The sequence below is a fragment of the Tursiops truncatus genome, chromosome 4 (assembly GCF_011762595.2).
Source record: "Tursiops truncatus isolate mTurTru1 chromosome 4, mTurTru1.mat.Y, whole genome shotgun sequence".
Lineage (NCBI taxonomy): Eukaryota > Metazoa > Chordata > Mammalia > Artiodactyla > Delphinidae > Tursiops > Tursiops truncatus.
Window position 1 is genome coordinate 604,094 of NC_047037.1, and position 60,948 is coordinate 665,041.

General features: G+C 39.6%; 1 long non-coding RNA gene across 1 annotated transcript; it reads right to left on the reverse strand.

Moving 5' to 3' along the window:
• Window positions 1-9,366: 9,366 nt before the first annotated feature.
• Window positions 9,367-46,334, reverse strand: LOC141278437 (uncharacterized). Its single transcript, XR_012331188.1, has 3 exons — window positions 46,071-46,334; window positions 13,485-13,596; window positions 9,367-9,445 (listed from the first exon to the last, which is right to left on the reverse strand). It is a non-coding gene; the product is annotated as an uncharacterized lncRNA (long non-coding RNA).
• Between the last annotated feature and the right edge of the window lie 14,614 nt (window positions 46,335-60,948).

Sequence of the window (60,948 nt, forward strand, 5' to 3'; positions counted from 1 at the left end):
CCCCACCTGGAGGCACTTTTTTATTCCCATCTCATTATTCTTATTCCTCGAAGTCATGGCTCGCAAGTCCATAGATGGCATGCAGCCAAGAAGCTGTCCCGACCAAGATGAGGCTGTAGTAGGTGATGAGATGGATGAAGGGGAAGCACCGAGACCACAGGGCCACTCCCGGTCTAGGCCACAAATGTGCACCTCTCTGAGGTTTCACTTTCTCACTTGAAAATAAAGGAGAAAACATCTATCTTGCAGTTTTTGTGAGAATTATATAAGGTTTATTAAACTGCCTAGCACAGTACTCCATCAGTGGTCATCATTACTCTTACCTTTGAGTTGGATCCCTGTCCGAGATTCTGCAGGAATATCACATACATTTGATTTGGTTCTCATAACAACCCTGTTGCAGGTTGCATTTCCTGGGAGCAGATTCTGAGATGGTCTAGTGGGCAGGATATTTATTATGAAATATTCTTGGGGTCAACACCGAGGGGAGAAAGAGGGAAAAGAAAGCAGGATGTGGCAAAGGGAGAAGTTGAAATACGATGCAGGCCCTATGACAGTTTTGGTCGATTCCATGGATATGCTCTGGAGCTGGAAGGGGATGTTGAAGAATTGTCCTGAGTTGGGCCAAAGGCCCAGGTCTTTCTACCCCTGCATCTGTCCATCACTGAGTGAGGGTGCTTTGTGTCTGATGGGCAAGTGATCTCAGGCACGGGCACTGTCTGCAGTGCGGCAGTTGCTGAAGAAAATGACAGCTGAAGGCTTTGCACCAACAGCCCTCCCAGCTGCTGGGTGACAAGTCCTTTGCTGCAGGGAGATCTAGTTGTTGCCACATACCCCTGGCTTGGATCTTCTTTCCTAAATAAATGAGAAGGGCACATACTTATTTCAAATGAGATAGAAAGTGTGCACGTGTGTGTGTGTGTGTGTGTGTGTGTGTGTGTGTGTGTGTAGTGTTTGTAGAAAGAGGAGTGGGAAGAGATTGAAACCTAACACCGTTTTCTGGTTGTTTTTTTTTAAGTCTTTATTGAACCTGTTACAATATTGATTCTGTTTTGGTTTTTTGGCCGCGAGGCATGTGGGATCTTAGCTCCCTGTCAAAACCTCAGCCCCTTTGTTGGAAGGTAAAGCCTGAACCATTAGGCCACAGGAATGTCCCCTTAACACGTTTTCTTAATTGGAAGCCTTTTGAGAATAAAGGAAACTTGTTTTACAAAGTGCAACTTGCTTTAGGAAAAAACATGCATGCACCTAAGTCCTCTTCCTCAGCTTCCCAAGGAGATGAAGGAGTCAACCTGCGAATCCTACTTCTCTCTGTTAAAAAAAAAAAAAAAAAAAAAAGCTTCATAAATATAGGAAGAGCTGAGGAGGGAGCAGGGAGGTGTCAAAGTAAGAACTGCACAGGAAAAAAATTAAATAGGAAAGGAAGACTTCATGCAAGAATACTGCAGTGGGGGAAAGAGGGATGTTGCAGGTGTCAAACATGAGTTCACAGACATTTCTCTGTGGGGTGTAAAAGCTGGGATGGGGACATCATAGCCGCCTGTGTTTGCTAATTGGCTTTACCCAAAGGAAAAGTAAACTTTCTCCAACCTTCATGACAGTAAGTGGTTTTACAATGTGGAGCGAGGCACCCACAGAAGTTAGGTTCCTACCACCCCCGCCCCCCAGAGACTGTGGGAAGGTGGGAAGCTCTCGCCTTAGATTTTTACATTGTAAAGAGATGATTCCCAGGTCCTTGACAAAGACATTTCCTGGATCCTAAAACTGGTGACAGGCTTCTAAGGAGATTTATATATATACACATATTTCAAAGGAGACAGAGAAAAAAAAAATAGCAAATATTCGTTTTCTAAAGTAAATGCTCTAAGAAAAGGAGGTCAGGGGCCTCTAATCAGGAAGAAACTTGCCCAGAGTTTAGTCACGCTAAAGGAGACATTAAAGCTGCCTTGGTCAGAGGTTTTCAGAAGCGCTCAAGAATCAGAGCATGAATGCCTGGTTTTGACAAGTCAGGTCAATTAAATCTGCTCACAGCAAGAAGCACTCTGGAAGATGGGTCCTTGCTGAACTGCCTTGAGATGGATAATCAGCTGTGAGCCACCCAGAAAGGGTCTTGTGAGTCAAGGTCCAACCAGGAACACAGAACGCAGCAAGTATTCTAAATAGAATGGACTATGATACCTTATTTTAAAAAACCTTAGAAAGTAATAAAAGTAAAATACACTCATTGGAGAATTTTCAGAACATACAGACATGATGATCACTGTACTCTGATGTATGTTTTTAGTAATCTCATATGCATGAATAATCTGAATTTTCCCAGGTATCAACAGTCTAGAGGTAATGCTAGGTCTTGTTATCATGGTAATGATTGAAGTTTCACTGACTTCACCTCTTTGAGTACTGGGGGGCCTGTAGCACTCCCCGTTCCCCATCCCTGCCTAAACTCACCCAGAGATTTCTGGAATCGCCATTGGAAGGGGGACATTGCAGGTGTCAAGTGTGAGTTCAGAAACAATTCTTACAGGTATTTTCACTTCAGGCCTATAGCTGCTTCTCATGCTGGAGAGGGGATGGCCTGAGCTTGTGAGATGGTGTTGCCCTTCATGGATGCATCTCACGCAGCTCAGTGCTGGTAGGTAAGACGTGAAGTACGTTATGATGAAATAGTTCTCTTACTAAGGCATTTGTCTGATTCAGACCTGTTTGTCCTTAGATCCATTCCTGTGTTTCCCAGAGACCAGAGCCTGGGAAGAAGAAGGCAGGGTAATTCTCTACCTTTTCTACATCAGGTTCTACCTTCTCCATGGCTCCAGCTCAGGCTGGACACGCCCACCTAGGCGCCATTTTGCCTTGGGTGACCTCATCCTTGGGTTCTGGTGTTACCGCCAGCCCACACTATCCTAGGAGTGCATGTGGCTCCCTAATTTTCCTGATCTCCAGTTTTCCCATCACCTCCTATTTTCACCCAGCTGTCCTCTCTCCTATGCCACCAAATATGTGAATTAAATCTCTCTATTTAAAATATTTAGTCATTTCTCTTTTCCTTGTTGGACCCTGACTGGTACAGACCGTCTCTGGATAGCCAAAATGTAATCTAAAATAAACCTTATCCTTCAGGCTAGCTCTTACTTTCTCTGGGGAATCCCACAGGGGACAAAATTCTCTACAGCTTCAGAATTCCTCAGAATCTCAACCACTAAGAGTAAAGGAAGTAGCTCTGTGTTAGCTGAATATTCCTCTCCCGGCTTCGTAGCAGAGACGGGAAGAAGGAAAAGCGCGACGTCATCTGTACGCCCCCGGAGGGTTTCTTCTCTTCATTGAATGCAAAAGGAGAGATAGAAATTTGGTGGGTTACCAAGATCTTTAAGTTCTATCTGCAATAGCTAAGATTTAGACATAAATGACATGTGAAATATGAGTGTGATTGTCTTTTAGGAAAGTAAACAACACCATACCGCTTAAAGGAATATAGGAAAAAACAATTCTCATTACGTATGATAGAAAAGCATTCACTGTTTGTTATGTCACAAGTACCCAAGGCCACTGGAATATGCTCAAATGAGTAAATAGTTGTAAATAACTTAAATTTTGCATACTGTTTTTAGTTTCTTCTTTCTGATCAGTTCTTCAAGGCAATCCTGTTCTTACCTTTTCCTCATAGCATAAGGAATACATTAGATTCAGTTCAATAAACAAATAAATTAGACTTTAAGTACTGGAAACTGCAAGTAATTATTAATGCAAAAGGGTTCTCATGATTTGTGGTGAACTAAGGAAAATGGTATTCAAGGAACTTTATATGAAGTGTTTAGCATTGTAGGTTCTTGGTAAACAATAATTTCCATCCTACTTAGACTAAAAATGTATCTTCTTGTTTTTGTCTTGTTTAAACCAACATTAAAATTGTTTTTGTGTGCTCTGTCTCTTCTTTGCATATCCCCACTACCTTAGCCTTTCTCAAGGCTGTCATGCTCGTAAAGAGCTTGGGTGGCATAACCAATGGTTACCTCTGATGCTCGTTTTCCCAAGCTTTCCTAGAGCACTCTGATCTGCTTTTCAGGGCCAGTCATTTTGTGTGCACCAATTTGCAATATGATTTTCTCCCTTTGGTGATCAGAAAATCCCTCTATTGTCCTGAAATTGGGAGTTTGTAATGGACACATATACACTGTTATGTTTAGAGTAGATAACCAATAAGGACCTACTTATAGCAAAGGGAACTCTGCTCGGTACTCTGTGATAAGCTAAATGGGAAAAGAATTTGAAAAAGAATAGATACATGTATATGTATAATTGAATCACTTTGCTATACACTTGAAACTAACATAACATTGTTAACAAATATACTCCAATATAAAAGAAAAATTAAAAACTAAAATAAAATAAACATGAAAGAAAAAAACAGGTTATGGAAATTAATTATAGTGCAATACCTAAGATTTAGACATAAATGCCCCTTGAAATATGAGTGTGACTGTCTTTTAGGAAAGACTTTTAAGATTAATGGGTAGTTTCTACTTGAATACCTAAGTCCTGTAATGCCTGACCACTCGCTGTAAGAATCAGGAGCCTTAAAAGTGAATGTCAGACTTCCCTGGTGGTGCAATGGTTAAGAATCCGCCTGCCAGTGCAGGAGACAAGGGTTCGAGCCCTGGTCCGCAAAGATTCCACATGCCGCGCAGCAACTAAGTCCGTGATCCACAACTACTGAGCCTGCGCTTTACAGCCTGTGAGCCACAACAACTGAGCTTGCGTACCACAACTGCTGAAGCCCAAGCGCCTAGAGCTCATGCTTCACAAGAGAAGCCACTGCAAAGAGAAGCCCACACACTGCAGTGAAGAGTAAATCCCACTCGCAGCAACTAGAGAAGGCCTGCACGCAGCAGTGAAGACCCAACACAGTCAAAAATAAATAAATTTTTTTTTAAAAAAGTGAATGTCTGATGACTATCTCTCTGGGGCATCCTGAGGTTGCTGGGCACAAGAAGATACTTGCAGGTAGAATTGCTCTTTTTTGTTCATGAGTATCTTAAGAGCACATGCCACGCTTTTCCATTTACTTTGCGTCAGGTCCCTTAGAAACGGGTCTTGCACGGTTTGTACAAGTTCAATGAATGAGAATTGCCTTTGTGAGCTTGTTGATGTTGGCACTCGAGTTTGCTACCTGTGGAGACAAGAGACAAAATCTCTGATATGAGAACCATACTTCGCAAGCTGTCCTGGACAGGTCATCAGACTAGCAGGACCTAGAGTTGAATCCCAGGTTCAGATCTTACTGACCCTGTAGTCTTGGGCAGATCATTCACCAGTTTGAGTCTCAGTGCCTTTATTTATAATATGAGAATAATTAATATAGTCAATATTTCACTAGATGTTTTAAGGATCAAATCTGGTAATTATATATGAAACAGTCATGTAAACTGTGGAGTACAAAACAAGTATAATTGGACATTATTAATTGGCAGAGACAAATTTGTGAGATAAAAGATTAAAGAAATATTAGCCAGTACATACCAAAATATTTTCAAATTCTTCAGACTCACTGCCTTGTATTTCAGGGTAGTCTATACCATCTTGTTTTTACCTGAATTGAATTCATTGTCATTGAGCATCTCAGTGTATGTCTACTGCACCCTGCTTTGTGGTCAATGACTACAGTTTACATATAAACATCAGGGAGTTCAAGAAAAGGAGAAGGTAGGTCACAAACTTCCATGTCGTCTCATGGAAAATTCAAGCTTATTTATTCACTTTTTCTTTCAAAGTTATTGACAAGCTTTGAGCTACCTCAACGTTCAGATACCAGAGAAACAGTCTACATTTTTAAGGTAAAACATATACAAACTAAGAATCATAAGACTATTATATAGGTGGGGGAACTCTTTATGACTTATCAGACAAATCCAGACAAGTCTTTGTAGATGTATATTCTATTTATTGTTAATAATAATTATGTATTTATCATCTGTGTGTATCATGTATTGCTTGTATACATAATACCACAATAAGTAAGCATTTATACTACCAATTGGTTGTTTCTTCTATACCTTGGTCACCTCACTGGACAAATTGTTGAAGAAACAGTACATGGACAGAGTAAATCCTGATAGAATTTTTCACATAATATGGATATCACTGGCCAAGTTCATGAAGATATTAAAGTATAACCTCATACAAGTCACACTTTTTAATTTTCATTTTATCTGAAAATGAGAGTAATAACTAACTTGCATATGAATACATTTAGTTCATCAGCTATTGAGACATCATTGAGATGGGATCACGATTATAGTTATAAGGGTTAAATGAGATTCTATTTCAAATATGCTAGCACTGTGGCACCTTGTAATAGCTGTATATGATAATTCTATTTTCTGCCATGAAACACACCCAGCTGATCTTCCTTTCCCTCAAAATAGTCACTAACAGTCATTGGGTGTTAATTGACTGTTAACATTTTGTTTTGGTAATAAATGGGCCAGGTCTCTAGTAACATATACAAACTGTGTTATGGGTAAATACACAGCTAGCATCCTGACTTCGAAGGCTAGACCAGAAGACACCAAGGTCACTTCAACCACAGCTAGGGTTACATGCAAAAGCTACTCTAGGAAAACTCTCACTCTTTATTGCTTCAGCCCCAAATCTTCATCAGATCTGATGGGAGCTTGACCATGGCAAAACTCAAAAGCCACTATTTGGTACTAGAAGTTCTGTGCTCCCCTTTTTTTGAGTATTCTTGTTTGGTGTTGTTTTATTTTTGGCCTATGGGCAGCAGGAGGTGGGTAGGCACATGTGCCACTGGCAGCCTCCCTGCAACAAGCTTCACAAGAGGGGGAAAGAGTACAGAAATCAAATTGTTCCAAGAAGAGAGGATTGTGGCTGCATCTTGTTCTATTTAGAATGTCTTTACTTCTCCCATACATACAAAACCAACGTCACCAACAAATGCATCTTTCGGCAAAGAGTGAAATGCTCTTTTTCCAGTGGTAAAGGAATAATGTTCCAATTTCTGCTTAAAGAAACAAAGAGAGTGTGCCCTCCTACAGTGAGTGTTCTAGCTGTGGGCTGCTCTACTCACTGTTGCTCCACAGCTCTGTGGATCCCTTGGTAATTTGGATAGCCCTAGCAACCTCGACATCTTTCAAACCATTGTCTTTTGCAGAGTTGGCAGTTATAAATCCAAGTTCCTATTGGAACAGGACAGCATTTAAATGGAAAGCACCACAAAAGTATAAGCATCCCTTTAACATTTCAAGTTTCAAGAATTACATTTTGACTCTGATCTGCTGACATTCAAATGAAGTAATTTTTTTTTTTTTTTTTTTTTTAGAATAGTGGTTCTCTACTCTGCTTGCATTTTAAAATTACCTGGGGCACTTTTTTAAAAAGTGCAAATGCCTGAGTTCTTCCCCCCAGAGACTCTCATTAGTTGATCTGGGGGTGTGACCTGATTCTATTTTTATTTCTCCGGCGTGATCAGCCATCACCAATACAACATCATAGAGTTGGTGGGGTGGAAGGGTACACCTAAGACAGAACTGCAAACACTCGGCTTTTACCGCACACACGCCACCTTCTATCACATGGACCTATGTCTATCTCTTAGCATCTCTGAGTCTTCCTTTTTTCACCTTAAAAACAAGAATACCAATATCTACTTGTTCTTCAAGCATGAGTTTGTTTGTGGGAATCAAACAAAATAATAGCTTTTAAAATACTTTGAAAGTACATTTTAAAATGTAATACATGTCCCATTTGAAAATAAGTGTGGAAATTCAGATATTAAAAAAATGTGCCGGGCTTCCCTGGTGGCGCAGTGGTTGAGAGTCCGCCTGCCGATGCAGGGGATGCGGGTTCGTGCCCCGGTCCGAGAAGATCCCACATGCCGCGGAGCGGCTGGGCCCGTGAGCCATGGCCGCTGAGCCTGCGCGTCCGGAGCCTGTGCTCCGCAACGGGAGAGGCCACAGCAGTGAGAGGCCCGCGTACCGCAAAAAAAAAAAAAAAAAAAAAAAAAAAAATTTGCCAAGGTGGCCACTTGTTCCTTTTAACTACCTGCCATCTATTCCACCTCGGGACTATAAGCAGGAAGCCAGCCCTCACTTCCACACGTGACCCACACCAGGCCAGTCAGAGGGTCCTTTCCTAGAAAACCGGAGTGTTTCCGTGGCTGGGTTCCCATCCGGTCCTAGTTGTGGAATCCCATCTCTCTTCCCTGAGGTCCTTGTCGAGGTCTTGCTCCTCAGTCTGTAGAGATGCCCCAGTGCCTCTGCCTTTCCTAGCTTCACTCTCTGCCTTCTTTTCATCATTATGTAATTGCAACTACCGTCCTTTACGCTAAACTGAAATGATTCAGCCTTGACCTTTAACGAATAGCTCACTTCCTTGACATTTCTTCAAAGACCAGTGTTTCCTGCAGAGTCAAGCAGACTGAGAAGGACAGAGAGGGATGGCTGCTCTGCCCCACGTCAGGCCCGCCGGCGGATCTGACTTGTCTTCATTTCTTTATTTTTCACGGGCTTCTTCAAGCAATTTGGCCCTGCGACCTCTTCTTAAAAGTGCCCACCTAGAGAGATAATGATATCTTGGAAGCAGAGATCAGAAGAAATCAGGAGCTTTCTTGGCATTCAGTCGAGGAAGAGAGGCTGCAGAGGTGATAGAGTAATCAGTGGGCTCCAGTTTCTAGCCTTAGATCCATTGCTATGTGACCTTGGACAAGTAATTTAACCTCTCTGGGTTCCAACTCCAACATGTGTAAATGGAATTCATAAGACTATTGTATTAAAAAGTTATGAGTGTTATAAGTTAAGGACTCTATAGATAACAGAAAATTTTAAATGTTGAGTAATGATGCTGAGGATAAGAAAGAAGAAACTGGACTGTGTACTTAATTCAAAAAATGTTTTGTTTTCTTTTCTTTCGTTTCTATTGATTCCAAGAGCTACGTCAGATGGCCTGGAAGCAAATGCTTTTTTAAAATCAATGTTCAGTGGCCACACACACGCTCTAGGAGGTAGTCAGGACACAGAGCTGTGTATTGCTAAGGACTTTCTTATTTTATGGTTCTTCAAAGAAAAGGGATTTATTTTGTGACAATTTACAGGCCGTGGTCATCTTGCTTGAGAAAACTGTTCCTTCCTCATATTCTGTTGCACATGTGTGCATACATGTACACACACACACACACACACACACACACACACACACACACCTGGGTTAATTTAACATAAATCTATCACCAGTACAAAAGGCAGAAAACTTCAGCACCTTCTATGCAAAAGTCGCCGGTTGTTATCCAGCATAGCGCATCTTTGTAAGCTTGTTCTCAAACAAAAGCTTTGCTTCAACAGCTGTGGAGCTACATTTGGAGAATAGCAAAAGGACGTGTCCTCAGTTTTCAACTTCCACCAGTTACAACATAGTTTTTGTTGATCCTGATTCCAACCTAGAAAGAATACAAGCACTGCCAAAATCTATCTGAATTTGATAACAAGAATGTGAGGTGGGGTTATCTGTGACTAACTCTCTCCACCTCCCCCGATGGTTGCCTGGGTCGAACATATATTGATCCCAGTTGCTGTTTGACAAGACAGTGTTACAGAACAGACATTGTTAGGCGTGTAGAGAAAGTGCCCAGAGGCTTCTTTTGTCTGGAATTTAGTTGGAAGATAAGGTAGGGTTGTCAGGAATTTGGGGCATGTGTATTTTTCTCAGGACAATGTTAGTATCTGAATGGCCTTGGGGAAGGAAAGAGGCTTAGGAATTGATTATGAGGGGTTGCATGGCCTTAATTTACCCATTATGCCCAAAGCTGAGAGTACACGAAGGCACAAAACTGGAGGACTTAGAGTCTCAGATTTGTCTGCAGGGTATGTCTGTGACTTTATCTAGACATAATAGTTAATGTTCCTGACAGATGAGTTTGGCTTCTATTGGCTCTGAGGCCTTGGCCAAGTTCCTTTACCAGTTTGAAGCTTTAGTACGTAAAATGCAAGTACACTTTATGTAAGAAGAGAGTTCATAAATGTTATATTACTTCAAAGTGCACAGAATTCAAGAATAATCCTGGAAAGTGAGTCAGGTATTAATTAAGCCTGAAGCCAGTCTCCCTGAATTTAAATCCTACTGCTATTTACTTTTTCCTTATCTGCAAAATAAGGATTATAGTGGTCTTACCACATAAAATTCTTTTCGTGTAAAAAATAAAGGGGAGGGGCTTTCCTGGTGGCACAGTGGCTGAGAGTCCGCCTGCCGATGCAGGGGACACGGGTTCGTGCCCCGGTCGGGAAAGATCCCACATGCCGCGGAGCGGCTGGGCCCGTGAGCCATGGCCGCTGAGCCTGCGCGTCCGGAGCCTGTGCTCCGCAACGGGAGAGGCCACAACAGTGAGAGGCCCGCATACCGCAAAAAAATAAATAAATTAAAAATAAAATAAAATAAAGGGGAAGATAACTATGAAGTGCTTAGTTACTTTTTAATAAGTATTAGCCTTGATTCTAACAATTATTTTTTTCCAGCAGCTGTGACACATCCACATGTGACCAAAGCATAAATATTATTTAAAATTCTCTAGGCTTGTCATTTAAATGTGGCAATTCTTCATGCTTTTTACAATTAGGAGACATCTGCTATGTTTGAAATTTTGTAAATAAAATTAGAATGTGTTGATAACTTTATATTAATTTTTTTCAGATTTGCAAAATTAAATTTTGCATGATTCCAATTTGCACAAAATGTTACTAGCCCTGGATCTTACTGGGTTTTCATGAGCATTAAACATGCTGATGGACACCAGTCTGACATAGCCCAGCCAGGGCCTGGGGTTATTAATAATAACCATGTCCAGATAAAGAAGATGTGGTACATATGTACAATAGAATATTACTTAGCCATCAAAAAGAATGAAATAATGCCATTTGCAGCAACATAGATGGACCAAGAGATCATCATACTAAGTGAAGTCAGTCAGAAGGTGGAAGGCAAATACCGTATGATATCACTTGTATGTGGAATCTAAAATACAATACAAATCAACATACCTACAAAACAAAAATAGACTTACAGACATAGAGAACAGACTTGTGGTTGCCAAGGGCAGAGGAAGGGGTGGGAAGAATTGGGAGTTTGGGATTAGTGGATGCAAACTATGACATATAGAATGGATAAACAACAAGGTCCTACTGTAGAGCTCAGGGAACAACATTCAACATCCTGTGACAAACTATAATGGAAAAGAATATGGAAAAGAATATGTATATATGTATAACTGAGTCACTTTGCTGCACAGAAGAAATTAACACAATGTTGTAAATCCACTATACTTCAGTCCAGTTTAAAAAATAATAATAATAACAATTTCCAAGTAGTAAGAACTGAAACTGGGTACTTGGGATAGAGAAAATTACTGTTTCCCAATTATATCTTGCAATAATTCACCTAATAGCTATCTTTTTCTATTCTAGCACAAAACTGGTTTGTTTAGGAACATAAGGGAGGAATTTGATCATTGTTGCCTACCCCTCCCCATGTCAGTAGGCGTTTCAGAAAACTAGGGCAAACTTATCAACTACATCAGACTCTTCAGATTCCTCACTGAGGGATGGCTACTATCTGGGATGCTTTCTCATCTTTACAACTTGGACAAAAACCATGTGAAATTTTGAGTCTTAGAGGAAAATGTCTCAGTGTATGAGAAGTTGCTTAAAAAGTCCTCAGATGCTTGCTTTCAACACCACTCTGCCCATGACCATTGGTATCAATTTTTAGAGTAGACTCCAAAATCAAGTTATTCACTGTGTACAAAAGCCTGTCAAGGGTTTATGGCAGAGTCCAAAGGGAGACCTGCCTGTCTCCTCAAATTCCATCTCTCTCTCTCTCTCTCTCTACCTCTATCTCTCGATCATGTATTTTTTCTTTCTTTATCCATTTATTCACCAAACTTACATTAAGACTTTACTATATATTAAGCACTGGGCTAAGTTCCAGAGAAAAAGAGAAATAGTGACTAGGTCACAGGATCTCTGCACACACACTGTCAAGTTTGGGAGGGACTGGTAGTCAATTAGAACAGAAGGTAATAGTAAATACAGTGATAAGGGATGTTATGAAAACCAGGGGAGGACCATCTAACTCAGCCCTGGGGATGAAGGAAAATTAATTGGAAGAAGTTATGTTAGAGCTACTGGGAAAACAATGACCCTTCAAAGATTCCAGAAAAATAAATGATTTTTAATGAACTATCATAGTCCAATTGGTCTATAAGTGTTGCCATCGGTAAAAGCGAAAGATCAAAATGTATCAAGTCTACAGAGAACCAAACATTAGCCCATGTTCGAGTTCAGATACTGTTTTTAAAGTAAGTAGTGAACAATTTGTGGCAAAAACTGCAACCACCAAATGGCAAAATCAAACATACAAGGATAATGAAAAATGGATTAATTCAAAGCCCAACAGTACCTAGAAAATGTTATGGAAATTAAGTCTGGTTCTCTCCATAATTTTGATTCTAGAAGCATAATATGGTTTACACAACTTTGGAAGGATTTTCACAACCACCCTAGAATCATTTGCTCATTTATTTACTCAACAAATATCTTCTGCTTCTCTACTGCGTGCTAAGTGCTTTTGCTGGGGATACAGCAGTAGTCAAGAAGGGTACACTCAACGGCCAACCAAGGTTACCCAGGACACAAAACCACTCACTCTATTGTGTTAACATAGCGATACAAGAATGTGGGTATACGTTACTTACTTTGGGTGTGGAAGTAAGGCACTGGAGGATAGCTCATGGGCACGTGTAGATGACCTTTGAGTGCAGGGTAGATAGAAAACTGGCTGACCTTGGTTAGGTAGGTGTAATTAATAAATCGTGGTGAATTGGCGAGGATATGGACAGGTTGTTCGAGGAGTATTGGGTGACTTGTCTTTGGATCAGAACATCTGAACAGGCTGCTGCTTAAGTATGGTCTCTGAGCGGGGAGAAGAAGGAGTCATTCAGCAGGGAAATACTCCAAGAAACTTCATCTTGACACTAAACATCTTGCTTCTGCAACCATACCCTGAACAATGGGTTTCATCATCTAGATAACTTCCATTTCTGAAGGGTGGTATAGGCTTTCCAGTGATTTCTGACTTATTGTTAATTAGGACATCCTGTTTAAAGACAACCTGAGGCATGGGATCCAATGGTAGAGTGTAAATATCGATATAGTTTTCATTTGAGAATTGCTCTCCTGCATGACTTTAAGACCTCTCTGAAAATGTTGACTTCCTCTCAATCTGGAGACCAGACAATAAGTTTGATTATAGGACACATGAGAGATTTCTTTTCCCCACCTTCTCTTGTTACAGGGATCTAAAAATGCATTTCCAGACCAAAGGATATAATAGAAGACAACCTTGCAAATAAATTTCTGGTGCCATGTTTCATTAATACCTTTCAGTGACAGCAGAAAGGAGTGGTGTCCGAGTGTAATTTCACTTACAAAGTCAAGCAGAAAATGAATTTCTCATCTTGGGAGTCCATATCAGTGTGCATGACTGTTCAGAGGCCAGCTTCTGAAATCACAGGAGCCAGTTCAGGGGAGCATTAAATTACTACAAAAAGGAAAACAATTTGTATCAATAAATATTACTGGAGGAGGCTATGACATGGCATCCAACCTTTAAAATTTTTTTTTAATAGAAGACAATTTTAAAGCTATTATGATGCTACATTAATCTTAATTTCCTGGGTCACCATTAGTATTCAATTAATTATCATTCAAGTTTTTTAAAATGTGTAAGAATATTCCTGTTAGTGATTGGGAAGGTGATTATTAATGACTGAAAATTAATACATACTCCACATCCCACAGGCAAGGCAGAAGTCTATCTGAGGTTCTCTTACAGCATGAAGAAGTCTTTCTGGAATACCCCAAGAAGAAGATTTTGGTCTTTGGAGCCTTACTCTCTACATTAAAATCTCGACTCTGCCATTTACAGGCTGTGTGACCCAGGACAGTTTGCCAAATACTTTGAGTCTCAACTTTCTTATTTGGAAAATGGAAAAAAAAATCCATCTTGTAATTTTTCAGTTAAGATAAATGAGATGGTATATATAAAATACTGTAAGGACACTTCTGTGCTTTGGTCCCCAGAAAAGGAGGCAAATGGCTTATGGAGAATCTCTGTTCCCTCAAGGACAGGTCATGATAAAGTAGAATAAATGATCAAAGACAAAAGAATGTGAAAATAAGCTAGATTTAGAATATAACACATTCATGTTCTCATTAAGATTCATTACTGTGACTTTCACAAAACTAACTTTGACCACATAATTTGTACCACGAGTTTTTTTGTTTGTTTGTTTGTTTTTTCCAGATGCACAGGCTCAGCGGCCATGGCTCACGGGCCCAGCCGCTCCGCGGCATGTGGGATCTTCCCGGACCGGGGCACGAACCCGTGTCCCCTACATCGGCAGGCGGACTCTCAACCACTGCGCCACCAGGGAAACCCTACCACAAGTTTTAATAAGCATTTTCAAAGTTCTGGATTCTTAAACTGTAGTGGGTTTCAGCTGTCTTTTTCTGTGACTTTCTTTCCCCAGTGTTTGGATAAAATAAAGTTCACATGATTCCAGTTATATTTTCCCTTGTCTTATTTGATTAGGTTGTTTTACCCTCCATTGTATGTTGCAAAACATAGACCAAATTATCGTGACATCACTGTAATCTTTCTCCACCTATGCAGTCATGGTGATTTAAAAACCTGAAAATCAATTGAGAAATTATGTTTTCCTGTGTAAAGCCTTTGAATGGATTCCTTTACACTGGGAATAAAATCCGAGCTTCTCGCCGTGGACAGGACGGGGCTCCTACCTCCCTCTGACCTCATCCCCTCCCACATCTCCCTCAGTCAGCACCTTCCAGCCACTCTGGCTTTTCTCCTCCTGGATTATTTGCCAGTGTTGTTCTGGCCCCAGGCCCTTCACCTCCACGATCTAGACTGAGCTGCCCTGGAGCCTCACATGGCTGGCTCTTTGCGTTCACTCAGCTTCTAGTGCAAGGATTTATGCCTTAGAAGGAACTTTTTAAAACGAACATAGCCACGCTCTTCTTTTTTCTTAATTTTTAAATTTTACATTATAGTTGATTTACCATATTGTGTTAGTTTCAGGTGTACAGCAAAGTGATTCAGTTATACATATTCATATATCTATTCTTTTTCAGATTCTTTTCCCTTATAGGTTATTATATAATATTGAGTAGAGTTCCCTGTGCTATACAGTAGGTCTCTATTGATTATCTATTTTATATAAAGTAGTGTGTATATGTTAATCCCAACCTCCTAATTTATCCCTCCCCCACTACCTTTCCCCTTTGGTAACCATAAGTTTGTTTTTGAAGTCTGTGAGTCTGTTTCTATTTCTTAAATAAGTACATTTGTATCATTTTTTAATATTCCACATATAAGTGATATCATATGATATTTGTCTTTCTCTGTCTGACTTACTTCACCCAGTATGATAGTCTCTAGGTTCATCCATGTGGTTGCAAATGGCATTATTTCATTCTTTTTCATGGCTGAATACTATTCCATTGTATGTATGTACCACATCTTCTTTACCCATTCCTCCACTGATGGACATTTAGGTTGCTTCCATGTCTTGGCTATTGTAAATAGTGCTGCTATGAACATTGGGGTGCATGTGTCTTTTCGAATTATGGTTTCCTCCAGATATATGCCCAGGAGTGGGATTGCTGGGTCAAATAGTCAGCTTCTTCTTTTCATTCTATTTTCCTCTTAGGATGGATCATTCTATGCACTTCTTCATTCTATCTATTTTCTTTAGACTGTCTGTCTCCATCCTCTCCTTCCCCACTAAAACACAAGTTCCATAAAGGCAAGAGATCCACGTCCACTGCCAGAAACAGCACATGTCACTTATTCAATGAATGAGTAAAATGAATGAATTGTTTCTCTCTGTGGTAAGCATTTCTGCTGGTGTTTTTGTCTTCAGAAGGACTATTTCGAAAACATTTGAATCAAAAATAGTTTAGTGGAGGAACAAAAAGTTGAATAGCTACCCCCAAGTTGCACCCTTCCCCCCATAATGATAAATGGACCCTGGAATGAGAATCAAAGGGTCTGGATTCTAGTCAATGATCCAGTCACTTCACCTCTCTAGGGCTGTTTCTTCATGTATCAGTAAGGAAGTGAGTGATTTCTAAGGTATCACTTACTTCTAACATATGATTTTTAATAGAAATATTAGAATTAGGTTATCTGATATTATGGTAGATGTTTATAAAATTTTGCATGACAACATGGATGAACCTTGAGAGAATTATGCTAAGTGAAATAATCAGACAGAGAAAGACAAATACTGTTTGATCTCACTTATATATGGAATCCAAAAAAACAAAAAGAAAAAAGCAAACATGGGCTTCCCTGCTGGCGCAGTGGTTGAGAGTCTACCTGCCGATGCAGGGGACGCGGGTTCGTGCCCCGGTCCGGGAAGATCCCACATGCCGCGGAGCGGCTGGGCCCGTGAGCCATGGCCGCTGAGCCTGTGCGTCCGGAGCCTGTGCTCCGCAATGGGAGAGGCCACAACAGTGAGAGGCCCGCGTACCGCGAAAAAAAAAGCAAACAGAAAAACCCCAAACTCACAGGTAGAGAGAACAGGTTAGTGATTGCCATAGGTAGAAGGTAAGCGGGTGAGCAAAATGTGTGAAGGGGCACAAAAGGTACAAAATTCCAGTTATAAGTCATGGGAATATAATGTACAGCATGGTGACTACAATCAATAATACTATATTGCACATCTGAAAGTTGCTAAAAGAGTCCATCTTAAAACTTCTCATCACACGAAATAATTTGTATGATGATAGATATTAACTAGACTTTCCGTGGTGATCATTTCACAATATATACAATAGGGAATCATTATGTTACACACTTGAAACTATATATAATGTTATATGTTAATTATGTTTCAAAAAGTAAATTATTGACTTTTCAGTTAAGTGAACCAATAAATACCTTTCTTTGCTTAAGTTACTCTGATTGGGTTTCTATTACTTGAAACTGAGGCCTAATATACTATCTACCAATATCAACATTTGACAGATCCAAATATTAAACTAGAGGTCAAGGCCACACTGAAATTATTTTCAATTCAGAAGATAAGACGCAACAGGAAGTGACGATGGTTAAGTTACTACCTAAGAATAAAAATTAATTACATGGTAGAAAAATATAGAAAAAAAATCCTAAATGTTTATCAGCAAAGAATCGGTTACATAACACATGGTTCAGCCATACAAGAAAATCTACATGTCTGTTAAAATGAATAAAATACATTCATTGTGTATGGGCATGGAAGAGCGGCCATGATGTATTAAGTGAAACAAACCATTGCTAGAAGTATGTGTAGTATGAACTCATTTAAAAAGGTATGTGTTTATGTTCATAATGCACAGAAAAGTCTATTAATGGCTTTCTTTGAACTGTGTAGATTACATCAGACTTTCAACTTTACACATTTGTGTATGTGAATATCTTACACTACTCACATTACTTTAAAACTTTATTTTAGAATAAAGAATTTTTTAAATTAAAAAAGTAAATTATATGCGAATGTTGTATATTCTGGTCTTTAATTAAAATATCTCAGACTTTCTAAGTAAAAAAAAAGTTCGCACAAGTTTGCGGTTAATGGACAGGTTAGTTATTGTTGAAATCTCTGAAGGCTGCTGTAGGTTTATGTCATAGGAGTTTCTTATAAATTTTGTAGTGCAAAAGTGGGAAACAGGGAGCCATAAATGCCCCTACCATCTTCTGCCTGGAGGAGATGACCAGACTTCACAGATAACATCTGTGACTTGTATTTCATCTACACAGATAACACTGTAACTTACAGCTATTATTTATATAATGTGTAGACAAAAGTACGAGTGGATAAAAAGCAATCTTTCCACTTTTCCACTGGCTGCTCTTCTAAAGGTAACAAACCAAAATTTTGATCAATTTTGATATTGATACTTCTTGCAAACCCATTTTGTTTCTATCAGGTGAAACAATTTCTTTATTCTTTTGACATGCCAAATCTGAATCCAATTTAAAACTTGGAACTTCTTCCTTTTCTGATTAAAATGAAGTCGCATTATTTTATTGAGACTCTTGGTTCATGGTACATTCTGATTTTAGTGGTAAGGAAGCACTTCTAAGTGTTTCTCCTGATCTGGGTCTTGGTTGCCATTGGGTGCAAGCTGTACTGGGCATACGTATATATGGTCACCCTATTTCAAGGTAATATTTTGTTTCCCTTTTACACTCCAGGTTCATGCTTTATTAAGTACATCTTAATTTTTATAAACTTAGATCAATTTTTATAAATCTCTGTTTTGGTTCCTCTTCTTGGCCCTTAGTGTTGGTGTTTTTGTTTGTTTGTTTGTTGTTTTGTTTCTTTTAAGGAAAATAAATTTTATTTTAAATGTTTTTATTTTATATTGGAGTATAGTTGATTAACTATGTTGTATTAGTTTCAGGTGTACAGCAAAGTGATTCCGTTATACATATACATGTGTCTATTCTTTCCCATTTAGGTTATTACAGAGTATTGAGCAGAGCTCCCTGTGCTATACAGTAGGTCCTTGTTGGTTATCTGTTTTAAACATATCAGTGTGTACATGTCAATCCCAAACTCCCAGTCTATCCCTCCCCCACACCCTTCCCCATGGTGTTTCCTAAATCTTTGATTTTCAAAATGGTAGAGTTGATCTACTATCAGAGACTGACTGACTCTGTATGACTGTTTGAGAGTCACTGTGTGAGCAGCGATTCAAACTCTTAATGTTTTTACTTTTCCCTTAAGACAAAAAAAAAACACCGAAACATTCTGGCACCAAATATTCTAGATTCATGCAGATTAAATGAAACTTTATGCTACTGGTTCTAAAAGAGCACAGTTTCCACAGAAATGTGAAGGGCTTTCATGTCAACATGATTTTGCAGCAGAGAAATCAGACCCTGTTATAAAAATGAAACTTGTATATAGCGAAGGCACATAGCACTCACAGCACATCTTCAGGTCATGCACTTTGCAAAACTGGAAAGACTGTGGGACTCTTGATGGCCTTGATAACCTTAGCCAACATTTCTCTGCCAAAACAAACAAGCAAACAAACAAGAAAAAAACCCCAAAAACAAAGAACAATTTCTAGCTTCTGTGGAACTTGGTGGTTTTAATCTGTTTCTCTCTGTTCCATACTGAAATATCACTAAAATTACATAAAAGGAATAAGCAACAAAAGAATAAGGCTAGGAGGACAGAGAGAACTGGAGAAGAGAACAGCAGTAGGGGAAGTATGGCCTCAGTTGGAAGAGTGATAACTAACACAGCAGAGAAAGCTGAAACCTAAGAACACATAAGAAAGATCCTAAGGAGAAATCCATGTCCCTTGCTCCTCCCTGGAAAGTTCCAGAAATTGGAGAACCAGCTGAATATGGGTGAAAGCATGAGGCTGAAAAGAGGGATATTAGATAAATTAATGTATAAGGTATTTACCATTCTCACCTTCTACAGGTATCTCTCCCCACCCCAGAGAAAAGGTAGAGGTTTATTGCGAGAAAAAAAAATTAAAAAAGGAAACAGTCTTGAGGCTCTGAGACACACAGCATTGGCAAAGTTAAAGGTAACAAACCAAAATCAAAACAGGGAGACTGTGTCAAATTATGAGACTCTCAGCAACCGTTCTGTGCCGTCCTCAGAAAGCCAGCATCAAGGCTTATAATTCCCCAAGGAGGAGATGAGAGAATTCTTCTCTAGAAAAATAATGGGTCCCCCAGTAAAGACTTGAGATAATGACCTTTGGAGTACCATAATGAAAGGTCTATCCATGTATGGTAGGCTAAAATTGACACCAAGCCGGATGCTATGGTCCTTCCCCCTGATATCCTCAGCCTGTCTTTTGTCTTTGGAACAATTTTGGCCAAAGAATAAGTTTATTCAAAGAAGTGAGAAAATGCAGAAACAAAGGAAAACAGTCAAAAGTGACCAAATAATAATAGTTTAGTCATTAAGCAAAGTCAAAGTCCTTTAGTTCCTCCTCAAAGGCTATAGGTAATATTCTGCGCTGTATCCTGTGAGCTGTCTAATAGATACTAAAAGCCCACCAGGTGGGAGAAGTTAACTACATGATGACCAGACTGTAGCCATGACATAAACCACAATTCTGAGAGCTGGCCTCAAAGAAGTGAGAACAAACTGACCCTGGAACTAAAGATTCACTGTACTTAAAACAATCAAGATGACGCTGGTCAGACCACTGCATGACTAATTGCAAGATGCCTGTCAGAGCTGCCTGTGCTGTTTCTGCACGTAGCCCTCTCCCTCTGTCTATAAAAGCTCTTGCCCCGATTGTCAGTGGGGGAGTCGGCCTTTGGACAGGAGTCCACCTTCCCCCCTGGCTGCTGGCTTCCAAAATAAAGCAAATTTTCCTTTCCACCAAACTTGCCTCTTTATTGGCTTTTGAGTGGCGAGCAGCTGGACCCCCATTTTCAGTAACAAAATTATATAAAACCTGCTCTACTAGAGACAATATAGTTTCGCAATATAATCTCACTGGTTAAGGCTTTTTGGCTCAGCCACTAAAAGTGTCAGTTTTATAATTGATGTCAAGAGGTGCTGATTCACTCCATTTGGGAAAATTAAATCTCTGAACAATCGCAGACTATGGTCCATAATGTCTTTGTTTTGGTCCGCTAGAAGCAAACCCTGAGACAGAGATTAAAGAACAAAAGGCCTATTTGGGAGGTAATTTCTGAAGTCACTAGAAGGGGAGTGAGGAAATGAGACAGAGGAGGAAGGCAGCCAATAAAGGCTTTAGTATCCACTTTAGTCACCACTGAGGGAAAACGGAGCTTAATCCTTCTGGGGACGTGGGAACTAGTGTGGACCACACTGCAGAGTGATCCTTCCTACGGTGTGAGCGATCTGGGGTATTCATACAACTCCACCCCTGCAATATGGAAGCTGCCCCAAGGGAGTGTTAAGTCCCTGGTGCTTCCAACTTGCCATGTAGGCAGCAAAGTGAGCTCCAAGAGCCAGGGAAAGGCTTCAAGTAAAGCAGGAATGCAGCTGGAAGTCTAGCAGGTGTGCACCGAGTGGGAAGTGCTAGGGAATTTGGATGGGGCACCAAGAGCTGCCACTACACATAACGAATTGCTAATTTCCTTCAATTTGCTACATGGGTGATGATATACTCGGATACTACATATGGCAAAAGATCATAATGACATATAGCTGGCTTCTTTGTCTCGTTTGGTTTTTTAAACAAATACATAATTTTTGCACTGGGATCGTCATGAATCTACTCAAGTTTCATGAAAAAGACCACTTTCAATGATGTTCCATGAGATTTTCCACAAGAATATTTGAGAGTATATTGTAAAGAACCTGATGTTAAACTTTCTCTTCTCTTAACTGGATCCCATCATCATTTCCAGAAGAACAATATTTAAGATCAAAGATGGTACTGATCCCAACACTGAATTCATTTTAAAATGAAAACCTTAGAAATTATTCTTATAAATAGAGGCACGGGCTTCCCTGGTGGCGCAGTGGTTGAGAGTCCGCCTGCCGATGCGGGGGCGCGGATTCGTGCCCCGGTCTGGGAATGATCCCACATGTCGCGGAGCGGCTGGGCCCGTGAGTCATGGCTGCTGAGCCTGCGCGTCCGGAGCCTGTGCTCCGCAACGGGAGAGGCCACAACAGTGAGAGGCCCGCGTACCGCAAAAAAAAAAATAGAGGCACGTTCTAAGTGCTAAATAAAATGAGAGGAGAAAGGAATATACCTCACATATTGGGCCCAAAAGTATGCAGAAGAAGAATTAGTTCGAAATCTTTGCGGCTTTTGAGCCTGAGAGGCAAAAAATCTACCTGGAAAAAACACTAATTTATTATGGTCCATGCATTCATAAGATATATCCAATTTTCAGCTAAGAGCAATACTGTTTTTAGCACATATGAATACATTTATTTCTTGTCATTGATTACATCCTAGGTTTACAAGTGGCTTTTATTTTTGTTGGCTACCAGCAAAAAACAACATTTCCTGGAGAAAGTATAAAAGGTCAGGAGCCAAGTTCCCTTTTCATATTTTCAGCCTTGTAGTGTGTGTCCTGAATATATTAGATACAACACTAGAAAAAGAGGCTATTTTCTTCTTGAAATTGAGATCAATTTTAGGAGTAAGGAGCAGCCTGTATGTGTCTTCAGATTAATTTTTCTCCCCAAACATTTTTCCCATAGAATTCTTTCTCTGAATCTTTTCAAGACAGTATCTGATTAAGACATTATTTTTCATTATGGCCACGTGGTTTTTTCCATATTTCTCAAAATGAAATTTATCATTTGGTTTAGTTGGTGTTTGGCATGTTTTGCTACTATATCTTGAGTCAGGATGTTAAAACATTGTTTCATGAAATTCCTGGAAGTGTTACAAATGTTTGGAATTATTTGCATTTTCATAACTGAAGGGCTGTTACATAAGCTTTTCCATTTGCTAAATTAGTTGTTGTCTGTTTTGCATTGGGAGAATTACTTCAAAAAAATGGATAACATCTTTCAGCACATTCCAGATACTTTTCAAGCTGCAGAACTGTACTTTTTTTTTTCATTTTTTAAATCTAATTTCATATTCCATGGAAGGGTATCTCTAAAATAAATTTAAAACTACAACAAAGCAAAAGCAACTCCTCTCCAATAAACTCATGTTTTCTTTCTTAAATATTTATTACTTGTTTTGAACTGACTGTTTCAGTCTCAACCCCCCCCCCATTCATATGTTGAAGCCTTAACCCTCAAATGACTGTACTTGGAGACAGAACTTTTATGGAAGTAATTTAGATTAAATGAGGTCATGAGGGCAGGACCCTGATCCAATAGGATTAGTGCCCTTTAGGAATAAATAGCAAAGAACACACACTGTCCACCTGTGAGGACACAGTGAGAAGGTGGCCACCACCAAGCCAGGATGAGTGCTCTCACCAGAAATCAAAATAGCTGGCACCTTGATCTTGGACTGGTATTAAATGCATAGGCACTGGGACTTCCCTGGTGGCACAGTGGTTAAGAATCCACCTGCCAATGCAGGGGACACAGGTTTGAGACCTGGTCCAGGAAGATCCCACATGCTGTGGAGCAACTAAGCCTGTGTGACACAACTACTGAGCCTACGCTCTAGAGCTCATGAACCACAACTACTGAGCCTGTGTGCCTAGAGCCTGTGCTCCACAACAAGAGAAGCCACTGCAATGAGAAGCCCCTGCACCACAATGAAGAATAACTCCTGCTCACTGCAACTAGAGAAAGCCTGCATGCAGCAACAAAGGCCCAACTCAGCCAAAAATAAATAAATATTTTAAAAATAAATAAAATGAGTCAATAATTTAAAAAAATACATAGGCATATAATTTTTTTATGAATTGACCTTTTATCATAAAATGTCCCTCTTTATCTCTATTAATAATCTTTGCCCTGAAGTCTCCTTTGTCTAATACAAAATATGGCCATACCTATTTATGATTAGAGTTTACACAGTGTATCTTTTCCTATCATTTTACTTTTAATCTTTCTGGGATCTTCTTATTAAAGTGTGCTTCCTGCAAACAACACTTACTTGAGTCTTGTTTTTTATTTAGTATGTCATAGATTTAACTGGAGTGTCGGTCCATTTATATTTAATATAATTAATTGCCTGGTTGGAGTTAAGCCTACCATCTGAGTTGCTTTTTGCCCCATCTATCGTTCCTATGTTCCTCTTTCACTGCTATATTTTGGATGAGAAAATAAGGTTTGTTAGTATTCTTTGTTTCATTTTCTATTGATATTCTAATTATACTTCTTGATGTTAACTATTTAGCAATTGCTCTAGAGATTACAGTGTGCATTTTTAATGTATTGTCTACTTTTGAGTAATAATTATATTACTTACAAAGCAATTTAAGAATTTTACATTACAATCCCACTTACCTCCCCTCTCTGTGATCTTGTTGTCTTGTATTTACTTCTACATATGCTATATACCGAGCAATATGTCATTATTATTTTTCTTTAAACAGTCAATGATGCTTTAGAGAAATGCGTGATGTGTGAATATGTATGCATACACAACTATGATGAAAAGTCCCGTTTACAGCGCTCTTGATCACTTCTTGAAAATGCAAGCCTACCCACCTGCTTTTATTTCTCTTCAGTCTGAAGAAATTATTTTAATATTTCTTGTAGTGTCAGTTTGTTGTTGACAAGGTCCCTCACTTTTTCTTTCTCTCCCTTTCTTTATTTTTCTTTCTTTCTTTCATTATTTATTTAATTATTGAAATATAGTTGACTTACAGTGTTGTTTTAATTTCTGCTGTACAGCAAAGTGATTCAGTTATATATATATGTATGTATATATATATATATATTCTTTTTTTAAAATATTATTTTCCATTATGGTTTATCATAAGACAGTGAATATAGTTCTCTGTGCTCTACAGTAGGACCTTGTTGTTCATTTTGAAATGTCTTTATTTCATCTTCCTTCTTTAGTGCTATTTATTTTATTTTTTTTTACTGAACATAGAATTTGGGTGTTAACATTGTTTTCTGTCGGCATTTCAGGTGATATTCTCTCTGGAGCACTCTGTTTTTTCTTTCTTTTTTTTTTTTTTTAGTGGTACGTGGGCCTCTCACTGTTGTGGCCTCTCCCATTGCGGAGCACAGGCTCCGGACGTGCAGGCTCAGTGGCCACGGCTCACGGGCCCAGCCGCTCCGCGGCATGTGGGATCTTCCCGGACCGGGGCATGAACCCGTGTCCCCTGCATCAGCAGGCAGACTCTCAACCACTGCACCACCAGGGAAGCCCCTGGAGCACTCTGTTTCTTATTGGAAGTAAGACATCCCTCTTATTCTTGTGCTCCTGTATGTAATTGCCATTTTTCTCTGGTTATTTTTATAATATTCTTTTCATCTTTGGTGTTCTGCAGTTTGACTATGATATAATTTAGTGTGTTTTCTTTTACTATATCTTGATTGAGGTTTATTTGAAATTATTTCTTGGCTCTCTGAGTTAATTTCCTTGATAACATTTGATAAATCCTCAGTTGTTTTCTCTTAAAATATTTCTTTTGCTTCATTTTCTCTCTTCTCTCTTGCTTCTCCAATTATTCCTATGTAAATTATCTGATATTTTCCCACAGATATTGATCTGTTATGTTTTATTTTCTGTTTTTTTCTCTTGTGTTTCAGTTTGAATAAACTATTGACCTATATTCAGGTATCTGATTCTTTTTTGTGCTATGTTCAATCTGCTGTTCATGTCATTAAATGGATTCTTCATTTTTGATATGGTATTTTCATTACTAACATTTCCATTTGGTTAATGTTTCCACATATTTGCTCAAATTCCCCATTGGTTGTTCCCATCCCATGGTGTTTACTTTTTAGAGTATATATTTTAATACGTTCTTCACATTCATTAAAAAAAAAGTTCTGATAATTCCAACATCTGGCCCACCTCTGAAGCTATTTCGACTGTGAGTATCTTTGCTTTTAGGTCAAATTTTCTTGATTCTTTATGTGTCTCATAATCTCTGATTTTATGTTGAATCTGTGTGTGTAGAAAAATAAATAATTATGTTCCTCCAAAAAGGGCCTGCACCTTCTTCTGTAGGTCTGCTGGTTTGGGGAACTTGGATAATCTATTCTGTCATTGAGGTAAGGGCTGAGATTTCTGTAACTTTTGTTAGATTCAGCTCACCATTGGCTTAGTATGTCTTGTTAATAGGATATATAATTTCTCTTTAGCAGGGCTTAAGATCTGAACATCTTTGAGATTTTAGAAAACTCTTTATGCTTTATAGCCCTGCTGCCATAATGACACTCTGGATTACAGTTTATTTCTTTGTCACCTGCTCTCTGGGTTGCTAAAGCATTTTCTTTGTTCTTCAGTCTCACCACTGCCATTCTGTTCTTAGAAAGATGTACCCTGCTGCCCCGTCACCAACCTAGGAGGGTATGTAGTCACAATGCATTTAGTGAAGGTCTTAAGTTCCCTGGGGAGGGGGGATTTATCTAGCTCTTCTGCCTGTACCCGGCCTTCAGCCCACTACCCCATGCACTTAGCAAAGACTATCCCATACACTTAGCAAAGGCTCAAAGGGAATATTTGGTAGGTGAGTGCAGACAATCTGGTGTTGGGCCTGCTCGGGATTCCAATGTATCATATCATCCAACATACGATTTTAAAAGTTCATTAATTTTTTTTTCATTTCTCTTTATCCTTGTTTAGGGTAGATTCTGCCTTCTTTCACTGCTTTGCAAGTCATGAAAGTGATCCACTTCTAAGAAGAATTATCATGTTCTGGAAATTCCTGATTTAGGTTTCTTTGCCTTATTAGATCTCAGACTTATTTTTTAAAACTATGATTTTATAGCTTATCTAGCTTGTTTTTGTTAGGAGAGAGCAACTGTAACGTGTGGTTTTCCTTATTCTTTATGGAAATGGAAGTCCCCAACACGTTTAAAATGCAGTTTGAAGGCATTTAAAAAAATTTTTTTTTTACTTTACGTTGGTATCATTTTAGACATTCACAGTGGGATTCGCTAACAATGATCCGCTAGCTGCACAGTATACTTTGTTTCATGCTTAACTAACATTTATCAACTGGCTAATGTATTCCAATGATTGACAAATTGGGTGAAAATTATTCTACTTTCAATAATGATTAATTTACTGGGACATAGACATTGGGTTAGGACAGCCTGGCACTTACTGAAAATTATTGCCACTGCATGTCATAAGCTACTTATTGGTCCTTGACCTGCTATGATTTTTCACTGAAGCTCTTCCATAGCCTTGGATGAAATGTCATCATCCTATTCTTTAACCATGTTTTTAATAATTTCATTTTTGTACGTTTATTTCTATTTGGAACCAAGCAGAATCCTGTGGGCACCCCCCTCCCCCACCCAAGTACAAAGACCCCTCCATGCCCTTGTTTGTAGAAAAGCTGAAGTTTCTCAGGCCTCCCTGAGTCACAGAAGGATGGACTCAAGCAGTTACTGATCAGGACGATAGAGTCACAGATTCAGTGTCTGATGCACATTCCTGAATCATTTCATAGATACTATAGCTGCCACCAGAGGGAAAGGCTGACTGCATGATGACAACACAACAGCCAGGACGTAAGCTGCTCCACCTTGAGCAGTACTGAATCTATGGCTCGCACAATTCCAAGAACTGGCCTCAAGAGAAGGAGATTAACCCTATTTCTCATAATAATCTATATATTTTTGGGCATCAAAATAATTGTAGCTTGTTCTGCCTGTATATGTAAGCAGGGGGCAACTAAAACCGTCAGCAAAGAGATGTTTCAAACCCATATTGATGTCTTTCATTCTAAGACCTCAATGCCTTTTCTCAGCATGAAGCAGTTCTAGGAGATGAACTTTAATCCCTAACCCCATAGAAATGGAATGATATCTGATGGGGGTGGTGGTCGTAAGCAGATCTTTGCAGGAAACCCCTTTTCTTGTCACTTTAGCAAAGCTGTATTGTAACTAACTTTAAACCAGGTGCCCCATGCTCTGCTCATCTCTGTCGCAAGCACACCTTTTAAATCTTTGGATCACACGATACCTTGCCTAACCTGCTGGTTCTTTTCTTAGATCAAAGAAGTAGGAAAGAAGAATAAGTAATTAACTGATGACCAGATCTCTTCTCTAGCTTCCCCTTCAGTAATCTTGAAAACACACTGTGTGAACATGATAGCATCTAAAGAAAGATCACAGGGAGACAAAAAGCCTGCAGGCAGTGGGGGATGGTGATGACTCTGACCCCCTGTCTCAAGCATTAGCTGAGATTAATTCCCTTTTCCCTTTAAAAACTTTCATGGCAGAGCAGAATCTTCAGAGTTGGTTTTAGGGGGACATGAACCTGCCTTCTTCCCAGATTGCCATCTTTGGGATTAAAAGCAACTTTCTTTTCTATCAACATTTGCCTCTTGAGTAGTGATTTTTTTTGGTTTTATTTTTATTTCACTAAATTTTTTTAAAATTTATATTGGATTATACTTGATTTACAATGTTGTGTTTGTTTCAGGTGTACGGCAAAGTGATCCAGATTATACACACATATATATATATATCTCCATTCTTTTTCAAATTCTTTTCCCATTTAGGTTATTACAGAATATTGAGTAGAGTTCCCTGGGCTATACAGTAGGTCCTTGTTGATTATCTATTTTAAATATAGTAGTGTGTACATGTCAATTCCAATCTCCCAATTTATCCCTCCCACCCCACCTTTCCCCTTTCGTAACCATAAGCCAGACCTGAGTTCTGTAACATATTTGTCATGTTTACACTATGCTTTTTTCCATTTGACATCTATTTCCTTTTATATTTCATTTAAGAAAAGAATAATCTGCATTTATTAGTATTTATTAAAGATAAAGTACACTTAATTTCATTTTGGAGCTGATCCATGTATTCCTGTCCAACCATCCTCCTCCTCAGTAATATGAGTCTTGCAAATTTCATTACGTACATTTCATAACTGTGGATATGCTGCCTGATTTCATATTTATTTTATTCATTCATTCATTTATTTATCTTTTAATACATGATAATTGAGCCCCACCACGTACTCTGCCTGTGTTCAATGCCTGATAAAAAACAGTAAGAAACAGTCACTGACCTAGATTATTTTACATTGTCCCACATTCCTTTATGTTTACTCTTTCTTAAATCCATCACTTTGTGTGATTTTTCATAGGTATTAATATCAGTATCATAACTCACATTTCCGTATTCATTCTGTCTATTCATGATGTGTATTTAGATTCTAGTGTGATAGACAGAGGCATTATTACTACAGTGGTTGCTTCAAATGGACCAAAGATTGAGACGTGATTGCCTTGTTTTTAACGTAATTAGGAAAAATTTAGGGAATAGCATTAACTGCTGTACACCGACACTTGGATACCCTCAGGGAAATGTTATCTATATATTTCTTGTACTAAATGTAATATCAAGTCCCTTCCAACACTGATTCTAAATATGTGACTCCAGGAGAAGTTCTTGAAAGGGGTGGGCAGGAAACTTCCACCAAGACTCATGACTTCCCACAGAGCAGCTGGTACCACCAAGGTCAGTGACAGCCCTGCCCCAGGGTCCTTCCTTGCCCACACTTATAGGCTTCTCCCTTTTTATTCCATCTCTAGGTAGCTGGAAGGGCAAGGTGGAGAAGATTTTTCTTGCAGAAATAAACAGACTACACATTAATGTCTTGGATGTCAAATGAATCCTTCTGTAGATAACTTGAAATATTTAAGGGGAGAATACACATCAAATTGTTTGTTTCAACTTCAAGATCACAAAGGTTAGCCCATAATTCTTTTGGAGAAAAGCAGAGAATCATTTACTTTTATTAATTTTATTTTTTTAATTTTATTGGAGTATAGTTGATTTATAATGCTGTGTAAATTCCTGCTGTACAGCAAAATGAATCAATTATATATATATACATGTATCCACTATTTTTTAGATTCTTTTCCCATATAGGTCATTACAGAGAATTGAGTAGAGTTCCCTGTGCTATACAGTAGGCCCTTATTAGTTATTTTACATATAGTTTATGTCAATCCCAATCTCCCAATTTATCCCTCCCCCACCTTCCTCCCTGGTAACTATAAGTTTGTTTTCTACATCTGTGACTATATCTCTGTTTTGTAAGTAAGTTCGCTTGTATCATTTTTTTAGATTCTACATATAAGTGATATCATATGATATTTGTCTTTCTCTTCCTGACTTACTTCACTTAGTGTGATAGACACTTACATTGATGAGTATTATTGACTTTTAACATCCAAAGTGGAGGCTGAAACAAAGGAGGGCACACATGCACCCTGAAAGTCACATGACAAAAAGGCTGTGTTCCTGAAAGCCCAAAAGCCCAAGAGTTTAGAGAATTATTTTCCATGACCTTGTCTCTGGAGTAAGCCAAGAACGAACTACAAATACACATTTTACCATGTTATATGCCTGATTTAATGGTAATTATATTCAACAGTGCTTGAAATTAGCTAGAAAAATGAATGGACCCATGAATATCCAAACTGACTAAATCAGAGAGCAGAAGGCATCCTGAGAATATTTCTGGGAGAGAGAGAGAGAGAGAGAGAGAGAGAAAGCTGAATTTTCTTTCTAAACCCAAGGAATCTACAGGATTCTCTGTGAAAGAATCCTTGATCTTTAATTATAATCCTTTCTACTTTATCATACCCTCTCCCAGATTCTTTTCTCTTTCTCGGAGCTTGACGTGATGATGGGGGTATATTGTCTGGATCTTGGGTTACCCCACCAGCCTATTGGAAGCCTGTGTCATGCTTATAGCAGGAATCTAACAACTTTGGGGGGTTGTAAACTGATAGTTCATTTGTATATTCCACCATCTTGGACATTTTCAAGAACCCACTGATCACTGTAAGAGTGGCTGGAATGCTCTCTTATCCTCAGTGTTCAAGCCAGTGTTTCAATTTAACACATATACATTGAATGCCTACATTGTGTCAACAAATATGCTAAGAGCTGGGCATACAGATGTAGTCTATGTATCTGCTATGAGCTATGCATGGAAAACCTGATTAATGTGAATTGCAATTTCAGTTCAGAATTCTTCCAATAATTTCTAATACTTCTCATCGTTTTCTGACTTTGCATTCATGCATCAGTGTGCACGTATTGTTAAAAACCCATGACAACCGGTAGAGAGGTGTAAGTCTTTTGGCCATTACCCATGAGAAATTGAATCATACTCAGAATTTTCTAACTTTAAAAACTTTAATAAAAAATTGAAGGATGGGGGCTTCCCTGGTGGCGCAGTGGTTGAGAGTCCGCCTGCCGATGCAGGGGACACGGGTTCGTGCCCCGGTCTGGGAGGATCCCACATACCGCGGAGCAGCTGGGCCCATGAGCCATGGCCGCTGAGCCTGCGCGTCCGGAGCCTGTGCTCCGCAACGGGAGAGGCCACATCAGTGAGAGGCCCATGTACCGCAAAAAAAAAAAAATTAAAAATTGAAGGATGACATTTCTCCAAAGAAGATATACAGATTGCCAACAAACACATGAAAGAATGCTCAACATCATTAATCATTAGAGAAATGCAAATCAAAACTACAATGAGATATCATCTCACACCAGTCAGAATGGCCATCATCAAAAAAATCTAGAAACAGTAAATGCTGGAGAGGGTGTGGAGAAAAGGGAACACTCTTACACTGCTGGTGGGAATGTGAATTGGTTCAGCCACTATAGAGAACAGTATGGAGGTTCCTTAAAAAACTACAAATAGAACTACCATATGACCCAGCAATCCCACTACTGGGCATATACCCTGAGAAAACCAAAATTCAAAAAGAGTCATGTACCAAAATGTTCATTGCAGCTCTATTTACAATAGCCCGGAGATGGAAACAACCTAAGTGCCCATCATCGGATGAATGGATAAAGAAGATGTGGCAAATATATACAATGGAATATTACTCAGCCATAAAAAGAAGTGAAATTGAGCTATTTGTAATGAGGTGGATAGACCTAGAGTCTGTCATACAGAGTGAAGTAAGTCAGAAAGAAAGAAAAAGACAAATACCGTATGCTAACACATATATATGGAATTTAAGAAGAAATAAAATGTCATGAAGAACCTAGGGGTAAGACAGGAATAAAGACACAGACCTACTGGAGAATGGACTTGAGGATATGGGGAGGGGGAAGGGTGAGCTGTGACAGGGCGAGAGAGAGTCATGGACATGTACACACTAACAAACGTAAGGTAGATAGCTAGTGGGAAGCAGCCGCATGGCACAGGGATATCGGCTCGGGGCTTTGTGACCGCCTGGAGGGGTGGGTTAGGGAGGGTGGGAGGGAGGGAGATGCAAGAGGGAAGAGATATGGGAACATATGTATATGTATAACCGATTCACTTTGTTATAAAGCAGAAACTAACACACCATTGTAAAGCAATTATACCCCAATAAAGATGTTAAAAAAATGTATACAATTCATTTGGAATTGTGTGTGTGTGTTAAAAGATATTGTCAAGATTTCATTTTCTTGTGTGTATTCAACTGTTCTAGCACCATTTATTGAAAAGACCATCCTTTCCCACTTTCTCTGCAGTTGTGCCCTTTTCATAAATCAAGTGACTGTGTAAGGATGAATCTGTTACTGAGCTTATATTCTGTGACATGTGTTTTGCTGTCCATACCATCTTCCTATTCCTTTAAAATAAATGTGGTGCTTGACTCTAATTTTTCTTCCACATTGACCTTCTTCAGTATTGTTTTGGCTATTCTTGGCCCTTTTCATTTGTATACACATACCTCTGTGGGATTTTAATTATATTGATTTTATAGACCAATTTGTGGAGAATCTTAATTTTTTACAAAATAGAATCTTCCAGGGACATGATCTCTCTCTCCATTTAGGTGTTTTCTGAAGTTCACACAATTATGTTTTATAACTTTTAGTTTACAACATGTTCTACTTATTCTTAGTTACTTGATTTCTTATGCTATTGTGTATTTTAATATTTTCAGTTTGTTTGTTGCTGGTATACAGAAATCTAAATTGGCTTTATATTCTGCAACTTAGCTAAATCATTTTTAAGTCTATTTTATCTGTAGTTAGTTAACTTCTATATGCCTCCATTTTCTGATGTGTGAAATAGGGGTATTATTTATAGTACTAACTACACAGATACAGTGTGATAATTAGGTGAGATAATACATATCAAACACTTAGAACAGTTTTTAGCACAGTTATTACTAAATAAGTGTTAGATATTATTATATATACTAATATGGATTAATCTCCAAGACATGGTTAACACAGTATTATTAATCAAGACACTGTAATTCCATTCATGTTTGAATAGCTATGATTATGTGTATAAGGGCATATTTCCTTGAATGCATAGAAAAACATCTGGCAGGACACTAGATAATATGTTAATAATTGCTACTTCTGGAGATGAGAGTGAGGTGGGGAAATGTAAGAGACTTTATTATGTATACTTCTATATATATTTTTGTTTTTCTTTGTAATGAGACTGCATTAGAATTTTATTTAGATCCCCCCGAGTTCTAATTTAAAAATAAGAAAGTTTTTAATGAAAGTTAAATTAAAATGAAATTAACTTTTTAAATTGTAAAGCAATTCTGCAGTTAGCAGCAGCACAAGGAACAGAGAGGAATATATGGACTTAGGATATACTGCACATGTGGAATGAATAGATCTCAGTGATGTATCGGTCATCAGTGTATAGATCATGTATAGATGTACAGATCAACAGTGATGATGAATCTCTCTCACGTGTGAGGGGGGAGGGAGAGAGGAGTTCACTGTGATGTCTCAGTTTCTGGTTTTGGTGACTGTGGATCATAGACCTATTCACTACAGAAGAGGGTAGGCTGGTTAAAAAAAAAAAAGACAATATCTGTTTTGAGCACCCTAAATCTGAGACGTCTATGCAGCCCTCGGGTGGATCTTGCCCATAAGCAACTGGGGACCCATAAATGGAGTTCAGTCAAGTGATTTGGGCTGGAGATTATATTTTGGGGTGGTCTGTATCTAGCTGATATTTAAGCAGCACAGGATGGCCAAGCGAAAACGAGTAGGGATGGATGAGAAGGCTGTGGTCATGAGACTTCTTTCACGTCTTTCTGTAAGAAGGAGTTTGGAGTACAGGACACAGAAGCAAAATGCTCTTACAGAGGCATCGTGATCTTTTTCCTTCTCTTCCTTGCAAGATCATCATTTTATACATCTAAGAGAATATTAAACTTTTTTTTTTTTCTTTTTTTTTGCGGTACGCGGGCCTCTCACCGCTGCGGCCTCTCCCGCCGCGGAGCGCACACTCCAGACGGGCAGGCCCAGCGGCCACGGCTCGCGGGCCCAGCCGCTCCGCGGCATGCGGGATCTTCCCGGCCCGGGGCACGAACCCGCGTCCCCTGCATCGGCAGGTGGACTCCCAACCACTGCACCACCAGGGAAGCCCATATTAAACTTTTTAAAAAAATTGTGGTCTGCTTTCTTACAAAGTTTAACTGCTCTTAAGAAAAAAATAATAAAATAAACTTTGAATGCTTTTCTGTTTCTACACAGACTAATAGGAAACTTAGTGGCTGAGAAACATGTTCTTCTTCCTCTTTTTCTCTATAATTGCCTCAAGAGGACTCCTGATTCACCAGCCAGCCATTCAGAGATGGGTGTGGGTTCTGAGGCTTGCGGGCATCTGAAGAGAGTCTTCCTCTTGACTGACCAGATATAAAGTAAAATGTCGTTAATTTGTCATTTTACCTAGTTGACACAAATTTGTTGATTTATTTATTTTTTCTTCTCATTGAATTGATTGTAGCAACAGTTCATTATTCAGGAAATTTTCATTAAATTATCCGCAAGTTCAGGAGACTGGACTAGGCCTAGTATTTGGGTTTAAACAGTAGACGGTCGTTGTCATTTTTATAGCTCTCAGAAGGGCCTTAAATATTTTTATATGTGTCTTACAACACTTTACAATAGACTAGTGAACAGCACTTTGAAAGATAGTGTGGAATTTGCAGAATTCACTTATTTGATACATGTATGTTTATAAATGTATTAAAACAGCAAAATTGAATAATCTATCAGCTTAAATCATTAGTCTCTCAGGCCCAAAGAAACAATAGGGCTTTTCTCCTAGTTACCAAGAGGAGAAGTCTCTGTTGGGTTTAATTTTCTCAGCAAAAACTCATCGACACTGACATTTCCTGAAAGTTTCTTTTGTGTTGAGACACGGTCTAGGCGTGAGGATTTATGATAATTAGTCAAGCAAAAAACAACTGAAGCTATTGTTCAGTATGTGTGACCAGAAAACCATTGGCTAAGGAGAAATGTGGCTAAATGATTATTTAAAATAAGAAATGTAATAGTGTCTCATAAGATCTTTGCAGGGACTATATCTTAACCCAAATGCAAGAATCCACTGCATGGATTTCCTGACACTGTTCCAGACAATCAGAATGTCAGAATAAACAACTGACTTCTCAGACAGACAGACACACTACACACACACACACACACACACACAATATTTTGGCAGAAATGTGTGGTCTAACTCAGTCTCAGCTGATTTTTAAAATTGTTCCTGTCTAGAGCAATCTCATTTCAGTGGATGGACACTGACATGACCCATTACTATCAGAATGCCTACTCTATTCTCTGATTCTTGCCTTCCTATTTTCACATTTTCCTTTCTACATACATTTCAGCTTCTTTCCACTGGCTTTATAAATGAAACCATGCCACTTAAGTAAGAATATCCATTGAAAATTCTTAGTGCCGCTCACCTTCTGTGATGGCCCATACTCTGTCTGTGGAGTGTGTTTCTCCCAGGGTCACTCTCGCCTTTTGAGACAGTCCGCATTCTGTCTATGGAATGTGAATCTCTCTAAATAAATCCACTTCTTGCCTATCAAAAAAAAGAAAAGAAAATCCCTAATGCTGTAGAAATTTATGGAAATTTGATCCAAGTGTAGTTGAAGTCCCTAAAATTATAGCTAACCCACATCTCCCATCTCTAGAAGTCATCATTTTCTCTGCTTTGTTTCCAAGAACTTTCTGAAGGCTTCTGTTACAGCCCTCACTTCTCTGTCAGGAGTTGGACCTTATAAACAAGTGACTCCTTTACATTAGTAAGTTGGTGCATTTCAACAAACTCTTGCTGGACATGACTTAGTGCCAAGTACCAAAGGTAGAGAGATGACAAAATTGCATCTCTCAAGGCCTATGGTTCAAGCTTATTTGGCACCTGGAAGGAATTCAGTAAATGTAAATTATTTTCTCCTCAGATGCACTGTCTTAACTGCGTTGGACAAGAAGACTGTTAAATTGTGTTTTCAAATGATTATATTCTATCCAGATCAAAATATTTTTTAAGAAAATTTTTAGAAATTTTTAAAAAATTTTAAAAATTTTAAAATTTTAAAAATTTTAATTTAAAAATTAAAAAAAAATTTTAAAAATTCAGGAAAAAATTTTTAAAAATTTCAGAAAATTTTCTGAAATATTTTTCAGAAAATGGAAATGTTAAAACACCTTGAAATATTCTGAGCCTTCTCTTTATTTAAAACAAAAATCTGTTAGAAGAAAACTTAAAACAGTGTCATATTTAGCAGCACATTAGACTACTAAATGCTAGCTCAAACACCAAAGAGGGATTAGCTAGAAAAGGGGGGAGATAAAGCAGGGTGTTTCTGGCATCACAGTGATGCCAAACTAAACGAAACATTGATTTTATTTGGGGGAATATAGTCTCTACTATATGTACCTGGGTATCGTATTTTTCTGTAGCATATTTTCCTGTAGCATAACTTCCACCCCTGGATAAATAAGAGGGCTAACCTGGGTCATGTGGGCCCCCAACAGGCCATAACTCAGCATATGGTTCAAACCGATATTCTTTATTTTTGTTTAACATTTATTAGTGAGGAGCTAAGTGTCCATTAATAAAATTGTATATATTCAAAATAAGGCATTTATTATATGTACTAATATCATACAAGGCTGTGATTCATTTGAAATTACCTTTTATGTCACCATATTTTGGTACTTGTAACTGATTACAGATGGTCATTTTCACTCACTATGGACAGACATACCTTACAGGCATAAAGCAACAAAATATCTTCTGAAATACTCTCATGAAGGTTAAATGCTTGCCACTTTTCTGCAGTTCCTGTTCTCACTCCAGTTGTCTTTTTTGTAATGCATATGAAATGGCTTGACATTTAGCTATTAGGATACATCACTCTTCATCATGCTGGAATGACATCTCCCATCATGCTTTGGTTTCTGCTTGACTGTACCAACTTTTCCAGCAGAGCTAACTTCAGTTCAGGGCTGGTGATTTCTGCTTTGTTTTTATTTTGTTTCATTTTCCTGTTGCTGTTACTTTGTGTTATTTTTTAGTTTTCTTCCCTCCTTATCTTTCTTTATTCACCTAAGAAGGTGGGCATCTCTGAGAGAGAAGACTATATTTACACTTTGCCCATTATAGACAACATTGTGTGTGGAGATCTGAGCTGCCTGAAGTCATTTTCCTGATTAATTTCAGTGCTGGTTCAGACCCCATAACACGGATCCTTCAGGTGGCTGACATCCAACTCCCCAATTCATTGCTGGGATAGTCACCAAAAGAAGAATGAAAAAAACTAGGTTTAATGAGCTGTTGAGGTAAGATTGCGGGTTCCCTAGGAAGACATTAATAGAAAAGATTATCCAGAAGTCATTTAATATTAATATTTAATTTATTACAATTAATTAAATATTCTAGTTTTTTTTTGTTTTAAGTTCTACTTACGAATCTTTTTATTTTACTTATAAATTTAGCAAAATCTAACACAGTTTTAAAGGGACTTCAACTAATATTCTGTCCTATTTAAAACTTCAAATTTTTAACTCTTTTGAATATTTTAAACTCAATTTATAAATTTAATACATTAAATTTCTTTTTTAAGAACTTCAAATACTTGACATGTGAAAAATCTTCTCAAGTACCTAAATCACTCCTTTTTCAAATCCAGAAATTAAACTTATAAAAATAGAAATTTTAAATTTGTATTAAACAGTCTCACATTGCATGGTGAAACTTCAAACTCAAATCACTCCTTTAAATCAATTGCTATTGCACATTGGAATCATAAAGCTGATACGTTACTCTCAAAGACAAAATTGTTTTAAATATTACAAACTCTTAAGATGTCAAGCACATATTTAATACACAATATTAATACCATAATTCTCTTAAGCATGCCTACATTTATTTCCAAATTTTCTCAATGCTAAATGATTCTTATTTGCTAACAAGAGTTATATTATTTGAACAATTTTGAAGTCACTGTCTCAACTAGTAAAGGTTACATAAGAACTAGAGAGGGCTTCCCTGGTGGTGCAGTGGTTGAGAGGCCGCCTGCTGATGCAGGGCACACGGGTTCGTGCCCCGGTCCGGGAAGATCCCACATGCCGCGGAGCGGCTGGGCCCGTGAGCCATGGCCGCTGAGCCTGCGCGTCCGGAGCCTGTGCTCCGCAACGGGAGAGGCCACAACAGTCAGAGGCCCGCGTACCACACAAAAAACAAAAAACAACTAGAGATACTGTCTAGGACCTTGATTAAAATTTATTTCCATGCTTTTTATGATCACTGTGGTGGAGACTTTAAGAGTTTAACAAGGCAAATGGCCTACTACCTTGAGTGGGAGTCCTATCAGTATCTTATTCTCTTGTCTATTCAAGAAAATTTGTAATGCATGCTATCTTAACCTTGATTGGATTCAACTGCTTGCTTTTATTCTGAATTATTTTCATCATCTTCCTAGCTATTAGGGCTACACAGCTCATAGTGAACCCACATATCTGCAGAGTCAGATATGCCATTATAATGGTACGACCAAAAAGGATTGGGATGCACAGTCTGTAAAAAGACAGAGAAAAGAACTTAGGAAAGTAAGGGATCAAAATCGAATTAATAAGTGTGCTCCGGAGATGTTTTTACTGTGTTGAGCTCAGAACCATTGCCATGTACTGAGAATCCATCCTCTTTCATTCATACAAACATTCAATGAGCTTACTAATATCTACCATTGTCCACGCTCTAGAGCTAAGAATGGAAGAAACCGGCAAAAGAAACTGATCCTTTAAACATCTATTATGCCCTAGACGTTTGATCTGCACCCAACAGCTCAGAGAAGTCAGAAACAGCAGTTGTATTTTACAGATGAGGAAAATGAGGCTCTGTGGGGATAAGAAAAGTTTCCATTTTCCATATTGACACAGCTAGTAAATGGCCAAAACCAATTACAAACCTAGTAATGGCTGAATCCTACAGACCTTGCCTCCAGAGAGGAGCTGATCATTTAGGAAAGGGAGTGGAGGTACAAAAGGAAGTGAATAGAAATAACAGATCCAGGAAAATGGAATGCTAAATGCTTATAGAACTTGATACTTCACACTGGAATTCAGATTGAGAAGTGTGTGTGTGTGGGTGTGTGTGCAAGTGTGTGCATGTGTGCTGAAATGAGGATGTTGGTGATGGGAGTGGACACAGTGACAAAATCTTCTTAAAGCCGGCCTCTGTCTCTAAAATGAATTTCAGAATGTTTACCACCAAAGAGCAATACAAAGTGAGTATGAAAGAGATAGACATATAGCACTCAGATAAACTGATTTTTTTTGTTACTACATGTGACCCTCAATGTCTTAGGGAAAGCATTAAGCTATTTCATACTACTGCCTCAAAGGAGAGGGTTGTTTTCCTGACAAATCATATTAGATGTATGACTGTGCATTAACCTCTTAGCCTTTTCTCATACTGTGTCTGGAAGAGTCTCACCCTGACTACTATCATAGGAAATTCTCTAACCATGGGGTAGCAGCTGCCTGGATTGCAGGAAGAAGTACCTTGCCCCTTGCTGCACTTCTTTGTACACTCTTAAAAGATGACAAACACCATCAGCTCAAACCCAATCTCAAGTGGGCTCCTCCCCTACATTTCAAATTTATTCTCTCAACTCCTTGCTTTTCTACATCACCTTTTTATGCCCCCATCGACATTATCATGTGCTTCCTTCTGACTACATCATTGTTGCACTTTCCCAGTAAGGAGAAGGTGAAAGTCTAATGAATTAATAATGCTGTATTAGCTAAGAGCTTCTGTTGAAAGAATGTGTTTGGGATTTTAATTTGCATGACCGGTGTGGTCGCTGATTTGTTGAAACAGGGTCAACCAGGCTCACCCGCATTCCTGTCACAATCACTCTGCTCTGCCTCATTTTCTAATATGTCAACCTCGAAACCACCTCATTTACGAAAGTTCTGCTATTTACAAGCTGGCTTTCAGCTAAAAATCTATTTTATTTAGAAAAGCTATATAGCATCATGATTAAACTGGAAACCAGAGTCCTCTGAAACTATAGTCCCTGAGTCCAGAATCCATGGTCATCATTTCCTAGTTCTGTGACCTCAGGCAAATCTTTTCACCTCTTCGTGCCTTAGTTTCACACTGTCAGATGGGAACACCTCACAATATCTACCTCATAAGTTTCCCTGAGGATTAAACGAGCAATTCTATCTAAACATTTGGAAGCATTCCAAGTGCATAACTAGTGCTAGATAAATGTTTGTGATCAGTCCTACTTTATTAGAGCAAGAGCTGACATGGGTTGAGCACAGAATGTAAACTTCAGGCTGAAAGACTGTTGCAGTGGATTTTCCATTGGCCCAGCTCTCTAGACCCCGAGGCCATGATTAAATGAGGTTCAGCTGTGGATTCAATTGCACTCCATTAGAATGAAAAATGTGCAGGAATTATTTGCATTTGGCTTGAATCCCCACATCCTTCTAACCGTGCCCCTTTTCTATGCTCTGAGCTCTCGACTCAGAAAGTAAAAACCAATGACCACGGGAGCAACCAAAGTCAGCTGTGTCCAAGGAAAGAATAGGAGTTAAGTGGCCAAAGGACAGGAGCTGAATGACCAGAAATGATCACGATTTGGTCTTCTGAATACCATGTTCTGAGGCCCAGAGAGATGGTACTGGGTAGCATTTTCTTGATGGTTTGCTGGGAACTTGAGCCTATGATGCTAGCTACTCTAGACACAGGTTTCTTTGGAATTGAGTTCTTATAGCATTAACCAGGTTCTAAATTGTGAATTATCCAGAATCACTGGATAATTATCCAGAATCACTGGACAAAATCCAGAATCACTGGGTAAGTATACAATAAACACCCTTGTTCTCTGAGGGCTGGGTCTAATATTTCTGCTCCTTTCTGAGGTTTGACCACGTGGGAGGTTTGGGGATGGGAATGCAGGGGTGCCATCTGCCAGCCCCTCTCTCTTTCATTCTTCTTTGGTGGGGTTTTCCATCGTGTTTCATGTTGCATCTGCTTGGTGGGTGAACAGTGATCCCAGCCAATACCTCACCACTCTGTCACAAATGCCACCCTCATTAGCAAGTTTAGCAGACAAGCACTACTGTTCTAGGGCCAGGAGTCCATGCTTTATCATCCTGATTTACACAGATGGCATGTGGGCACAGATTCAACAGTTTTGAGTCAGAATAGAACAGACACATCATCTCTACTAGACTATTCGGAAGAACTTTCTTTAAGGATGAACATGGTTTACAATCTGTGCTATAGCAATACTGTAGCCAGTAACCACATGTGGCACTTTAAAGTTCACTAGTGTTACTGAGAAAGTGAATCTTAATTTAATTCACATACTTGGGGACTATTGTATTGGACGACTCAGAAGTCTTTACTTAGTTTACAGAGGAGAAAGCTAAGGCCCAGAGAGAGGTAAGGTGAGTTGCCTAAGGTCACACAGTTGGTACAAAGCAGAGCTGGGATTAGAAATTGGGTTCATGCACTTCCAGTTTAATGCTTTCCCCATTTTCTCCTCCTGAAGCCATGAACACTGTTTTGCTGGCCTCTGCGTACTTTCTTTTGAGAACATTAGTATTCATTGAAAGATTCATTTTAAAACACTGGAAATTGGCACTCAAGCAGAGTGTAACTGAGGGCTCCAGTCCAAGATTTTCTGCTGCTGAGTGGAGAAATGCAAAACAAACAAATAAATCATTTTAAAAAAGATTCCTTCCTGTGATTAGACACACATCCACCATAAGGTGGAAAACTTCTCAGTTACTGAGCTCTCCGGCATGCTAAAACCATCGTTCAGAGCTCTTGCTTGTGAAACGTGAGCCTCTGCGTCGTCCTGACAAGTTGATCAGAACTGCAAGTCACCAGAGTAATCTCAGTGTACACCGTTTCCCCCTTGCTCATTGTCCATTTGATGACATAGTACAGAGTCCCTACCCCAAAATCAAACGTATCTCCACACTTTCTCTTTTCCTTGCATAATCTTTTCTTCCTGGGAAAATCTTAGAGGCAAACATTTCTTTTCCTCTGCATACAGTAAGTTCTTGGTAATGCATTTTTAATACTAAACTTATATGATTATTCTACATAGGTTTTCCATCTCTTTCTGGGAATCAGGGATGCACAGGGAATAGTAAATATGCTGCGAGGAGTTTCTCTCTCAACAAACAGTTCCTTAGCATCATAATAGACTCATTAAGTCATCATCTTGTGCCTAATGGGATGTTCTGCAAAGGTCAATATGCGGGGAACCCTTGTCCAATGGGCATAAAATTTTAGTTATGAAGATGAATAAGTTCTGGAGATGTGCTGTGCAAATAGTACTTGTAGTTAATACTATATCATGCACTCAAAAATGTAAGAGGGTAGATCTCATGTTAAGTTTTCTTATCTCCCCTACACACAAAACAAAGGGACACAAGGAAACCTTGGAGGGGATGGTTATGTCTATTACCTTGATTGTGGTCATGCTTTCACAGCTGGGTGTATGTATATGTCCAAACTGTGTACATTAAATCCAATACACATTATCATCAAATTGTATGCATTAAATATGCTCAGCTTTTCATACATCAATTTACCATAAAAAAGTATTTTTAAAAAAGAATCTGAAAAGAATGAGACAAAGCAGTGACCCACAGTTGGAAGGAAACAGAGTCTCTCTTCAGTTAAAAAGATGCAGCAAGTTTCTGTCCCCCTTAGTTGTGAAGGGTAAAAGGCTCCTCTCAAAGATAAATATTTATATATGTGAATCTATGTTTCTTGAAAAGTCAGGCCAGGAGTTTTCTTCCTACTTACAATCATCTCAAGTGCAGACATAAATAAAGAAACTGTCGATGAAGGGGTGAGTGGATGATCCCATAGCTCCAACCTATGGGATCAGTGGGCCAGTGATGACTCATTTCTCCGTGGACCAAGGGACTTGATGAAATAGATTCAGTGCTGAACTTAATGGGATGCTGTGCACACAGACAGTGAACCAGAAGGCTGAGGAGGTTCTGGATAATGTCCACATGGATAAGCAATGAAAATAATAGTGGAGCAACTAGCTGTGGGTTACAAAACATTATGGTCAATGCGACGTACACGTTAGGTCCAGAGATTTCTGAAGCCGAGTAGATACTGCAGATTTGGAATCAATCAGGCTTGGGTTTGAACACCTCCTGGGTAATCCTGGGCACGTTGCTGACTTTTCAAAGCCTCTATTTTCCATCTTTCAAATGCAGACAACAGGATTCAATTTGAAAGGTTCTTGTAAAATATAGATACAAATATAGATGTACAGATATAACAGGATAGAACTTGACATGTCATCATCAAAACATGGGCCACAGTTGCAAGGTAGCAATATCTCTGAATATAATTTTTCCTAAAATTAGTAACTAGCCTATTTTGAAACTGTATAATGTTCACTGGCATTTATTCAAAATCAGGGCCTCGTCTATTTGTTTCCGAAGAACTTTCCAGCCTGTGGTTGAATAAGAGGAAAGTAACCATGACATTCAAATTCAGATTCCTCTAGCTTTTGCCCTTTTGTTCAGGCCCTGAGAAGTAAAGGTTTCTAGAGCCCTCTGGGGAAAGCCATGCTCTCCGGAAGAAGCCTGCACACCCAGGCATCTTCTGGAATCTGCCATCTACACCAGACTCAGGAGGGCTCAGAATGACATGACTGACGTGACATGGCAGGGCTCCAGCTTTCTCTAATACATGGATAAAAATAGTATTTCACTTCCCATCAAAGTTGCTTGAATGAAAAATAACCAAACAGTCAAATCATTTTGGAATTTAGTTTTACAAATGACGCACTTCTTTCCTCATCTGTTGGGCTTCCCCGAGGGGTGACACTGTCTCCTGTTAGAATGACTCCCTGTCTAACATCATATGACATCACTTAGATGCAGAACCTAAAAAGACGATACAAATGAACTTATCTGTATTTGTCTGTAGAAACAGACTCACAGACTTCAAAAACAAACTTATGGTTACCAAAGGGGAAAAGTTGGGGGAGGGTTAAATTAGGAGTTTGGGATCGACATACACATACACACTACTCTATATAAAAGAGATAACCAACAGGGACCCGATGTATAGCACAGGGAACTCTACTCAATATTCTGTAATGACCTATATGGGAAAAGAATCTGAAAAAGAATGAATATATGTATATGTATAACTGAATCACTTTGTTGTACACCAGCAACTAATAAAACATTGTTGATCAACTATACTCCAATATAAAATAAAAATTAAATTGAAAACAAAAACAAAACAATGACATAAAGAGAATCACCCCCTGTCTGTTCTATACCAGTAGGGGAAGATGTGTTTGTTCTTTTGTGTTACGCGCTGGTAGGGCCTCACATTGTGCTGCTCGGGTCACAGGGCTTCTCAGAAAACAGTCATCCCTACACAGGGCTCTGATGTAACTCCATGGTCCCTGGTGCTGCAGGGCCACTACACATACATGTGATTTAACGCACAGTCCTAGAGGTTCCATTCACACATCACCCTGCCCAACTCTGCAGCACGCTCCGGCACAAGGGTGGGTGGACAGCAAGCTCACCACTCCTTTCCAGGATCTGTTCCCTGGACCTGTACACAAACCTTCAGAACAGTCTCTTCTGAGTAGAAATCAGCCCATGCAAATAGATGCTCAAGGACATCTGACACCCTCACTGCATCAGTGAACACAGAAATATCTCACTACCTTCCACTGCCAGCTAGGGCTGTGAAACAAATGCTCTCCCCTGCCACCCAAAGAGAGACATCAGTGGAATGTACCTTGTACACATGCCTTGTTTTGCCAACATAATGTGTTCAGAATTTGGAAACTGAATTTCTTAAAGCAGGGCTTAATTTTTACATTTTCACCTGTACTCACAACTCACTATTTTCTTATTCCATATGCATTTATGTTACCTGTCTGGCCTTTGAAAGCCTTAGTGTCTCACACACACACACATACCATCCTTTTCTCCCTGGCATTTGGGAGTAAGGGACTTGGGCTTTGGTTTGCACGGTAACATTCTATAAAATAAGAATGTTCACGTAACATGTGATCAAGGTTCTCGTTCTAAAAGTTTAAGCTTTTAGCAAATTGTCCTTTGGAAATTTTCTTTTCATGTTCAGCACTGAGTGTATACTCAAAAAAGTCTCCCTGCAAAGAGATTGAGAATTTACCAGAATTTTCCAATCCCCTATAGCATCAGAGTGTAGAATAATCATAATGAATTTTTTTTAATAAAGCTACTCTTTACTCTGTACTTATTAAGAAAGAAAAATAATAGCTAAAATATATTAAATACATAATGTATGTCAGATCATTTATTATCATATTTAATCTATGAAGTAATCCTATAAATACAATCTTGTCCCCATTTTATATGAAAGTAGTCTAATGAACAGAGTTTATGAATTCACCTAAGTCCACACATTAAATGAAAGATCACACAGCCTCATCAGACAGCCTAATTCTAGAATCCATAATTTTAATACTAATAGGCATCAGACCCTATTTTTATATCAGGCCATTTATCTTCAGGATAATCCTATGAGGTTCTTAGTACCGCACTCATTTTATATGTTAGGAAACTAAAGCTTAGGAAAATTAAACAATGTATCCAAATTATATATCTATATATATATCTCTCACACATAGAGTGTTAACCAGTATTGAAGCCTAAGTCTGCTTGATTCCAAAGTTTGTGCTCTTAATCACAACGATATATCCCTTCTTTAATCTCTAGTCTTCTGAAGTTTCGATTTCAAGTCTGCCTTAACTTGAAAGACATTAACAAGACATGAGGGACTGGGCTTCCTGTCTCATCTAGAATCTGCTCTGACATATAGAACTAAAAGAGAAAAGTATATTTCTTTGCTCTGCCTTCACAAAACCATTCCACTGAACATGGGGCTATGGAGGGGTGCCTCTAAAGGACAGTGAAAGAATAAGTGCACGAAGGATATTTTCTCTTATTCACGCCCCACTGAGCTGTACAGTAGGGAAAGCAATCTATTCAGAGTATAACAGACCTGGGTGTGAATCTCATCGTCAACACTTACCAGCCGTGTCACGCTGGGAAAATTTTCCAACCTCTCTAAACTTCAGGTTCTGTACCGACAATAATGCTTTGTAACCAAACTCAGTTACAACAATGGGTATGTATTCCCGTGTTTGTAGTTGGTAGATCCACTGCAGATCGGCCGATTTGGAGTGGCTCTGCTTCAAGGGGTGAGCTGGGCTTGTCTCCTCGCTGTGGATTAAACTCAGTCCTCTGCATGGGCTAATTCTGTGGCCTGGGTGGAAGGCACAGGAGATACGTGGGGGAAGCTCTTCACACAACAGAAGAAGCCCGGAAGGTGTGCCCAACATGGCAAGCTAGATCCCTGCCTTTGTTTACCTCATAGACACTAAGCAATTCTATTGGTCAAAGCAAGTCACATGACCAAACCCAACATCAAGAAAGACAAGAAATATACAAGGAAGCCTTAAATATTTGACTGATAATTGAAACGATCGTGATTTCCTTTTTCATGAACAGGGAATAAGAATTAATTTCAAGAGATGACATAATAGAGTGGTTTATAAGGTACGAAGAACCGTCCAAGAGTAAAGTATTGTAATTATCTTTTTCAAAGAGAAGCACTGATAATCAGCAGAATGTGTTTCTATTTTGAGAGAAGTTGATATTTTGCAAAACAATTTGCCAGCTCTTGCCCAGGGGATGACAGCTGCCGAGCCCTTTAAAGTAACCACTGAAAATGTCATTTACGGACAATAGGCTCTTTCTGCCAAGCTTGGCATTTTGATAGTTATTTTAATGTCTTGGGCAATTAAATGCTGGCATTAAATACTCGTACATTTCAGTGAAACGGCTAGGTGATGTGAGATTTTAAATTAACATTAGTTTAGGAGGCAGGGAGTCAAATCTGACAAAAGCATACGAGTACATGGAAACAGCTGAAAGATGAAGACTTACCATCAAATGAACCAAATCAAGTCTTAGTAGGGAAGATAGAGTGAGTGGGGATAATTCACTCCTTTTTCCACGAATCAAGTGCCAAGGGCTCTTTTCTGTGTTCCAGACCAAATTCTTCAAACTGTCATCCTGCTGGATTATGATATATGTCAACTGAAAAAAAATGGCTCATCAGGTGAGGATTCTGTTGACAGGCCGCTCAATGTGCTGTTTTTTTTGATTAGGCCCTGTTGATAATCTAAAATTCTCCGGATTTGGAGTCTAAATCCAGCGCTGAACATGAAAATTCTCTGAATTGTAACAGGGAAGAGCCAATTCTGACTACACATTGCATCTGTTTCTTTTACTTTAACCTTTTCTTCCTGTTGCTTTTGTTGGCCAAAAGGATATTGTCTATACGTAATGGCCTGCCTGCGGGAACCTCGCCCCTCTCCCTGAATGTTAAAGCAAAGTGCCTTTGTTCAGGCAAACATCCTGACCCTGTCCACCTGGGGATGGCTGCAAGGAAGAAGAAATCAACACATCCCCTCTCTGAGGCTGGCCATTCCAGGGGATATTTTGCAAAACTTACGGTCTTTTTATTTACTTCCTCATCTCCTCCCCCTCTTTGTGCTATAAAGAGGGGCATCCAAACCCTGACAAGATGGTACTCTAGGACACAAGTCTACCGTCTTCTCAGTCTGCAGGCTCTGAATTAAGTCACTATTTCTTGCCTCAACACCACGTCTCCAATTTATTGGCCTGTCATGCGGCGAGCAGAGTGAGCTTGGACTCGGTAACAGAATCACCTGTCTTACTAGTCTATTATGATCCAGGAAATGTTTCCCTTGTTGCTTCTTCCCATATCTAGAGTTGCACTATCACAATTATTCTATTTAGAGTTATTTATATGATCGACTGCCTCAAGATGTTTAGCCCTCATTAATTTTGTTGGAGGCCTGGTTACACATTGGGTAACACAAGAGACAGCAATCTTATGAAACAGACAGGATGTAAATAATACAGCCAGTCATATTCATAAAGTCTTAAACAGGGATTTAAGCCATGAGCTTCAGGAACCAAACCAACTCCCTAAACAATCACCAAGACTAGGAAGTGAAACACTTAAGGCAGAAATCTGATTTTTTCATGTGTCTTTAAATGTGTAATCTTAGAAGTTTCTTCTGATAGGAAAATGTAGCATTCAGGTTGAATTATAGTGCAGGTGCCTCCTTGAGATGCTGTAAGGTTATGGAGGGCCATGTGACTTTGTAACCCAGCCTTCTTCATCATAGAGACCTCAGAGTTCAGTAGACTAATAGCCTGGTTAACTATCATTTAAGGCCTTTTTTTTTTTTTTTTTTTTTTTGCAAGAATAAGGTGGTAGACTGTTGTTAGACTAACATTTGGCTGGCTCTCTTCTCTTGTCTACAATAAGGTGTCTCTGCCTCTCAAATTTCTTCTAAGACTCAAACAATGATTTATATGTAGTCCCTCAAGATCCTAGACCTGAAAAACTACAAGTCCTCCAGCAGAAGGTCCCCAGAAGGGCAAAATATGGTTAACACTGTGTTAATTTTATAAATCATAATTCTAAAATAACAGTGTTTGCAAAATAGGAAACTTTCCCAACGTTAATTAAAATATTTTTATTGGGCTTCCCTGGTGGCGCAGTGGTTGAGAGTCCGCCTGCCAATGCGGGGGACGTGGGTTTGTGCCCCGGTCCGGGAAGATCCCACATGCCGTGGAGCAGCTGGGCCCGTGAGCCATGGCCGCTGAACCTGCGCGTCCGGAGCCTGTGCTCTGCAACGGGAGAGGCCACAGCAGTGAGAGGCCCGCGTACTGCAAAAAAAAAATACATATATATATATATATATTTTTATTATTAACTTTTGGCAGGAAACTGCTATTCTTAACTTGAGGACAACAGATTTAGAAGAAAGGTTTGGAAATATTAAACAAAAATGGACTTTACCAAAAACAACAACAACAGCAACTACAGACTTTATGACTATATAAAACTTGCATACCTATAGCACTAAATTGACTACAATCACAGAAAAAAGAACTCTATTTTTCTCTCAACTTCATAATAGAGATACTACATATTTAAAAATTGATTTTTAAAAGTAACACCTCTTTTCACCTTTTCCAAATATGTTGTCAAATCTGAATTCCATGGTTCTTTTTCATTCTCATTAGGGTGCTGTGATGTAGTACTCTTGGTTGAGGTTGTTAGTCACTGACAACAGAATTGACTATAGCTATTAACTATAGCTATTAATCGGACGGAGATGTGATTTGGTTCAAGCAGTTCACAGGGGTTCGGTCTTAGATGTTACTAGGTGAAGAACAATGAAGCCAGATGCAATGAAGCTCTTCACTAGGAATATCAGTACTGACATCCCCTACCAGATGCCAGGGCAGAGCCACCCTAGCATATATGCCATATGCCTAGACCTCAGAACACACTCTACGGTCCAGAATAACTATAGCCCTGCTTGCCAAAACTTGGATCTTCTCAATGTGGGGCACTGCTTCGATTTTCTCCCTTCCCTGCTAAGACATGTGGGATTGTGTCTGTGTGGTGCAGTTTAGTTTACTTGTGGATTTCTACCTTCATAACAGTTTTGTTTTGTTTTGGGCCATACTGTGAGGCATGCGGGATCTTAGTTTCCCCGACCGGGGATCGAGCCCCTGCCCCCTGTAGTGGAAGCGTGGAGTCCTAACCACTGGACCACCAGGGAATTCCCTGACAGTTTTAAAATATAATTTTTAGTGTGACAGTTTCTATAGCTCAGGAAGGCGAGCTAGAATCTGTTGAGTCAAGCAATCTATAGTATGTACCGTAAGCATTAGACTTTCTTCTTTGGAGATTTTTTTTTTCTCCCTACATGTGACGTAGGGGCATGTATGGGGCATTGTGTACTTTTGCCAAGATGGAAGGTCAGTAATAGAAATTACATGGACCCTGGGCACCCTGGACCTCTGCAAGGCTCACAGTGATTCTGTAGCATCTCTGTGAAACTTAGAGACTTACTGCTGCCCCAGGCTGGATGATTTTATTTTCAGTTCAGTGCAGCAATATGCTTATCTCAGGCCTGAGTTTCAGAAATCAGAAGAAGACGAGTTTTGATCCTGAATATGATGGAATCTCTGTGTCAGAGCGTGGTTGAGTATAGCAGCCCTTGGAAGCTGGTGTTATCTTTTTCCCTCTGATCTCTTGTCGCCAGTGAGGACAGGAATCAAGCATGAACTTTGTCAGGAGGAAGGGAGGCCATACGTTCTATTAATACATATTCATTGAGCACACGTACATTTACAAAGCATTTCTTCGTACATTCTTAAAAGTCTTGGAAGTCAAGCAATTGCAAGGCAAAGAAGGCACGATTATCTTCATTTTAAAGACAGAGAAAGTTCAGCTTAAGTTGAGTTAAGTTGGAAGTTGAAAGTTCAGCTTAAGTTGAGTTAAGTTGGGTCTCGTGCTCGGACGCCATTCCTGCTCTGGCCACAGCAAAAGTTGCTAACTAAGCTCTTTCCCACTTATGGCAAGGACTGCCTTAGAAATCTTTACGGAACCCTGCTCCACATGGACCCTATCATTCACTAATCACAAAAGTTGAAACTTATTTGGAGGCCAGATTCATCAGACCTCCTCATTATTAGGCTCCGTGAAGACACTTATTCATAATTTCAGTACTGATTTAGGACAAGAATCTGAGTCTCCTGATCTCTGTGCTTTTCCCTGTGAAATGTTACATATTAATAAGTAAAAGGTGAATGGTAGCCATATAGGACTTTAGAAGAGGAAAGAAGTATGGGCCTGGAGATTGAGAACCCTTCACGGGTGGTACAGGGCTTGGAAAAATGAGAGGCAGCGAGAAAGCCATGCCAGGACCCAGCAAATGCATGAAAAAAAGGGCTGAGAATAAGGACAGAATTGGGGGGATACATAGGGTATACAGGCACCTACAAGATAAACCTTCAAGGGCATCAGTAGACTCCCCTATCCTTCAGAAATGTGCTCACTAGCTACTGGACTTGAAAATCAGCCATTTTAACCTTTGCACATCACCACTTGAAAAACAAATGACCTTGGGGAAAGCAACACGTGGAATTCCTTCATTTTACAAGTATTTATTGAGCAATTAGAAAATGCCACATTCTGGGCTAGCTTGGGCACTCAATGAAGGGAAAAATGGCTTAGTTCCTGGGAGGCGCTTTGGGGAGGCCGACAGATGTCACGGGTTTTGTGAGGTTCAGGATGAGCACACTCCTCTCCCACCTTCTTCAGAATGGATCGTGTGCTGGGTGTGCAGGGAGGAAAGGACATGAGCCTAAGTTGGAGTCAGAGGGCGGAGGGCATGGAAAGCCAAGCTGATACATTTGAACTTTATTTCATAAACCACAGAATGAAGATAGGACTTGTGAATGGAGTCTCCAGGACTTCTGCTAAGGAAGGAGCCCCCAGAATGATCTTGCCACAGTCTCTATTTCATTGAGGGACTACTTGACAGACAAGGCGATGGTTTGTCTGAGGCCACCCTGCTAGTGAGTAGGACCCCGGGCCTCTGATTCCTGGGCTCGCTGTACTACATGGTTCACATGAATTCCCAAATGCCTGATGGGTTGGAGCTAGAATTACAATGAGGGGCAATGTGACCTAGACAAAGCTGGCTCGTCACCATCATTGTCTGTTTATTTTATTTGCTTTGTACGTTCTGTCACAGCAAACAAGGGCTACAGCCAGCATATGAACTAACACGTGAGTGAGTCACGAAGGGACTCTCATCACCCCAAGGTGCCACTTCCCTTTGCCTCAGAGAACTGTTCAGTGAGCAGGGCGCTGGGCCTGAGCTTGAAGGGACCCAGCTGGATACAGAAAGATGATGCCGTTGTCGTGAACATCAAGATGCTACTCCCTGCTAGATGAGGGCATTCTCCTTAGCACAGAGATTCTGTGTTTTTGGTGAAGGTGAAGGTTTTGTTTCTTTTGGCCGTGCAGCTTGGGGGACCTTAGTTCCCCGACCAGAGATTGAACCTGCAGCCCCTGCAGTAAAAGCGTAGAGGCCTAACCACTGGACTGCCGGGGAATTCCCAGCACAGTTCTTGGAGCTGGTTTGAAGGGAGACTTTTGCGCCCGTAGAATGTTATGTTCTTCCATTTCTCCCAGGGCTCTGGCCCCATGGGTCGCCCCATCTAGGGGTGTATCTCCTTCAAGGAGAATGAATTAAAAATAGAACTTAGTGAAATACCAACCTGAGACCTTCAGGCAAAATTGGAAATAGCAATGAGACACAAGTATCTAGTTAACACAATTTAACACAATTAAAACTTTCCTCCCTGGAAGAGAAGAGTCAATTACTTTTTTAAGCAGTAGATGAATTCTGATGCATAAATTCACTGAAGCTAAGTAAGTGTTACCTTCAGTGAATCGAATGTAGGAAGACCCTGAATGAAGTCAATAGGTAAGGATCACATAGTCATCTTCCAGAACATCGATCAGTGGCTCAAAGATGGAAGAATGATGATGTGAATAGGGCAATAATGGAGTAGACGGGAAGAAGGCAGTTGGTGGCTTGCTATTGACTCTGCAGCCATACGCAACCTGTCACCCAGGCCCTTACTTCATCAGAGATTTTGAAAAATGTGGCTGTCCTGAGATCTCTGAAGATTTCCAGTCAAATCCTCCTGGCACCCTCCACTTTGACCCTGCATTTCAGATGTTCAATTTAGACACCTCTTACTTCTAGTTTTGCTGCTGAACTCTTCACTCTGCCAATCCTGGTAAACTTCTTAAGAAAGCCAGCTTGTGTTTGTTAGAGTTTTGTAGGATCACAGGAGAACGAGGGCCCATCTCATGCTCCCCAACCCATGACCTGCTCCTCTGAGTGCTTGGCCCATGCAACATCCATCCATTCCACCTACCACCTTGTCTCCAATGAGCTGCCCTTCCCAGGAGACAAGGGAACCACAACTCTGGTAACAGGATGCTGCCTGGCTATAAGAGATAGGATGGTATGCTAGATAGAAAGCCAAAGGAATTTCCTTTTCAATAAAGGAGGCAAAATTTACCTTCATTTTCTTCAATGTACAGCATTTACGCTATTTTGCCCTACCTATTTTCAGGAAAGATCTCTCCTGGGTGATGGTTAGCGACCTCACTCAGTTATTTCTAGGCAGTGATTTACCCCAAAAGTAAATTGTTAAACAGATAAAACATTACTTTTCTGTATTGTCTAAATATTTTCAAGCTTCCTTGAAAGCTGTCATTTTTGAAATGGCCGATGGTGTAAGTGAATAAAAGAATAAATGAATGACATAAAGCCAGAGAGTTAGTACTTCATCCACCCACCCTTACCTACCACGTGGATTTGTAATTAAATACCCAGGGTATTATTTAAGAAAGGTTTTAAAAGTGAGGTCAGTTTTGTTTTGTTTCAGGAATCTTGTCTGTTTATGTATATATACATTTATGTATTTATACTGAAGTAGAGTTGATTTAGAATATCATGTTAGTTTCAGGTGTAGAACATATTGAAGGTTCAGTATTTTTATAAATTATACTCCGTTTAAACCCCTCGCTCCCCAGGGAGGATCGCCAACCCTGGGGTATCCCCCGGCTCTTCTGTGTGGGTTCTGACCTGGTCGCTTTCTTCCCTCCCTCCCTGATTCCATGCGAATCTTTCTTTACAGCCGTGGCTGTATGGGAGTCTTCCTTCCGGTCTCCAATCTGTTTTCAGTGAGAATTGTTCCACATGTAGACGTATTTTTGATGTGTTCATGCGGGGAAGTGAGCTTAGCGTTGTTCTACCCTGCCGTCTTGATCTTCATTTCTCCCGTCTTTTTTCCTCCCCTCTTCCAAAAGCACCATGACATGCATGATTAATATGCTCAATATAGAGAAGTCAGTCTCAACAAGAATCGTAACTGATGTTTTTGTTTTCCGTTTGTCTGTGGCTGTTGTATATTTTTCTGTCAATATTATTTGAGAGCTTAAACCCTTTCAGTACTGACATTTGATCCACACTTCTGGACACACACAAAAAAAAAGTTTTCCTTAGTATTTTTTAACCTTGAGGTGCTTTATAAATTCAAATTTTAAATAACTTTTTACTTTAAAAAGCCATCAGAATGTGACAGCTCTAACTTCATATATGGGAGACCATGACCCACCTATGTAATCTATGTCAGTGACGGATTTTACAAGGTCCTGGGACCCCTGCTTTACAAGGCTTTGGGTGTCTTCAAAGAGTTGCTCGTGAGATGGACCTAAGACCACCATAGCTAATGTCACTGCCGTGGGGAACCACTAGAGTTTGTATTTATGTGAATGGTTCCCCTTCCCCTTTATTCCTTCACAATAAAAAGAGTCCCAGTAAGCCTTCACTCAACAAATATTTATTCCTTTTTTAAAAAAAACGAAATTTATTCAGAGCCTAGTTTGAGCCAGGCTCTAAGTTCAGCACTGGAGAAATAAGAATAAAAGTAGGGTTATAGGATTAATAGGAATTCACGTGGATTGGCTATATATTGACCCTGAATTGAACTACAGCCCTGATGCCATCTGCCAAATTCCAACATGGTGGGTCTTTCTGGAGCTGACCACTTATTTTTCCTGGTGTATGAACTCCAGTTGAATTATAAAAATCTCCACCCTTTGGACACCTGCTCATTCTTGCAGAAGAATGCTGTAGAATCCCAGAAACCTCTCAGTTGAAAACAATTTTTCCTTGAGAGGGCATTATTTCTACAAGATTATCACAATTGCTGTAGTTCTTTTCTTTAGAAAAGAAGTGGATCAGTCTTTGTCCTCTTTAAACTTTTAAAGTGATAAAAATCATCTGCAAGCAGAGCTGTAGATGTCAAGTGAAAGTTTCACAGATAAAAATAGAAAACTTTTCTCCCCCTTCATCTCCAGATCCAAAGAGGCTGAGAAGTCTAGAAGCATCTTATAACCCACATGCACCTTCCATTGCAAAGGAGGTATGATTGCATAAAAAGAATCTGTCTCTTTGAAAATTCATGAAAAATCTACTTCTCTAGAAATGTCCTATGGCATATATGTTAGGGTGGTCTGCCCTGGGAAGCAAAAGGGGTAAAGGGAAGAAAGGCTGATGAAACAGAGAGCAAAGAATAAGAACTGAAAACATGAAAAGATAATGACAAACACAAAGAAGGGAAGCAATAGGGTAAATCGGTAATTACAGGGATAAGACAATTTTTTAAAATTGTCTTATCCCTGTGACACCTACTATTCCTTGATCTTACTTTTTAGTGCGGCAATATTTTAAGTGAGATAAAAAACACTTTAAATCATGTAGTGTGTTAGGCAGCTTCACAGAAGGCTTGCTTTTTGAGAATAAGGTAGCAAAACATTGTGGCAGAGAAAAGCTTTTATGAAAGGTTCCCTTTGTGTTGATTGAGGTCTGCAAATCTGCCCCAACAGAAGGGTTCGCAAGTGAATTATCCGCAGTCAACTCGCTGAGTCAAGAAATGGTTTGTCATTTCATCCTGATTTTTAAAAATTAAACAACCTAATGTTTAAACCCCAATCCTAGAATGATCAAATAAAGTTTGTCCATTGGTGACTTAAGGAGCAGAATTCAATGGCTGGGACTCAGCCATTGGGTTGAGTGACTCAGCCACTGTAGTTCTCTACAGTGAGAACTGAGCTACAGTGAGAATAAAAAAAAAAAAAAAAAGTCTGGTGGATTGGGTGAGGGATTCATTATTAATTCTAATGAAAATAATACTATTTCCAGAATAGTTTTACAGTAATTTCAAGGAAACTAACTTTTTACAAATGGGTCATAGCATCACTAGAGACCCACACGTAATAGTTATGAGAACTAACATGTAATAGTTATGAGAACTAACTAAGATATCGTTAGGAAATTCAAGCTGAGCTTCACTTGGACAGAATGAGTGAAGCGTGAAAATGACACAAAGGATGTTAAAGTTTAAAATCCTTTCAAAGATGCTATTTTTAGAAATATGAGACAACTTGATTCTCCTTTCCCACCCAGGCCGGCACTAAGTACTGGCCACTCTGGAGCACACTGGGAGGGTGTGTGCTCTAGTTATCAGCCCTAGTTATCTGGTGGAGATTCACCAAGCCTGTGAGTAACTAAAGGAGGGAACTCCTGCCATGCGCTGGAAGGACCATAAGAAAACCAGTTCACCTTGGTCACCTTTTAATGGACACGAAGCCCAGCTGCTGGTCCCAGGGTCTGGGCTAAGGCAACGTGTCTTGTTCTTCAGTACCAGCGGGCATCTTAGTCACATGGCTGGTCACATGTAAAGATGTCCAGTCCGATCCAAAGTAATTTGCCCAAATCCATCCTCTACACATCTCCTCTTCCAGTCTACTGACCGGGGGGTGAGGGGGAGAGGTACTGATCATGTTTCCAAGGCTTTATTTTTGCCTCTTGTAGTTTATTTTTCAGTGCCCACTTCTTTCTTCAATCTTCCCTTTTATTCCTAGGTTGTGATTGTGAGATCCTTTCCCATCAGTTTCTCTGAATGTCCCCTGGGACGTTTTACCTCCAAGGCTCTGGGTGACTCCTGTCAATTGTACCCCAGTCTCTAGATGAGCACATTCAGCCCCTGCCTCCACTTAGATGTGTGGTTTTACAAAGAAAAGAGGGTCTGAGAAATCTGGAGTCACCTTAAAATTATTCTTTTCATCATAGACAAGACAATGACCATGTAGCCTGTAATGCACCCATGAGTGTTCAGATTTGGCAGTTCTCCTGAGTCTGTCATCCTCTGCTCCTACCCACAGCCATGATCTTCCTAGCTCTCCCCTGACAAAGTGTCACCTACTGCCCACGTGAAGACCCCCGAGAGGATGAGGGACTTGCTCTGCATAACGACACTCAGTGTGTGTGCGGGGATCTCTGAGCTGTGAGTCCCCTCCGGTCCTGCTCTTTTCTGAGCCAGATCTGCCTGCCAGTAAGTATCACCCCTGGGGCTGAGCTGACTTTCCAGAGAGCTTGAGGAAATAAGTTCCAACCCACTTCTGAATAATCACTCTTCCCATATTTGAAAATCATAGCAAAATTTCCCCTGTTTTTCAAACATCATCGTATGTGTAGATTTGTGGTTCTAATGACAGCCTCCTAAAGATAAGGGTTTTGTCAAGGTTCCTCTTAAGGCATTTGTTCCAGAAACAAACATGCTGCTTGTGAAAAGAAGAAGTGAGCACATATGGCTTTGCCTCAAGACTCTGTACTTCATTTCTCATGGTTAGATTATGAATAGATGAAGGACAGAGATCCTGTTTGATTTTCTGTACGCACAGGGTTTAACACTGGACTTGACCTAGATTTTTTCTGAACGATTGAATGAATAAATAACAGCAACCTTACTCTATTGACTTAATTTGCACTTGCATTTCAGCTAAAATGTGCACATATTTTATATTCATTATTTCAGATCTCCTCAACCAAAACTTGGGTTATTGATTTCTTGGACCTAAGGTGTGGAATATTCCATTTATTACATTACAGTTTATCATTTTAGATTTGATCTAATGGACTGTGTCTTTTGCTTCCGAATTCTTGAACACTTTTCAATGGCTGGACAATTGTGTGCTAGCTACTTCATGGTGTCCCTTTTCCCACCATTCCACTGAAGGAAGGAGGACCTGACACAGGTTATACTGCAGTGTGTTCCTGGGGAGATTTGATAGCTGGAGAACCCTGCGTTGTCTTTCATTTTATTAGCCACATCCCCACTCTTGGGAATCCTGCCTTTTCCTTATGTTTTCCATATGAACCTACAAACAACACCTTCTTAAAGGTGAGTTCCAAACTCACTTCTTGGAGTTGCACGGTCATGTAAAGGTAGAAAGTTGCTCTATTAGCCACAGCATAACTAGCAAAAGTGAGACCTAATGCAGAAAAGTCGTGAGGACCCACAGACCACAAAATTCTGAGTACATTTTCTCTCCTGTGAGCAGGGGATTTAGACTTGGTTATGAAAGAATGTGGTATTGAGAGAGGCCATGATTTTTTTTCCATTTTTATTGAGATATAATTGACATATAACTTTATAATTGTTTAAAGTATAAAACATAATATTGTATATGGTAATGTATATGTTGTGAAATGATGACTTTGGGGTTTTTTCTTCTCCCTCTCTCCCTCTCATCACTGGCAAGAGCACAGGGGCTTCTCTGAAACTCCCAAGGCAGCTGCTGACTTGTACATGTGCCCCTCGTGTCTTACTGACAAGAAAATAGACCAAAGCCAAGTGTTGTCCATGGACCAGAAGCGTCAGCATCACCTGGGACCTTGGGAGAAATGCAGAAGCATGAGCTCCAGCCCAGACCTGCTGAACCCGAGTCTTGATGCTATCAACATCCACCAGTGATTTCCCTGCCTATAAAACTGAGAAGAAATTAAGCCATAGAAACGGGACCTGGAATAACCCAAGAAACTTAAAAAATACTGATACCTGTGTTCTGCCCCTATACAATTCTGACTTAATTTGTTTGGTCTGTGACCTGGCCAGTGGACTTTTTAAAAAAAGAAGTCTCCCCCATGTGCAGCTAAGTTTGAGAACCATTGTCACCCGCAGCATAGTTTCTGTAGACCTACACGTTACCACAGGGGGTTCCCAAAACTCCTAAGCTGCTGAGGGATTGAATCTTTGCTTCCTGGTAGATTCCTGACATGAAAATGTACAAGTGCTGTGATTCACGATCTTGGCTGCATGTTGGAATCACCTGGGGACCTTCAAAAATACTGATGCCTGGGTCCCACCCGTGAAGATGCTGAGCCACTTGGTCCAGGCGTGAACACCAGGACTTTAATGTCCTCCCAGGTGACTGTAAGGTACAGCCAAGACAGGGCCTCCCTGGACCAGATTCTAAAGGCCATAGAGCTCACATCACTTGCCCTAGTCACTCCTCACTGCCTCCCTCTTACCGATCTCCATCCCCTGCTAAATTTTCACAGGGACTGACGACATGACAGACTCGAATGAAGAAACTGCTACAGAGACCTTGTCTCCACGTGGAGTAAGTTGGGCGCTCAGTTCATGAGGCCTGACGGAGGGCGTTGGCTGCCAGGCGTGGTTCCCACCAGCTATTTGACTTGTTGGTCATCCTGTACATCATGCCCAGATTTCTTTCTTCTATTGACTGTCTCATATCTATACAGTCAGTTCTGTAACTGCAGAACATAACTGGAATATTAACCGAAGAAGAAGCCCTGTCTCACTCCTGTTTTTCTGCTCTCACTTAGGCTCTCTAGCTACGATCTGTGTGAGGAGAAGCTGGCAGCTTGTAGGGACTCAGCCTTTGTGTGTCTCACACCAGGTAGTTGGTTTCAGATAGAAGCTCCTTCCTTTCCCATGTTGTGTCTAGGGAGCTACATCTAGTCACCAGGGATCAGGAAGGAAGGGAATAGCTTCTCCACTCAGTAGATCTCAAAGAGGCCTTTAAAAAGTCCTTAACTGAAGGGGTTTGTGGGACCACCCCAAAGGAGTAGAGAGCCGAGGTAAGAGGATGGAGGGTATGGCAACCCATCCTACACCCACTTCTGGGAAATGCACATGAAATAGCTAATACCCTGTAAGCCTCAGAAAGGAGGTGTCAGCCATGGACCTCCTTGTTACTTGTTTGCTTTTTTCTTCCCACTTCCTAAACTTCTTCCCCTAAACTTTTCCTACACTTTTTCATTCACGTCCCCGTTGTCCATTTTTTCTTTTGGGAACCACCAGATTTACCAAGAACATGAGGAAATCTTAGTCTCCATCTCTCTCTCCTTTTTTAAAAATTTTATTTTATTGAGGTATAGTTGATTAACAATATTGTGTTAGTTTCAGGTGTACAGCAAAGTGATTCAGTTATACACATAGACATATTCATTCTTTTTCAGATTCCTCTCCCATTTATGTTATTACCGAATATTGAGTACAGTTCCCTGTGCTATACAGTAGGTCCTTGTTGGTTATCTATTTTATATATAGTAGCGTGTGTATGTTAATCCTAGCTCCTAATTTATCCCTTCTCCCCACATCTCTCTCTCCTAGTGTCCTGTAAGTTTTATAATCTTTATAATTTGGACATTGGTTGTCAGTCCTTTTTCTCCTCTGCCTAGTTGCTGTTGCTCTGGTCTTGGTGTCCAAGACACACAGCAAAGAGGTTGATCTCAGCTCCCATGCATTCAGGGTGGGGAAGTACAGAAGAGGGGAGGGAAAGAATGAGAAGGTTGTTCTTCTCCAAGAAATGGATGGTTCTCTCCAGGAGTATCTAAATTCAAACACACCACATGACAGCAAAGTTTAATTTCCTTCCTGGATTCTCAAGTCCGGACAACATGAAACAAAACCAAACCAAACCCAAAAAGCCAACCAAACAAAAAACCCACAACTGTTCCTCATATTAACTTTGACTTTCTTTCTTATGAACTAATAGCTTGACCTTATAATTCCTAAGAAACCATTTACCACTTTCCCTGAGTTCTATTGAAAAGCATCCCAAATTGCCATGACGATGAGACTTTCTAAACCCAAATCTCAAATCCCTAAGCCCTGGAAGAGGCTCAGTCAACACCACAGAATGTTAGTCATCTAGAGTTTCTAACTAAAGGAAGGAATTACATGCTTCAGATTATCTGGAAATTGTGAGATACTGAGACACAAACACATCAGACATAAACAGATAACATTGTCAGTTTGGCTTAAAAATGAAACCTCTATTCCAAAATAATAACTGAGGAACTCTGTGTATGTATATCGGTGCATGTTAAACATTGATACTCAGAAGCTATTTATATCAGCCATAAAACATTTTAAAAATACCAGTAAATGGCCTATACCTTTCCTATCTACAATAGAGTTGGGATAAAATCTCAAAATGTAACTATTTTATTTTGAAATTTAGCCGTTCTTTTTAGGTTGGTAATATGATCTTGTCCGTTAATCCAGGCTTTTGAGACTATATTTCAACTTCTAATCCTAATATTTTG